Consider the following 72,089-nt stretch of genomic DNA (forward strand, 5'->3'; position numbering starts at 1 on the left):
CAGCTCTAACTAGGCACAGAAATTCTTGAGTCTGGTTGACATTTTGAAAGCTGTATTTTTAGTATACAACAGGTCTCAGATCTTACAATTATACTCAGCATTTACAGAGTACTTTTATAATTTCCAAAATGCTTTCACACACAGTATCTTATTTGGTTCGTACCTTCAGTCCCCTTTTAAACAAAACTCTTCTCAGAGATGCGTACACTTGCTGTCTTTAATTTCTTTCTTCTGGCTCTTCATTAAACCCCCTAAATTGTGCCTCTAGGCCCACCACTGTGTTGACACAGCTCTCGTGAAAGGTTTCCATGACCCACAATGTTGCTAAGTCCCATTCTCAGTCTTCTCATCTCATTTGACCCAGTTGAGGCATTTGACACAGTTGATTGCTCTCTCCTACTTGAAATTCTTTTTTCATTTGGCTTCAAGGACGTTGTGCATGCCTGGCTTTCCTCTGACCCCACAGGCAGTTCCTCTCCATCTCCTTGGCTGTTAGCTCCATGTTCCTCCCCACCTTTTGTGTGTGTGTGTGTGTGTGTGTGTGTGTGTGTAACAAAATCTCACTCTGTCACCCAGGCTGGAGTACAGTGGCATGATCCTTGCTCACTGCAGCCTCTACCTCCTGGGCTCAAGCGATTCTCCCAACTCAGCCTCCTGAATAGTTGGGAATACAGGGACACACTACCATGCCTGGCTACTTTTTAATATTTTGTAGAGATGGGCTCTCACTATGTAACCCAGGCTGGTCTGGAATTCCTTAGCTCAAGCAACCCTCCTGCTGACCCTCCCGCCTCAGGCTCCCGAAGTGCTGGGATTATAGGTGTGAGCCACCATGCCTGGCTATTTCCCTGACTTTTAATCCTGGAGCCTCCTAGGTCTCAGATCTCAGATGTCTTCTCTTCTCTAGCTATACTCGCTTCATTGGTGATTTCACTGTCTCATGGTTTTAAATATCATTAATAAGCTAACAATTCCTAAATATTTTTCAAGAGCCTAGATCTCTCCTTTTAATTCCAGTTTCATATATCCAACTACCTACATACTACCTCTACTTGGTTGTCGAAAAACAACTCCAGCTTTACATTCCCAAAGTGATGCCCTGGGCTTCCTTCTGTGGTCTTCTCCTTTTCAATTAATGCCAGCCTCATCCGTCTACTTGCTAAGAGCAAAGACTTCAGAGTATCTGCGTCTTCTCTTTCCTCACAGCCAACGGCAAATGTTTTCACCTCTAACATTGTCTCATCCTGAATGTGGCGATGTCTCCTCATTTCTACTGCTGTCACCCTGGGGTGAACCACCATCATCTCCTGCCTGGGTTATCTCAGAAGTCTCCATGATGGTTTCCCATTTTTGCTCTTACTCAGCACATTCTGATCTCAACAGAGCTCTCAGAGTGATCCTGTTAAAATAAGAATTGGATCATGTTGCTCCTTTACTCAACCAGCTGCCACATACCCGGAGTAAACCCAAAATCCTTCCAATGACCTTAGAGGCCCTATGCAATGTGGCACTCCCCTGACCTCAGACTATTCTTCTCCACTTCGTTCCACACCAGCCATACTGGCCTCCTTGCTTTGTCATTCAATTCTAGGTGACATGGCTGTCTTGCAGCTTTGCATTTGCTTTTCTCTGGAATGATTTCTCTTCAGAGAGCCTCACATCTTTCTCCCCTCTCTCCTTTATATCTTTTACTCAAATGTCTCCTTTTCACTGAGAACTTCCCTGACGACCCTACTTAAACATGCAACTCCTGTTATCTACATTTCCGTATTCCCCTTTCCTACTTAAATTTTTTCCCCATGGTACTTAATGCCATCTAACATACTATGTATTTTGCTTAATTTATATCATCAATCATCTGTCTCAATTAAACTGTCAGATACATGAGAGCAACGGTTTTTATTTCCATTGCTATATCCCCCAGCACCTAGAACAGCCTTACCTACAGGGCAAGCTCATTAAGTATTTGTAAATAAATGAACAGTCCTAGAAAATAAGCATTATTATTCTTCTTTTCTCCACTGTATGAAGGAATTGAGAGCTCAACAAGACCTGAAACCAAACCAAATATTCACACACATACACACATACACGACACACACATACACACACACACAGACACACACAGACAGACGTACACATACACATACAAAATAAAACTGAACCCAGCATAGGTATAGTATAACTAAAGTGTTTGACTTGCGGAGGGGGTAAGAACGCTGGGTCAAGACAGGGTGTAGACTAGTTGTGTTAGGTCTGTTTGGTTACCAAAAGAGGCTTCTAAGTAAGCCATAAACTAAAAAAATTCAGGCTAATGTTTTACAAATGTGTATTTTAAAATAATTGTGTAAACTTTTCATTAAATATTTTCACAATGACATCAAAGCAATAGTCATTCTAATTCTAAGCACAATAGCAAGATTTATATGTCATCAGGAAGTTTGAAACTTCATAGCAATAGAAGTGCAAAATTCTTAAACATGAGACTAAATTAGAGAAGCCTCAGGCTGTCTCATGCCAATGTTTCAGGATCCTTGAGGTTTCAGCAGTTGGTTGCCAAGTGCTGCTTAATAGACACAAGTGACAGCTCAAAGGGTGCTTCTTTCACCATGATGCTGCGAAGCCCAGTTTTAGATTATACAGATGAGAAAATCATGATTCAAGTCTCATTTTGAAATTTCATGCCCTCTTTTGGAAGACTTTCTTAGCCCCCCAGAATTGATTAGATCCCCCTTGCTGTAGTTAGGGCTGGCTTCATGGATGTGCCACCTGTGAGTCACGCAGGTCCCCCCCTTTAGAAGGGCCTCACACTTGGTTTAATGCTTCACCGTCACTGTTTTAACATTCTTAATCATTTTTGAACAAAGGCCCCACATTTTTATTTTGCTCTGTGCCCCACAGGGGCCAACTCATACCGATAAGTCATAGCTGGGTGAAGAAAGAAGCACTAAGGAAGGACCAGGATGGACAAAGCAAGAGCCAGTTTCAATTGTGTTTAAATGATCATAGATCAGGTTGAGTTATTTGGTAGTTTTATGAAATTTATTTGCATAAATTTCCTGTGCATGTTTGGCCATTGCTTCATTTAATGATTCATTAAATTTTGTACCATTTAAATAGCCGTTTCAAAATTCATTTCATTATGTTCTGATTGTTTTCCAGAACTCATAAATCCAAGTTTAGTGACATGGCATGTTATCCTTGGTAATACATTTTAACATTATGCTGTTCTTCTGATGAAAGGGGGGGGGGGGGGAAACGCAATATCCAAATTGCTATATTCTTTTTACCTTTAAATTTTCTTTGCTTCTGGAAAGCTCATTTTTCAAATTTGAAATCTTAAAACAATAATTGCATACCTAAGGGCTTATAAAGGCTAGACAGGTCATGTACCTAAAGGAAAGAGACCAGGTGTGGATGATGGGGACTGTGGCAAACTGGAGAGTGTGTGCTACTCAAAGGGGCCTCTGTTGTCACTCTATCTCACTGAGATCATGGGGAATGTAAGCCTGGCATTATGAGATATTTCTTTCTCCAAAAAAGGGACCTCAAACATAGAAATTCATGTGAAATCTCTTGCTTTTTAAAAACGTGGGCTCAAGTAAAGTACCATGTGGCTACTCTTGCAGAGGTAATTTTTGACATAATTCCTTCACTTTGTCCCAACTAGCACTGACATATTTTTCATTTCTCTCGTATGATAAGCTTTTTAATATAAGGAGTAACATGTGTCTAATTTCATCTTGAGGCTCCTTAGAGAGAACTTCTGTAACATTTAACATTTGTGAAGAAATGACAGCAACCCACCTGGTTAGCTAACCTCCTGTGTGTGGGAAGAGACATTTGGTACAACTTCCTATGTTCCGGCAACCTCCAGGAGCTTCTCTATCATAGCTAATCGTGCTATGTGCTCTGTGTAGCACTGTGCAATAGAAATATAATGGAAGCCACAAATGGAATTAAAATTTTTCTGTAGCAGCCACATTTAAAAAAAAGAGACAAGTGAAATTAATTTTAATAAAATATTTTAACTGTATCTAAAATATTACCATTTCAACATGTGATCAATATAAAAATTATTGATGAGTTATTTTATCTTCTTTTCTTTTACACTAAATTAAAAAAATCCTGTGTATATTTTCTACTTAAAACACATCTCAATTTGGACTAGCTGCATTTCAAGTGTTCAATAGCCATACAGGGCTAGTGGCTGCCATTATTGTAAAGTTCAGGTCATGCTGTGCTTTTGCGCTCAGTCACTCAGCTAGGAATTTGGTAGATTTAATAGTTTTGCTTAGTAATTTGGACTCTTTGGACTCTTTGCCCTTCTCACTCCATTGACTTGCCCCGAAGTATTAAGTGCAGAATTCTGACACCCGGCTGGGGTTTAGCCTTTGCCTGGTATCTTAGTTTGGGCTCCTGTCACAAAATGCCATAGTTTATTAACAACACAATTTTATTTCAGATAGTTCTGGAACGTGGAATTCTGAGATCAGGATGTCGACATGGCCAAGTTCTAGTGAGGGGCTTCTTCCAGGTTACAGACTGTATCGGCTTTTCTTCACATGGAGGAAAGAGGACAAAAAAAGCTGCCTGGGATTCTTTTCATAAGAGCACCAATTCCCTTACAAGGGCTCCACCCTCATGAGCTAATCACCATCCAAAGGCCCTACCTCCTGATTCCATCACTTAGGGCTTAAGATTTCAACCTTGAATTTTGCAGACACAAACATTCAGTCCATAACACAGAGATTGAGAATATTCGGGCAGGGAAGTAACAGCAACAGAAAAATAGAAGGTATGACTAAATTTGAAAATTCTTCAAATTGCTGCAGTGGTCGTACTTAAAATTTCCGGGTGACAGTGTCCCATAGGTGCAGGAAGAGTTTGCCTCTTTCTCACAGTTAGAGGTGTAGGAGGTTAGACATGTGCAACTAACTATGGAGACAACAGGTGTCACTCAGAACCCAGGTGCTGTAACTCAGGTGGTTTGGATGGGAGGCAGGCAAAGGCTTCTGTATTGGGACAGATGAGCAAGGCAAGTATGCTCTTTGCCTCTAGCTGCAGAAAACAACTGACCTGGCCTTGGAGGAACCTGTGGGTGATTTACAATATCCAAGAGGTATGGGATATGAAAAACCCAGGTACTGATGTTGAGGTGAAGTGAAGGTGTGCTTCAATGCTTAGTCAGGAGATGGCAAGAGGAATTTAGAGGGCAGTCTGGTTCTAGGTCTCCGGGCAGATTCCATCTAGTAGGATCCAGAGATAAACCTGAAGTTTGGTGTCTCCTGAGTCCATTCACCCCTTGTGATGGTGGTGGGGAAATGCTTCTGGGCACTGTTATGGCTCATTAGTCCAAACTTTCTCTGTGGAGGGTATAAAGCTTCTCTTTTTCCCCCCAAATTAGTACATGCTACCTTTCAACACTTCCGTTGTTGCCTTTCTGCATTTGCATAGAAGTTTGCTCTGTTTTCCATTAGTTGCCATTTTTACTAGTTTGGTTCTGCATTTTGTCAACAGGAATGATTTTGCTGTAGATTGAAAACATAAGTATTTGGCTGAAAATTCTGTAATTGGGGGTTTTGATCTTCTAAACCACAATAACATGGCAAAATTTAGGTAGTTCTTGATATAGGATAGGCTTAGGGCGTGAGAATGTTGATTTGGGGTTCAGGTCAGGCTGAGGAATAACCTTAAGAACTTGAATCCAAGTATGAGTTGCTAGAGTGGGCTACATGAGATTGTAGGTACAAGGGCATAATCATGACCCTGGAGAGAATTTGAGTTGCCTATGTTCTTTAACTTGTACAATTTCTCTTGCTTGGAAATCACTCCCTTTTCTTCAACACTAATTTTTAAAAAATAAGTATTTTCTCCAACAGTTATTTAAGAATTTCCTTCCCAATTCTTATTAAATCAATCCACTCATTCATGCATGCATGCATTCATTTATTAAATATATTCCTCAGTGTACAAACGTTTATTAGACACCAAATGCCAAGCACTGGGCTAGGTGCTGGAGATTGAAAACCAATGAAGCCGTGGTCTCCATCCCTAAGAAACTCAGCACCTGGCAAATTCTTCACACTTCAACCCATCTTGGGTCACTGGAGTCTATCCAGTCATTTCTCAGTATTCATTTAACTGGTTTTGTGTTCAATTTGTGTTTATTCCTAGTATATTCCCTGAAGTGGCCTGCCTTCCGTAAGTGACTAGGCATTTTCATTAGAAAAAATTATGCATTCTTCTTTCCTTATCGTCATAGGGCCTGATGTTCTGCACAGAGTAGGCTCTAACACACACTGTTAACTGAGGGACCACTTTCCAGGGTAAATAAATGGGGTCAGCTGATTATTACTTATATACACGATTGTTGATATTGCTAATAGAAATTTGAGGGTTGTTGACGATGTAGTCAACTGATATGAAAAGCCTCTATTACCAATCTGTAGACCAAACACAGCCTCTGTTTTCCTCGTATATACCAGATACCCCATAGATATCCTCCTGCAAAAATGCAGCAGTATGTTTGATTTTTAATGACAGGAGGATTAAATCAAAGTTATATCTACACGGATGTCTTCCTTGTGTGTTGCAACTGTTCAAGAAGTATGGTTTGGGGAGTTCCCCTTAATGAAGTGCATAAATAGTAACTTTCTTTCAAACTGTCAGTGAAGATTGCTGTATTACTCAAGTGAATTTCAGTGACCCCTTACTCTAGAAGGAGCCCAGGGTAGAACACATTTTTCATTTTTACAAATAATACACTTTGCTTTGCAGCTCTGATAATTTTGCTCCTGTCTTTGAGTCTGTCATACAACCAGGAGGCTGCTTGTTTCTTAGGACAAAGGTATTTGCAGGGAAACTGATCAAACTATTTTTATTAATAATCTCATTATTATTAATAATCTCATTACGGAGGCATCACCAATGCTTTTGTGCATTTGAGGGGTACCAAATAGATTAAAGTTTTATTCTGGAAACTCTGGAGCCATACAAGAACAAAGAAGCTTATGAGCACAGTGGGTGGGTGGTTCTTCCCTGGCTAAGGCACATTTGTGCTTGGGAGAACTGCTGTCCCATTTCTGCAGTATTGCCACCCCTCTGGTAAGGGGTCTTCTAATGAATTGGCCATAGGAGACCTTAAAGGTAGTCATGACTACAGGCTATACCACTGTTAATGAGATTTTCTTTCTGACAGGGCACCAATGTGCTCCCTGAAAAAAGGTACAAGGAAGGCTCATTACAGCCACATGCAGAGGCTACTAGCAAATGAGAACAGATTTGCCTTTTGTTTTGGTGGGAATCGGGAGGAAGAGGGGAATTGTGCTGGAGGTAGAGACACATTCTTCTCCTTATGTCCATATTCATTGCATTCAATCTTAGAATAATGGATTCAGTCTCCCAGTTTTCATTCTCACACATTCTGTATACATTCCCTGCCTTGGACTGGGGATCTAAGTGGTTAGAACATTTGACCAAAGAGGCCAAGGCTGAACTGCTTCCCACAGAGAACAATGAACTTTACAGCCCACATTTCTTCCTATCTGTTCTTCTTCACTCTCTATCCATCCATTTGTGGTTTTCCTGTCCCCCCTTCCCCCTCCCCACCATCCCAGTTTCTGAATAGTGTACCAGGGGTTTAAGACCCTGTTTCTCACATTAGCACTGTGCTTATTCTGAGAGTTTGTGTGGAGCTTCTGGGGTGGGGTGGAGTGGGGCATGAACCTTCTCTCCTTGTTTTGAACCCAGCAATCTTACATATTGATCTAGTCTTTAGGAAATTAAACAAACAGTAAAAAAGCTGACATTTTTATGGCACGTCAAAAGTCATAAGCAACTTCCCATACAATATTTCATTTAATTCAAACAATTTAGGAATTGTTACAACCCTAGAGGGGCTAAGTGACATGCCCAAAGCCACCGACTCATTGTGACAAAGCTTTTTTGTTTGTTTTTGTTCTTTTGAGACAGCCTTACTCTGTCACCCATGCTGCAGTGCAGCGGTGTGAACATGGCTCACCACAGCCGCAACCTCCCAGGCTCAGGTGATCCTCCCACCTCAGCTTCCCAAGTAGCTGGGACCACAGGTGCATACCACCACACTTGGCTATTTTTTTCATTTTTTGTAGAGACAGGGTCTCACCATGTTGCCCAGGATGGTCTCCAACTCTTGAGCAAGCCATCCTCCCACCTTGGCCTCCCAAAGTGCTGGGATTACAGGTGCGAGCCAGCATCCCCGGCCCAGAGCTGGGTCTTAATACCAAGACTAACACCTTTTTCATTCTCTAGGGAAGAAGGCAGAGGTCACAAAGGTGTGTGAAATGTTGAGCAGGGCAAATGGATCCTGGAGCCCAGGGTCAGAGCTGCTGAGCAAGAGAAAATGCATCTTATTTCTCAGTTTTATGAAGAATAAGCTTGAGATCTTGAATGCCTGGCTGGCTCACAAGAAGCTCAGGGGCAATAGAGGTCAAAGTTTTCTGGAGAGAGAAACTGCTCCTGGGGTCCTCCTTGACTGGGTTTGGGGCAGTGCCCTGGCCTGGGAGAGCGGGCACTGGGTCATCGGGATCCCTTTGTTTATTTGGGTGTTTTCTCTTCCCTACATGAAGCATACAGTGGTGAGTGCTTGATAGGGCAGAGTCCTACCTGGTTGGCCAGGGAACAAAACGTTGCTGGTCTTTCCTTCAGAGTGGGGTTGTTAGACAACTTTGTCTAGAAACAGTCACTGTAAGGAACAGGTCAACGACAGCTTGGGCAATAGGAACTGAAGAGGGAAGCTCAGTCGCTCCTGGAGGAGAGCCACAGTCCCTAAGGCAAGTTCCCTAACTGTCTGTGAAAAGTAGTATTCAGTAAAATGGGGGAGAGCACTAGAAGTGCTGTGAGGCAAAGGACTGAGGGTTGCTTTTCCTCCATGGAGCCTCCAAACTCTGTCTCATCTACAAAGACTACTTTGGTCTCATCTCTTTCAAGGAAGTACCAAGTGGGAAACCAAATATTGGGCTTTACAAAGCACATTTGAGTTAATGTTTGGCAGGGGATATCTGGATCCAAGGGCAGCTCACAGAGTGGGCCTCACTGACAAGGTGTGGGCCATGACTCAGATTCCTGGGCGTCCTCACCCTCCTGGGGCAGGTCACACGTTCCCTGGCCACTCCCTCTTTTCCTACATGCTGGCCATGGGGAAATCACCACTGGGCACTATAAGAAGCCCCTGGGCTCTCTGCAGAGCCAGCGGCTCCAGCTAAGAGGACAAGATGAGGCCCGGACTCTCATTTCTCCTAGCCCTTCTGTTCTTCCTTGGCCAAGCTGCAGGGGATGTGGGGGATGTGGGACCTCCAATTCCCAGCCCTGGCTTCAGCTCTTTCCCAGGTGTTGACTCCAGCTCCAGCTTCAGCTCCAGCTCCAGGTCGGGCTCCAGCTCCAGCCGCAGCTTAGGCAGCGGAGGTTCTGTGTCCCAGGTGAGGAGGCCCCAGAATCTGAATGAGCTGCTTTCATTCCCTTCCTTTTGCTTTTGGGTACCTGAATACAATTTCATGGATGGCTAGACCTGGGCACTGTAAAAGATTTACGACTCATTTTGTTAACTATAGGTGCCCTGGAAATGAATTAAAGCCTCAGTAAAATAATTAAATTGTTAGCAAGAGAGACGATATCTCAGTTCTCCAGCTGGGACTTTTGAGAATATCTATGCTTTAGAGGAATTCTCAAATCTGGCTGCACATTAGAATGGGTGGCCAGGGGGACTCTAAAAGTATAGATGCCCGGGTTCTGTACTTCAAAAAATCCTACATAGATGTATACAAATCAAATATTTTAAAAAACCTCTCCCCAGGTGATTCTAATATACAGTCCAAGATGGGAACTGTTAGGGAAAGACTCTGTGAGTTGCAGCTCTGGGAAAGTTTGTCCAGTTGTTTTGCTGCCTGGCAGGATCCCGGAATGGTGAACAGTAGCCCTCGAGGGAGTGAGAGCCGCAGTGCCCTAGTTGAAGCCCTGACCATTTCTCTTGGCGTGGTTTATAAAGGAGGTGGGTGTCAGAAATAAGGGGGGAGTTACTGGTCTTTAGCAAAGTGTTATTACAAGTGGACATTTGCCTAGGGGAGTGTTCACTCTTTGCAGTCTTCTTTACAGGGAATCTTCAGGACCATTTCCAGCTCCAAACAACAGTAGCAACAAACAAACAAAACCAAAAGTCATGCATTACAATGAGGCTGGTACAGCTAGGCTAAGTGCATTGAAGGCATAGTAAGCCCAGTTCCGTGGGGGGATGAGTCCTCTTTGGATCTCCTTTAAAGAAAGGAGAATGGGCTGGAGGGCATGAGAGGTTAGGAGGTAAGAAGCAGTTATTCATTTCACTCTAGGCCTTTCTGTGGGAACCCCACTCTGCAAACCTCCTAGGCTATTTTTGCTAAGGTATAACTTGGGGTGGGGGAGTCTTATCTGGGCCAAAGCTTCTCTCTCTAAGCCTCTAGGATCTTTCCTCACAGGTCAGGTAGCTGCTTACATTGTCATGCTTGAATGGAAGGGCAAATGGGAGAAGGGGGAGGAAAAGGCTTTTATTTGTTTTATTTTGACCATCAGAAATTACAGATAATAAAAACGTGATAATTAACAAATGATTTGGATAGGGCCTAGATAGAAACAGCAGCAATAACATTTACTGTGTGTCTAATAAATGCCAGGACTAGGTTAAGTACATAATATATATCTTTTTGTTGTTGTTGTTGTTTGTTTGTTTTTTGAGACAGAGTCTCATTCTGTCACCCAGGCTGGAGTGCAGTGGCACGATCTCGGCTCACTGCAACCTCCGCCTACCAGGTTGAAGAGATTGTCTCACCTCAGCCTCCTGAGTAGCTGGGATTACAGGCACCCGCCACCACGCCTGGCTAATTTTTGTATTTTTAGTAGAGATGGAGTTTCACCATGTTGGTAAGGCTGGTCTCGAACTCCTGACCTCATGATTTGCCTGCCTCAGCCTCCCAAAGTGCTGGGATTACAGGCATGAGCCACTGCACCTGGCCTGTATTATCTTATTTAACCCTAAGAGGTAGGTACAATTAATGGTCCCATTTTAGAGGTGTGAAAACTAAGGCTTATCAAGGTGAAGTCATTAGTTTTAAGTCACTAAGCTAGCAAGTTATATAGCTCAAAATTAGTCTGTCCATTCTCTTCACCATGTCTGTACATATAGGTTTCTATATTTCCAAGGAGTTTAGATGAAAATTGCTTATTTTTTAGTTAGAGGAGGGAGGCTTGGGAATCATAAGTAGGCACAAGGATTCTTTGCAGTCAGAAATCAGTTACATAAGTTTATTCTGTGATACTCAATGATTTCTGGGGATGATCAGAATTGTCTAGCACTCTTTTTTGGACTGAGGTTAACAATAATAATTAATTATGAAGCTCCATCACCAGTCAGAAACCAGCATTTGGGTAAGATTATCAGCTATAATAATAGAAAATAAAATATAGATCAAGAAACAGAGAAATCCAGAATGCCTATTGTCTGGTAAAAAGACAAATATTTAAAAGTAGATGAGGCATGGTAGTTAAATTGGACTTAGAGGTTTTAATTTTCCTTTTTACTTATCTCTCCCTGTTGAGTCAGTATCACAACTCCAACTTTTTTTTTTATAGTGGACTAGGAGTCAATTTCACTATCAACCTAATTTTCTGGGGCTGGCTGTCAGCTTGATGAGCTCTTTGGAAGGTGGTAGAAAACCCTTTTATAACTGTCATTGAGTAAGTTCCAAACATATCATTTTCTGTACTTTGAAAATGTTGAGTACCATTATTTTATACCTTGAATCTTTGCTGACACTTAGCCTTGGCTACTAATTAGAGCCAGTTGCAACCTTAAATCACCTTAAATGTGAGTTGCACCTTCTGCTGTAAGCACTCAGAGTACTCTCTGCCTCAGACGTCTCCCTCCTGAGGAGGGGCCTCTGCAGGGTCCTCAATTCACAAGACTAGGAAAAGGCTCAATGCTCCGCTCCACAGAGTAACTGGTATAGTTGGAACTGCAACGAGTCACGTGTTTTTTTGTCATCAGGCTACGAGGCTGGTTTGAAAAAACAAGTAGGGCTTTCAGAGTGACAGTGGGCCTGATTCCTGGGCAGAAATTGAGTCTTAATCATCTCCCTAAAGCCAGAGCCTGGCATGGTGTAGACATCAGTAAATGTTAATTGAACACATGCTTAGGGAAAACCTACCAATATAAGGTGTCTTATGAGGTACTCAGGGTCCTATTTGCCCTACACAAGGGGAATCGCATATTCTTCCAAAGGCCAAGGGGACAAGCGCTTGTCTTTGTCTCCCATCCCCCATGCTTCATTCATGTAGAGTTTGGGCATTCACTGCAGAGAGAGACTCATCACCATTAGCTTCATTGTCTTTGAATGCGAGGAGCAGAAATATCTCTAATGGGAGACACTGATCAAACTTATGGACCATGTTGATGTCAGCTGAGCATGCTGGGCTGATGATAAGCAGGATGGAAGCTGGGGGAGTCCACAGCATTGGGACAGAGATGTTCAATAGAAACCGATGGAATGGCTGACAGCAGGGCTCATAATTATTTGTCTGTCTTTCAAGTGAACTTCAGGACTAAAAGTTGTTAGCTAGTGGTTCCTAGTTGACTGTCTAGAGATTGCTTGATGATATCCACTGTTTTCTGAGTTGGCAGAACTTTTCGGAGAACTCTGAGAATGGCCCAACCCTGTTTGTGCAGCTAATTAAACTCCCCTTGTTAAAATGCAATGCAAGATTTTTTTTTTTTGCTAGACTGTTATTATAATAAGCTATTTCTTCAAAAGTCCTTGATATGTCGGTCTTTTCTGTAAAAGCCTTGGCATGCTTTAGTTGGAGTCTTTCTATTTTTGGAGAAATGAGTAAAGCTGGTTTCAAAGGAAGCCAGCCTCTCTGATAGGTTCCTGGTGTATCTTACCGAGTCTTTATTCATCTCTGGCAAAGACCCTTCCCCTATTCAAACCCTGCTGTCCACCCCTATGTTCGACATAAATCTGCTTGTTTCTCCTCCCTACTCCTGAACTGTTTCCCATGTGGGGATGTGATTGGAAAAGAAAATTGAGGCCAAGGTAATAAATTTTGACTAAACACATAAAAAATATGATTGAATACACACACATATTTTTTTTTCTGCTCATCTTGAAACTTAAATTAAATTAAAAACAACTTAGATGCAAAAGCCTTGATTGGCCCCGAGGCCAGTGATAAAATAAGTCTTCATTATAGAAGCATCTAGACCCAGCTTGTTCAGGCATCATGGAGGTTGGTGGCCATTAAATGCACAGGACACATGACACCACCTGCAGCTGGCTGACCTGAACTTTGAGAGACATGGCCAGAGTCTCTTCTGGCTCTGAAGACCATTGCTGTCTCCTTAGAGGTTTCATAAAAAGTCCCTTCAGGCTGATGTTCCACAGGTGAGCTTTGGGTTGGCTTTCAGATGAGATCATTAAAAGGCACAGCAAATTGGCTGCCAAGGGTTACTCTGTAAGGCAACAGTAGTAATAAAAAAAATGTTAATTGTGCTGGGATCCTCTTGGGGAAGTTCAAAGGGGACAAAAGAAAAACAGGATCTTTCAAATGTGTCATTTAAAAATATGCAGTGGCACTGAAGTGTGAATCTGAATATCTTAAAGAAACATAAAATATTTTTAAATGACTTTTTCTGCAAATGGTAAGCTGGAAAAAACTTTTATTAAAAAAAATTGCACAAAACCTTCAAGCTCATACGCTATTCACTTTCTAACAAATGGCTGGTTCCCATTTTGAAGGATGTTAATTTGCAATTTCCCAGGCGATGAGAGGATATGAATTTGCATCATATATTTTCACTGTAGCCCACATCTTTGGTGATTCCCTCATTCTGATGAAAAGGAATTGGATTGGGTTGGGGTGAAGGTGAGGAAGAGAAAATGAGCAGTAGAAGGAAAGAGAATGTGATATTTTCAGATCACCTACTCTGTGCCAGGGACTTGGCTCACATTACTCCGTTAATACTGAGGACAACCCTGTGAAGTAGGTTATCTCTATTTTACAGATGAAGGAACTAAGAATTAAGGAGATTTCACATCTAGCACGTGCTAGAATTGAAATTCAAACTTAGCACTCTCATAGCTTCTTTATTTCCCTTTCCTTGCATAGAGATAGGAATAATCTCCTTTAAGACTCCAGAATGGCCGGGCGCGGTGGCTCACGCCTGTAATCCCAGCACTTTGGGAGGCCGAGGTGGGCGGATCACGAGGTCAGGAAATCGAGACCACCCTGGCTAACACGGTGACACCCCGTCTCTACTAAAAATACAAAAAATTAGCCAGGCGTGGTGGCGGGCTGTAGTCCCAGCTACTTGGGAGGCTGAGGCAGGAGCATAGAGTGAACCCGGGAGCCGGAGCTTGCAGTGAGCCGAGATCGCGCCACTGCACTCCAGCCCGGGCGACAGAGTGAGACTCCGTCTCAAAAAAAAAAAAAAAAAAAAAGGCTCCAGAATGGAGAATGGAGAATCTTCCTTTCGGTAAAGTCTGCTGGCGTAGTGGTTTTCATACAACCAGTGGCGATGTGGCTAAATGCTGGGTGGTCCCCACCTGTGAAAACAAAGGTGTTTTAGCTTGTTTCTATGATTCTATTCATTTATGTATTGGACTCCACTTACTTGCCTGTAAGTACTCTTGACAAGCCAATTTCTGTCACTCCAGTTGCCAAAAGCTCAGATTCCAGCTTGTTATTGATGTTCAACTTGTTATTATTTACAGTTGTTTTCCAATTTCACCGGCTCCGTGGATGACCGTGGGACCTGCCAGTGCTCTGTTTCCCTGCCAGACACCACCTTTCCCGTGGACAGAGTGGAACGCTTGGAATTCACAGCTCATGTTCTTTCTCAGAAGTTTGAGAAAGAACTTTCTAAAGTAAGCATTTTCTTTTCAAACAATATCTTGATAAAGAGAAACAAAACAAAATGTGTTTTAATTTAGGATTTTATAAGCAACCATTCTTCACTGTATCAAAGACATCACGTTTTTATTCTATGGTGATTTTAGTATTTATTTTATAGGACACCAATGGAGTTCTTATTAAGGCAGGGAAAATGAGAGCACAGGAAGAAAGTGGGGTTCAGATTATTCACGCCGTGGATAAACTCACTATAGTATTGTGGTACTTATGCAGTTGGAAAGAAGCCTTGAGCTCTCCTTGCAAACCCCAACCTGCAATTTTTATTTTGTTTTGACGCTGCTTCTTCCTTTTGGTCTTCTAGATCTTTCCTCAAGCTTTGCTTTCTTTTCTTTCTTCTCCTCTATCCCCTTTAGTTCTATTCTATCTCCCTTCTCTTTTTCCTTTTCTTCTATTTCTATTCCATTCCTGCATCCTTTAGTTTCTTATTTCTCTTGCCTCAATCCTTGCCCTTATTCATCCCTTCTAATCTCTCTTTTCCTTTCCTGGTTAATTCTTTTTTGGGGGGGGACATTTTTGAGTATTTTCTTACTTTTAGAAGATCTTTTTTTCCCTCCTTCTTTTCCCTTCCTCCACTTCCACTCCTTCAAATCGTCTCCCTCTCGTCCTCCTTCCTCCCTCTCTCTTTAACCCTTTTTTATCTTTACAAATTGCTCACTTCCTTCTCTCTCCCCCTCACTCTCTTTTTTTTGTGACAATAAGTTGTAGTCTCTTTTATTTTTTTCTATTTTCTCCAAGTGAAACCCAAGGTTGTAGTCTCTTTATTTTTAATCTTATTTTTTTTTTTGGTATATAGTAGGTGTATGTATTAATGGGGTGCATGAGATACCCTGAGACAGGCATGCAATGCGTAATAATCACATCATGGAAAATGGAGTGTCTATTTCCTCAAGCATTTATCTTTGGTGTTACAAACCATCCAATTAGACTCTTTTACTTATTTTAAAATGTACAATGAAATTATTAGGGACTATAGTCACCCTGTTGTGCTGTTGAATACTAGGTCTTATTTATTCTTTCTAACTACTTTTATTTTTTACCCTTTAACTATCCCCACTTCCATCCTCACCCTCCATCTCTCTTTCTTGATGGTTATCTTCTATTGTCTCAGCAGGAACATTACATTTGATGTGTCCAATATTAGACAAAAATTGAAGGCTTCCCTGGGAATTTGAATCAAGACTAATAGGTTTCTCAGCCTTGGTAAAAACACTGACTTGAACTCTGATTACTGTTTTTTTCTTTAGCCAGAGGAAGTTATCTTAAAGGGTTTGCCTTTCTCTGGGCTGGCTGGAGCAATGTGACTTGGTGTTCTAGTTTTGACCCCTTCCACCTTTTCAGCCCAAGTTAAAAATCAATTAGAAAAGTTCCTATTTTCTGCACAGGTGAAGTCCAAGCTAGGCTATAATCACATTATGCATTATTTAATACAACTCCATTAATTTACAAGGAGCTCTGGCTTTACTGCAAGATTCAGAATAAGTTTTCCTAAGAAATTTAAGCTTTGCCACCTCAACATCCAACATAGTTATCCTTTAAAACAAAAATTATGATGAGGCTGAGACCCTACTTTCAGCCTGAATTGGTAGATAAATATTCTAAGTTTAAATGAGTGTCCAGGAAAATGTGTTTGACTACTCTAGAAACCTAGCTGCTTAAGAAATAAAATGTCCTTGAATTAATCAGCGGAAAAGGCACAGCACTAAATTATAAATTCTAACCATTAATATTCATAGCCTTATTCCAGCATAATCAAGTACAGATAAGAAGTTATGCATAAAAACATAACAAGTAGAGGAAAATCCTAGGTAAAGATCTTTTCAGTTAGAGTCATTTGCTTTGAAATAGTGGAAACTACTGATTTACATGTTGTCTTTGCTGGCAGCAGTGTGAAGGGCAGTTTGAAACCTTATGTGCTCCAGGGAGAGTATGTGGCTTGCCAGGTTTGTGAATATGGGACATTTAATTCCAATACTGTACGGGGGGCTGGTAACATCTGCTTTGCTAATGACAGGTAGGGAAGAAGTGCAGAATAGGTGGGAAAGTTTTAGTTCTGAATGTGTCAGTGGCTGCTCTGATCCCAAAAAAACTGTGATTGTGGCCTAAGAAAAAAGTTTATCTGCTAGCTAGGATTTATATAATCGATTTAGTGTGACAGGTGATAATAACAACAATAATAGTAGCAGTTTGTTTGTACTTTTTCAAATGCTTCCAGTTCTATTCTTCTCTCAAGTAACCCTTTAAGGCAGATAGGCCAGGTGTTGTCTCTCCCATTTTAGAGACAGTAAAACTGCAGTTCATAAAGGTAAGGAGACTTGCCCAAGGTCATTCCTCTCTTGGCTGGTTAAGCCAGGTCAGAATTCGAGTCTTCAAAATCATCTCAACTCTCTTTCCTCTTGGCCATGCTGTTAGCATCCTCCAAGGTAGGCCCAGGAAGAGATGCAGTAGTAATGCCTTCACATCCAAAGTTATCCCTTTAGCTGAGGGCTTTCGAATTTCCAAGTGAGTTATTACAGCTGTCCCTAGGTTGCCTTGAAAATCGTCATTTATCCGGGGGCCTGGGAGAACGCCCATTTAGGACAGGCCAGTAGAAAAGGTTTTTGACTGCCTTACATTGATTCATTATCTGTCAGTAAACAGAGAAGACAGGGAGCTGCCTCTCCATAAGATGCTGAAAGCATTTTATACTTTTCTGTTGTTTACGGTATGTCCTTTTGTGAGTATACTTAGGAAAGGGATGGCACAAAAGGCAGCTCAGGATTTTCTCTTTCTCTGGAGGCTTATGGTCTTTGGCATAAGTTATTTAATATGACACATTTGCTAGTAGATCCTCATGCACGGGAAGGTTGAGGCAGCCTAGGAGACATTAAGGCAACCCATAAAGAAATAACATTGATTGAGCCATATTTTGTATAGTGAAATATAATAAATTAAAAGGTCAGATTGGAAAACGCTGAAATTACTGTTTCTCTATTAATTTCTATAATTCATAGGGCCTCCATTAACTAGGCACTTAACGTACATTATCTCTAGTCTTTATGATAATCTTGTAAGCTCAGTATCATTACCCCCAGTTTACAGGAAACTAAGGGTTAAAGAAATTAAGTGATTTGCCCACTAAGTACTGAAGTTAGATTTGAGTCTAGTTGGGTCTAGCTCCAAAGTACTTTATATGTCTTTACAATCACTCCAGGCTCAATGAACCCTGTTACATTTACTTTGAAACATATATTAAAAATAGTAGTATGTTGCAAAGTAAACATACTTATTTGAAATAGTCTGGCCATAGTTATAATCACAGGTTTTGAGAGACTGGCAGAAACATGAACCAGATTAATTCTTTAGCTTACTAGCACTACACCCTTATTTATTACAAGACCACATTAATTATAAGGAACAATAACAAGCACCCTCAAATCAACGCTCACACAAATTTTATTCCTCATCAATGATATAGTATGTGCATAACAAGCAAAATAAAATGGAAGCCGTGAATGTTAGGCTGGTGGCTTAAACGCTCAACTAAAACATAGATGAGCCGTCTAGTGCTCAGACTTGTCATGATGAGGAGCTTCGAGATAAAGATGTTGACACAGGACGTGTCTCCTCAAGGCTAGACCCATATTCTTGATAGAATGTTTAGCAGCGTCCCTGGTCTTTAGATGCCAATAGCACTCGCCCACCCCCCAGTTATGAGAACCAGGACAAAATCACCACCACTACCGCCCTCCCTCCATTTAGAACCACTGTTCTAGATCAAAATACAGCCATAGGTCAGCTAAAGACAGGGACATGTTCTGATAAATGTATCGTTAGGTGATTTTAACATTGGTGAACGTCATTGTATACTTACACAAACCTAGAGGGTGTAGCCAACTACACACTCAGGCTATATGACATAGCCTATTGCCAGGCTACAAACCTGTACAGCCTGTGACTGTACTGAATACTGTAGGCAATTATAATACAATGGTAAGTTTTTGTGTGTGCATATATATCTAAACATAGAAAAGGTACAGTAAAAATATGATATTTATAATCTCATGGGACCACTGTCATATATGCGGTCTGTCATTGACAAAAATGTTATGCAGCAAATGACTGTATTTTCCAGAAGAAGAAAAAAATGCAGAAAGTGCCCCAAGTGCCAGGGATGTGGGACTGGAGGCTCCCAGGCAGGCTGGGCTGCCTCTCCCAAGACTGCATCTCCCAGGAGGAGCTGGCATGTGGTCAGCATCGTCCACGCATTCCCAAAGCTACAGATTCATATATGTGAAAGGTTCATATGAATGATTTACTTAAATTAGTAAAGTTCACACTCTGAAGTCTTTCTGGCCCATCCCCAAGCTCTTTTGTGTCTTCTCTAACTCCACGGATGATTGCCATTTTCCTGAACACCACTGAGCGTCCTTTAAGTGTCGGCCGAAGAACCTTGAGTTTTTTTCCTCAAATGGATCTTTACAGACCCTTCATTTTATCTGCACCAGGGCAGGCACACCACACATTTTTATAGGTAACAAACTCCAGAATATGCCTTGCTTTTTTTGTGAGAATCTAGGAGAACCACATTTTATTTAGCAGAGATGACAGTTGAATCACTCATTTTTGTAGAACAACAGCTGTGATGTGCCACCAAAATGTTCCAGAGAAGCTGAGGGTGTTTCATTTGTTCCAAGAGCTGGCAAGGCCAAATGCCAACAAGCATATTTATTTCTCAAACTTCCATTTCTGTAATGGATTGGCACTTTATTTATTTATTTTTATCATAGTCAAGGTTTTATGCCTGAGTTTTGTAGACACTGGAACCTGGCAACCCTATATCTGCAGTGCACTTCTGAGGGGGGACTTGTTAGGTTTTGTATATAGTGAGCCCTCCATAGCCTTGGTTCTGCATCTGCAGATATAACCAAACTCAGATTAAAAAATTTCACGGAAAAAAACTAATAAAAATAACCATGTAACAACAGGAATTATACAAATAAAAAATAATACAACAATGATTTATATGGCATTTACATTGTTTTAGGTATTATAAGTAATCTAGACTTGATTTAAAGTATTTGGGAGGATGTGTGTAGATTGTAGGCAAATACTGTACCATTTTCTGTCAGAGTCTTAAGCATCCTTGAATTTTGTTATTCTTGGGAGGTTCTGAAACCATTCCACCATGGATGCTAAGAGGTGGCCGTATATATGTTTTAACCTCCCTATCCACCAAAATATCACCAGCTTTGTCATCCTCCGAGTTATGGTACATCCAATGGCAGTGAGCATCAGTTGCCCGAGGAGATACACTAGCAGTGCCAAGGACTGTTTTTTCGACTTTCATTAAAATCTTTTTCGCCTGAAGTCCTAGCCCTTTAGGTCTGTGGTCTATGAGTCTACTTTAATTTGCACAATGGGGTTAAGTGGAAGGGCTGAAATGACAGAAGTTAGGATTGCTTTTGGTATGAGAAGGATTAAAGGCCAACATCTGGCTCTAAATTCATCCAGGCACTGTGGATCAGCTACTTGACATTAGTGTAGTTTTGGGAAAAGTATCACTTCAGTTCAAATTTTTAAAAAGCATATAAAGCCAGCAACTTATTTAATGAGCAGGCCCTTAAAAAAGCCATGGCATTTTCTTTAGAGATCAGACACAGAAAGAACCACCAACTGTGTTTATTAAAATATCCATTTGGAGATTCCAATTATACACTAAACTGCCAAGGGAATTTTTGGAAGTATTTTAACTTAATGATCAGACATTCAAATATATGCAACAAATCTGTAATTTAAAGGTCTGATTGCAATAATCAGTTCTTGGAATAAATGTGGGTGCACTTAATGAAATGTGTACTCTACAGGGCACACACACTCACATATTGTGTAGTAGGTTGGATCTTTATGCCACTTTGTAAAAGGCAGAGGGGATCAAAACTGATTGTATATGGTGATCAAAGAAGGAATTCGGCATAGCGCATTTCTCCCTTTTCCAGAAAATACTTAGATTTAGAGCCATGTTTCTAAATGGAAGGAGGGTGGTGTTGGCGGTGGCAATGATTTTGTCCCCAGGGAACATTTAGCAATGCCCAGAGACATTTTTGGTTATCATAACTGGAGAGTGGTTGGATGCAACTGGCATGAAGAAGCCAGGGATGCTGCTTACTATTGTGTAATTCATAGCACAACCCCCACAAGAAATGACAATCCAGTCCCAAATGCTAACAGTGCTGAGGTTGAGAAACAATTAGAGTAAGTGTGTTGAAGGGAGGAGAGATGGCAAGAGACTATGATACAAACCAGTTTAGTTTGGAGAGTTAATGTCTTCAAACATTAAAATAGAGATTAAGAAAAAAGGGCTCAATATCACTTGATCATTAGATATTGATCTATCTAATGCAAATCAAAGCCACAGTAAGATACCATCTCATACCAGTCCAGAATGGCTATCATTAAAAAGTAAAAAAAATAACAGATGCTGGTGAGGTGGCAGAGGAAAGGGAACATTTATACACTGTTGGTGGGAGTGTAAATTAGTTCAGCCATTGTGGAAAGCAGTGTGGTGACTCGAAGAACTAAAAAGAACTATTAATCAACCTAGCAATCCCTTTACTGGGTATATGCCCAAAGGAATATAAATTGTTCTACCATAAAGATACATGGGCGTGTGTGTACATTGCAGTACTATTCACAATAGCAAAGACATGAAATCAACCTAAATGCTCATCAGTGGTACACTGGATAAAGAAAATATGGGCCATATACACCATGGAATACTTTGCAACCATAAGAAAGAATGAGATCATGTTCTTTGTAGGAACATGGATGGAGCTGGAAGCCATTCTCCGAAGCAAATTAACACAAGAACAGAAAAGCAAATACCACATGTTCTCACATATAAATGAGAGCTAAATGATGAGAACACATGGACACAAAGAGGAGAACAACAGAAGTGTACTTGAGGGTGGAGGGTGAAAGGAGGGAGAGGAACAACAACAAAAAAATCTATTGGGAACTAGGCTTAGTACCTGCGAGACAAAATAACCTGTACAACAAACCCCCATGACATGAGTTTACCTATATAACAAACCTGGGTATATACCCCTGAACCTAAAAACTTTTTGAAAAATGGAGATTAAAATATACCTGCAAATGATGATGCTGAAGCAAAATTATTTTTAGTCTAGCAAAGTATAAAATCTACCTCCCTTCAATGGAGTAATAAGTTCTTTGTATATGGATAGATTTTAAAAATCTAGTTAAATGTATTTTCGATCTATTTATTTACAAAACACAATGATTGGCAAGAATCAAATAGTTCTCAACTCAAGGGCTCGGTAGTGGAAGAAGATGGTGTGATACTACTCAGGGAATTGGCTTGAACCTTTTGATTTTCTTTCAGGTGAGGGAATATGTCCAATTAATTAGTGTGTATGAAAAGAAACTGTTAAACCTAACTGTCCGAATTGACATCATGGAGAAGGATACCATTTCTTACACTGAACTGGACTTCGAGCTGATCAAGGTAGAAGTGAAGGAGATGGAAAAACTGGTCATACAGCTGAAGGAGAGTTTTGGTGGAAGCTCAGAAATTGTTGACCAGCTGGAGGTGGAGGTAAGGAGTGAACTCACTTCTTGGTAAATTAATAATAAACTCCCTTCAGTGACTGTAAGCAAGTACTAGTACCAGGAAGTGAAACTCTCTCTTCCAACTTCTAATTCTCTACTGTCTCATGGCCACATGGCATATCACTATGTTCTGTTTTGGATAAGGGCCTGTGTTTGAATAGTAAGTTAAGCACATTGGGAATGTGCTGACTTAGGAGCAGATGTCGTCTAATGGTCAGAATCCTGCCCCAGAATAAAATGCCCTTTCAACTTCTCTGAAAAGGAGCTGGCATAAAGTTGAACAACTGTTCATGGCCAAGCTATATGAGGTGTCTTCTCTGCTCTAGATTTATCCTCATGGAACTAGAAATCCACAATATACCTGATTGTGGTAAACTTGCTAGGTTTGTTTCTCCTTTTGAATAACCTGAAATCCTTCTCTGCAAACTGGAAACCCCCTTTAAGAAATTTCTTGTATATTTCTGTAAAGCCTTTTAAGATCTGTGGATAAAGACCATCACATTAACGTTATGGTTGGGTAATTTATATCAACAAAAATTTACTAGCACAGTCATGACATGGGCTATAATTGAGAATTCTAGTTACATATTTTAGAATTTAAGCTTTCTCTGGCCCTCACCATTCATTAGAATCTTAATTATAATACAACATGAGTAAACACAAGTTTATAGGGGAAGGTTATTAGAAATGAACTTTAATGGACATTTGTGGATGCTGAGGATGAGCTTGGGCTCTATTATTAAAGCTGTTAAAATCTTTGCCATTTTCTTCTTGTCACACACATCTGCCTGAGATCTGACAGGCATTCATGCTAAACCATAAAATGTATTCTTCCAAATGAAACCATTCAGAAGAATCTCTGGTGTATTCTCTGGCAACGTTTCACTAAATGACAAATTCAGCCCTGGAATGTTTATGAAAGAAATTGCACCATAATATAAAGTCACTCTGAATTTTTATTTCCTTAGATAAGGAATATGACTCTCCTGGTAGAGAAGCTTGAGACGCTAGACAAAAACAATGTCCTTGCCATTCGCCGAGAAATCGTGGCTCTGAAGACCAAGCTGAAAGAGTGTGAGGCCTCTAAAGATCAAAACACCCCTGTCGTCCACCCTCCTCCCACTCCAGGTAGGCATGCCAGTTTTTTTAACCACTTGTGCCAGACCCCATAAGGAGCTGTGAGTGGGGTGGGGAAGGGATTGGGGATTGCAATGGTGAAAGAAGAAGGTGGGTTTTTTTTTTTTTTTTTTTTTCAGTTCTCAGTTTTCTCTTCCATGTTTTAAAATTCCCTTCCTCCCAAGTATTCTACACGCTATCGTATTCTGGGTTTCACAGAGGAAGAGCACAAACAATGAGTTGATTTAAAGCAAAATCCACAAGTTACACGTATTCTCTTTGCATTTTCTAACAGGGAACAAAAATCTCTATGGTGATGGAGGCCCTATCAGGGGCCTCAGGGGAAAGCCTCTGGAATCTGTGTGTGGCATCCACTTTCCTGTGGAGTTAAGGGCTGATTGGCTCACTTATCTGATGAGCTGGGTTTATGCCTTTGATGCTGCCATCTTCTCTCTCTCCTTCTGTTTCTCTTTAATTTTTTCTTTTTTCTTCCTATAAATGCATGCTGAGCACCTGCTATATTGTGTGTCCTGAGATTCAGTGAGGATTAAAGGAATGACCCCACATATCATGTGCTTGTGGGTGTGTCTTGCTGTTCCTCATGGATTGTGAGTTCTTGGAGTAGGGGTGGCATGTTAGTCTTTAATGAATTCTCATTGGGGTTAAGTACAGCACAGAGGTGGGTGTTCTGCAAATATACCCATGAACAGAGGCAGTGGAGTGTAGGGTACAAGAACATAGCTTTAGAATTCCAAAGACCTGAGCTTCTCAGCTAGGTGGCTGCAGCAAAAAGGATCCTTAATATCCTCATTTGTAAAATGGGAGAATAATAGTGCCTGCCTTGCAGGGTGGCTGTGGGGATTAATGAGTCAATGCTTGGGAAGCTCGGAACCTTATGATCGGCACTCACACGCTGGCAATGGATATTGTTAATAATGTTGATAATTGAAGCGAAAGCCTTGCAGCAAAACAAAAGCAGTGCCAGATCACTGTGCCCTGCAATGCATTCCTTCAGGTAAACTAAAGCCTCTCAGCCACAGTGTTCAGCCCCATCCTTCAGAGATATCAATGACACAGGGACCTTCTCTCTGCAGGTCCTGAGCATCTTAGCCTGAGTGGGGACTGTATCTTTTCATCAAATCATGCAATCCTTTTATTTTTATGAATTCCAATCCTCACACCTGCTTTCTTTTAGACTGTGTTTCTGGATTATTGTCTTTGTAACTGATTTTTTAAGGCTTCAATTATTAAATAGGTATAGCCAATAGATATAAGCCTCTTGGTCTTCTTCGGGTGGATTTTTTTCCTCCCTCTGCAAATAGGAGTCTGTCCTACTATGACAGGTGTCATCTAATGGTCAGAATCCTGCCCCAGAACGAAATGGCCTTTCAACTTCTCCAGAAAGAAGGTGACATAAATTTGAACAACTGTTCAAATTTCTCATCCTGCATAGGAGGTTTAGGGCAGACAACATGGTCTGTCCTCTGTAATAAACTAAGGCTAAATTTAATCTGGGATTAGTGGTGCAAAAATGTAGCAGATGAGAGCTGTTTCTGCTGGACCACAGAGGACTCACTGAGGCAGAGGCTGAAGCAAAGACAACTCCTGATAATACCTGAACGAGCTCCCCAACACCCCTTGCAAATCCTCCTCATGGAATAGATTTTTCTGGCACAATTTTCTATGCATCCCTTAGAATGAGGACATTTTAGATGAAGGAATATTCAGGGCCATCTAACTTAGCCTCGTCTTGTCTCAGAGGAGAAGACTTGGATGGTAAGGACGCTGCTTTTCCTGAGGCCACACAAGTAGTTAATGACAGAGCAGAAGCTGCAAGGCAAGGGTCTTTGCTCCCTGGTCAGTTCAGGACCGAAGGTGTCAGGCAGCAGTACTCCAAGGACAACGGTGGGGAGAAAATGCATTGCTTAGTACCCAGGGAAGAAAACAAGTGAGCCTGTTGGGTTGTTTTTGTTGGGGGTTTTTTTTTTCCCAGAACTTTCCCCTAGGCCCTCACACTTAGACTTCTGTGATCCATCCTAGCCCAGCTGTGTTGTTTAAGCAAATTGGACCCAGATTTTTACTCACTTTCCCACAACCTTGGCTGTACCTGAATCCCTGCCAAGCCACTTGGCTCTCTTCCAGCTTTGTTCATATTATATTTATGATGTTTATATTAAACTGAGTTTTGGTCATGTTTTTAAATCAATTTCTTTCACTTGCTCTGTTTCTGTTTGGACTGGTTGATAATGCAGAATTGGAAAATCCCCAAGCACCACAAACTTGTGAGCCTGTGGAGACTTTAATTAAAGTTATTCCCTATTATGGGACTTTAAAATCTGGCCTGTCTGCTTTTTTCACTGCAGAGTTGCACAGAATAAAAAAGACTATATGCAATTCTCAGCTCTAAAGTAACTCTGCGCTCTCTGGGCCCCCTCCCTTATAGCTACAGTTTGCTAACCCAGTGGTCAGCTTGAACTTAGAACAAGTGAATGTATCCCAGATTCAATAAAATATGCTTCCTATTTGGTTTTTGCTACAAACAACGTCCTTTTTCTGCCTCATTTCATAGAACTTTCTAATCTAAAATAATTGGCCTTCTACTCATTAACTTTTTTCCCTTAAAACTTCAGTCTGTCTCTGTTTTGCCCGTGAATCTAAATGACTGTATATAGGCCAAATGTGATCGGGTGCTCAGGGGTTGATCTCCAGTTTGCTTGGGGATGCAAGGTTCTATGTTGGTCCATAGTGATGCTCAGTAAGTAGTTGATGATTAGATGGGGTCTGAAAGAAATGGGGTGACCTGCTAAAATCTCAGGCTTAGGGAAGAGCCACATGTTGAACAGCATATATCCAACACTTCAGAGTCAATTTAGTCTTAATCATTTTGTGACTATGATTGTTTTAATTGCCTAATTCTTATAAGTCAATCATATTCTCCTCCTGGCTCAAACAAAGTTCAGTTGCCCAGTTGAGAGAGTGCATTAATAGATCCAAGACTAATTTTCCTCTGCAGGCATATAATTATTGGCTTCAAAAATGCTACTAACCATGATACTTTTAAAAAGCCAAGTCAGAATATTTTAAATTCTCATGATTATGGCTTCCTCAGGTATTTTCAGAGTACCATGGTGCCATCTAATGAATTGCATGATGAAGAGAGTGCCAACCAAGGCTAAACTTGTATAGAGGGTTCCTCAAATTATGTTCCATGGAGTAAATGCCAGGCTTTTTGAAAAACCAGATATGTAGCAGGGTGGAAGGCTAGTGTTTTATAAATAAGGGTAAGCTGAGTTTAGGTGATTTGATTAATCTTTCATTCCTTTATTCCACAAACATAATTTGGTGCCACTGTGTGGCTGGCCCTGTTCTGGGTACTGGGGTTACCAGCATGAGTAAAGAAACCTCCAGAAGCCACTATTTAGGAAATGAGACATCTAAACCTCCAGCTGTAACATGATGTGATTATATTGAGATATTTACCATTTACTGAGTAACATTTACATGTCTTCTCTGTATTTTTCGTAACTATTTTGCAGAGTTGGTATTATTTTTCTTCTGACATGAGGAAACTGAGGCTTAGAAGGTTAAGTAACTTGCTCAAGGATACACAACTACTATTGGAATCAGGCTTTGAATTAGAATCTGTCTAGTAGTATTTTCCATACTAGGCTGCCTTCCATAGCTGCTCTAACAGAGAGGTGCACCTGTGATTTCTGGAGTGAAAAGAAAATTCTAACAACTCACCTATCTGCTTAACACCAAATTATTTTTGCTTCCTTGTTAGTGGAGTAGGTAAAAGGGTACTTTTGCTCCTGACAGTTCTGTGCTGTGTGTTCTCTTCCACCAGAAGATGCAAAATGATTCAATGGTCTTTCAGAATTCTTGGATCATGATTGGGCAATGGGCTGTTGCCCAAGTGTCAGGGTGAAATTGGGATGGAAACTGGGTATGAAGTATGGAATGAAGTATGTCTAAGACCTTGACATGAAGGAAGGGGCTGGCAAGGAGTATGAGACAAGGGAGGGTAGTGAGAAGCTCAGTGAAGATGGGATGGGGGGATGGGGACTCTGAGGAACAGTGGGCACTGGACTGGCTGTCAGTTTCAGTATCGTGTCCAAGATGGTTTGCTGCCAGGAGTCGAGGAAGCCCGCCATAGCATTTTTCCTGGTCTGACATTGTTGTGGCCACATTTGTAGCATTGGCAGCAATGTTGAGTTCTCATCCCCATTTCCACTTCCTTTCTACCACAGCCGGGACCCTAAAAATAGCCCTTTATCCTTACCCATAGAGGATAAAAGGAGGATGACAAATGAACAGGAAAGTGTTTAGGAATGTTTGGGAGGTGAGGAAAGCAAAGTTTCATACATTTTAATATTTACACTGGGCAATTTGAATTTTTTGATCAACTTATGAAATGATGAGCCACTGTTACTATTAGTAGTAGTAACAATAGTAATAGTACTAATACTATTATACTAATAATAATGCAATTAGTTTAATGATAATAGCAGTAGTAATAGTAATTTTTTGAGAAGTTTATTTTGGTTCCTTCATGTCTAAAAATTTCCACACCTGGGGACAGAATAGTTTATCTTTAACCTCTTGGTAGTGCTTGAATAAGTTATATGCATCATAAATTTTCCTTGAATATTTTGTTGCTGTCGGTTTGGGATATTTTCTTTTCAGGAAGGCAAGACTCAATGAAGCAAACAATTCTTGTCTTCCAACCTGAAAGAAAAAAAAGTGACTTTCCTCAGAGTGAAATGTAGTTAAATAAATAAGTTCTCAGGAAGATACTTTAGCTAGAAAATCCAGTTTGTAGCATATGGAAACTTGAACAGTTTTTGTTATCATTAAACTGAACACACCGCTAACTTTATTTTAATAATTCATGCATTGTTTCATAAACAAAAGCAAACAAGCATTCATCTGAGAGATCACTTTTAGTAGAAGAAATAATAATTTATAATTTTATTTATTATTTCTTCAGTGGAGAATAGTCTCTTGGCTGAAAGCACATTGCTTTTTTATTTATGAAATGGCACATGCATTATTAAAATAAACCTGCGACTGTGTTCTGCTTAATGATATGCAAAATTATTTGAGGTTGGATACAGAGTGGTTTCATTTCACTACCTGTTGTATGGTTGGCTGGCTTTCTCACCAACTGCGGATTTATGAGAGCATTTAAGGAGCATATATTTAATTCTGGGACCAAAAAGCCCCAGCCGACTAGAAAAATAAAAACAGAATTTCTAGTAATGGTTTCACCTTTGAGCAGTCCTTGGGTGAGGAGGATGGGGAGGGAAAGCATTTAGCAAGGAAAGGAATGGGTCTTTCCATATTGGACACAGCAGAGACCCAGAGACAAAGGCTTTGCTCCCCCTTCCCCGCCTCCATGCTAATCTCAGGCAATTCTTTGGAGCTCTGCTTTTGGCTCCAGCTCACCTCATGTTCCTCAATGGCTCTCTGAGTCCCTGCAAGCATTTCAAGCCAGATCCAACAATTCAGGTTCTGCTCCTTTCCTGTCTCACCTGCTCTGCTCTGAGCAGCAGGACGAGGGAAAATGACCTCAAATATACTTGAAGTTGGGTTTTCTTTGTTATCCAATAAACCATCTCATGAGTTTTTTTGAGTGTTAAGATCCCAGAAAATGTGTGTTCAACTCTTTGGATAGTTATTATAAAAATACTGGAGGAACTTTATTTTATTTTTATAGCTCATAAACTCCTGGGATGGCAGGCATTTCAGCGGGAGTACAATGTGAAGGGTTGATCGCCCAGACTGAGTTATTTACCCAAGTGTTACAGGGAATGTAGATTCAGTGGACCAGTGAATCTTGTCCCACTTGATTGTACACATTGTGACAATGACAGTGTCTGGATGGAAAGATGAAATACTTGCATGTCATTCTATGGCACAATAGCATATGGGTTATGAACAGCAGGACTCACCTTGTAACTCTGCAGCAGGACGGTCAGCAAGTGATTTATTGATGGGCTGTGCATTGGGTACGGAGCAGGCAAGGTTGCCCCAAAATAACTTTATGGCTTCTCAAGGGTGAAATCCCACCATTATAGGACCATCTTTCTGGATCTATAAAATGCTATATTTAAAACGTCCTCTTCTGAGAATAGCTTAAAGCAGGATTGGTACCTGGCGTGGATGTGCAGTTGGGGGTCCCAAGGAAGGGGAGAGTGAGGAAGGGCATGAAGCCTTGCCTGGGAAAATCTTCTCCCTCATCACTATTCTTTCTGGGATAGTTATAGAAATAGGGTAGGATTGTGGAATAATCTTGCTTTCTTGATTTTGCTATAAGAAAAACAAAATAAGATAAATATTTGCAAAATGCTTTCTGATAGAAGGAAATATATTAAATTCACCAAGTCTCCCTTTCCTCTCTCTGGGCCTCCAAACTTTTTAAATATAGTTCTTGCTGGTTTCATTATTCCTATTTTCCAGATTGAAAGCCCACCCATGGAAACAGAATGTAGTTCTCTGTAGAGCTGACATCGGGTTTGCATTGAGACTGAATGCACTGAACTAAGAGGAGGTTTGGCTCTTCTCCATCAGAACCACTGTTGTTACTGAACCTTGACAGGAAAAATATTTATAGATTCCTTTGGTGCTTAGGATATTAAACTATTTGTATCCTGTCATTCCTTTTCTCTAAAAATGCCTTTTTATTTTCTTGTTTGTATAGGGAGCTGTGGTCATGGTGGTGTGGTGAACATCAGCAAACCGTCTGTGGTTCAGCTCAACTGGAGAGGGTTTTCTTATCCATATGGTGCTTGGGGTAGGGATTACTCTCCCCAGCATCCAAACAAAGGACTGTATTGGGTGGCGCCATTGAATACAGATGGGAGACTGTTGGAGTATTATAGACTGTACAACACACTGGATGATTTGCTATTATATATAAATGCTCGAGAGTTGCGGATCACCTATGGCCAAGGTAGTGGTACAGCAGTTTACAACAACAACATGTACGTCAACATGTACAACACCGGGAATATTGCCAGAGTTAACCTGACCACCAACACGATTGCTGTGACTCAAACTCTCCCTAATGCTGCCTATAATAACCGTTTTTCGTATGCTAATGTTGCTTGGCAAGATATTGACTTTGCTGTGGATGAGAATGGATTGTGGGTTATTTATTCAACTGAAGCCAGCACTGGTAACATGGTGATTAGTAAACTCAATGACACCACACTTCAGGTGCTAAACACTTGGTATACCAAGCAGTATAAACCATCTGCTTCTAACGCCTTCATGGTATGTGGGGTTCTGTATGCCACCCGTACTATGAACACCAGAACAGAAGAGATTTTTTACTATTATGACACAAACACAGGGAAAGAGGGCAAACTAGACATTGTAATGCATAAGATGCGGGAAAAAGTGCAGAGCATTAACTATAACCCTTTTGACCAGAAACTTTATGTCTATAACGATGGTTACCTTCTGAATTATGATCTTTCTGTCTTGCAGAAGCCCCAGTAAGCTGTTTAGGAGTTAGGGTGAAAGAGAAAATGTTTGTTGAAAAAATAGTCTTCTCCACTTACTTAGATATCTGCAGGGGTGTCTAAAAGTGTGTTCGTTTTGCAGCAATGTTTAGGTGCATAGTTCTACCACACTAGAGACCTAGGACATTTGTCTTGATTTGGTGAGTTCTCTTGGGAATCATCTGCCTCTTCAGGTGCATTTTGCAATAAAGTCTGTCTAGGGTGGGATTGTCAGAGGTCTAGGGGCACTGTGGGCCTAGTGAAGCCTACTGTGAGGAGGCTTCACTAGAAGCCTTAAATTAGGAATTAAGGAACTTAAAACTCAGTATGGCGTCTAGGGATTCTTTGTACAGGAAATATTGCCCAGTGACTAGTCCTCATCCAAGTAGCACCACTAATTCTTCCATGCCTGGAAGAAACCTGGGGACTTAGTTAGGTAGATTAATATCTGGAGCTCCTCGAGGGACCAAATCTCCAACTTTTTTTTCCCCTCACTAGCACCTGGAATGATGCTTTGTATGTGGCAGATAAGTAAATTTGGCATGCTTATATATTCTACATCTGTAAAGTGCTGAGTTTTATGGAGAGAGGCCTTTTTATGCATTAAATTGTACATGGCAAATAAATCCCAGAAGGATCTGTAGATGAGGCACCTGCTTTTTCTTTTCTCTCATTGTCCACCTTACTAAAAGTCAGTAGAAACTTCTACCTCATAAATTCCTTCCAAAGGCAGCTCAGAAGGTTAGAACCAGACTTACTCACCAATTCCACCCCCCAACCCCCCTCTACTGCCTACTTTAAAAAAATTAATAGTTTTCTATGGAACTGATCTAAGATTAGAAAAATTAATTTTCTTTAATTTCATTATGAACTTTTATGTACATGGCTCTAAAACTATAAGAAAATCTGATGGCAGTGACAAAGTGCTAGCATTTATTGTTATCTAATAAAGACCTTGGAGCATATGTGCAACTTATGAGTGTATCAGTTGTTGCATGTAATTTTTGCCTTTGTTTAAGCCTGGAACTTGTAAGAAAATGAAAATTTAATTTTTTTTTCTAGGACGAGCTATAGAAAAGCTATTGAGAGTATCTAGTTAATCAGTGCAGTAGTTGGAAACCTTGCTGGTGTATGTGATGTGCTTCTGTGCTTTTGAATGACTTTATCATCTAGTCTTTGTCTGTTTTTCCTTTGATGTTCAAGTCCTAGTCTATAGGATTGGCAGTTTAAATGCTTTACTCCCCCTTTTAAAATAAATGATTAAAATGTCCTTTGAAACAGTCATCTTTTGTTTTATTTACTTCTACTTTTTTTTTAAAAAAGCTCTTAACAGGGTAGTCCATATCTTGCTATGAGGTTGGGAGAATGGCTACCTCCCAAACACTAGTGCCGGGAGATTGCACACCTAACAACAGATCACATCAATAACTTTTATAAGAGTCCAAAGTTAGGCTGGCTCTTTTGTTTTTCTTTCCCTTTAAAATCCACTCTTTCTGGCAGCTTTTATTGTACATGACTGCCCTATTATCTTTTGGGATATGACCTTATGTACTTATTAATTTGCATGACTGATCTGATTATTTCCAATGTTAGACTACATTTATGTAGCTTATGTTCCTTTTCCAATTGAGCTATGAACATGGATCAGAAGCCTCTGGATCTTCCCCAGGCAGGAGGACTTGGGCAGAAAGCAAAAGGACTAACTGGCTATACCAGGAAGAGAAGTACCTTTACTAAAGAGAATATGTAAGAAGACAGGTGACCTAGAGCTGGAAGGACACAGTGGACTGATGTAGTTAGTCTTACTGAAATGCTCATTTTGGATCCTTGCCAAACTTTTTGAGACAGATGGCAGCTATAATATTTAGTATTTTAGTAAGATTTTTCCCTATCTCTTCAGGGCTGAGTGTAGAGACAGGTATGGCCTTCAAAATGCAACAAGATATGAAGATAAAGACATGTATGTCATGTGAGATACAAGTTAAAAACCAGGATGTTATATTTAATCTGGCTCTAGGCAGTTTTCCAGATCAATGTTTTGTACCAAGTACACAGTATGACCTCTGAAGATTCAGGAAAGGAGGCAGGAAGCCAAGGTAACCCTAGCAATCAGCTTCTTATTTGAACTGCTACAGAAGCATTTGCCTGAAAAAATTCACTTCCCAGCCTCTTTCTCACTGGACGTGGTGTATCAGCCTGCAGTGGCTGCCTGCAGGAAATCTCCCTGCAGGGAAGGTTGAAGGACTCAGGGATTCAGGCTCCTGGGTTTACCGCAGTGCAGTTACACAATGGGAAATTTAGCTCCAGATTCATCAGCTACTGCCTGTTTTGAAATTTACATATATATATTATAAACATAAATTACATAAGGTATAATTCACATGTGGTAAAACTTGCCAGTTTTAAGTGCACAATTCAATGAGTTTTGACAAGTGTATAGTCATGTAAAAGCTACCACAATTAGGACATAAAACACTTCCATCCTCCCTGAAATGTTCTCTTGTGCTTTTTTTATAGACAACTCCTACCCCCACCCTCCAGTCTCTGGCCACCACTGATCTGTTTCCTATACCTACAGCTTTGCTTTTTCCCCAAAGTCATGGACATGGAATTATATAGTGAATAGGCTTTTGAATCTGCCTTCTTCAACAAGGGAATTAGTCGGTTCAAATTACCCCAGAGGAGAACTGGGCATTACTAATGCTCTTGGGGTTCCCTGCATTGTTTACTGTCTTTCCTGGGGTTGGATAGGGGATTACGGAGAGCTGTGGTGACCTACTGCCCTTATGAGTGTTCCTGAGTGGCCTCTAGGGCCATGGGAGGGGTCTAAATCTGTGCACCAATCAAACCTACCAGGCAGCGCTCCCAAAGCATGAGGGTTTCTTGTTACCAGGCTTGTTGAAGGTTTGTTCTCCAATCTTTACTCCTGCACCACAAGCATCCCTACCCAGGTGAGACTGTATATTAATTAACATTGCATAGAGTGGTCATGGGCACAGGATTCAGAGTCATGCAAAAATGGATTTGACTCTTGGTCCTACTGCTTGCATATGGTATGGTTTTGGGAAGGTGCCTTAACTTTTCTGAGACTCAGTGTCTTTTTCTGTAAGGTGGAATAAAACCACCTACCTTACAGTCCTCTTGGGTAAATGAAATGATATTAAGTATATAAAGTGTCTAGGAAAGTCCTTGGCCCATGCTCTGCCCTTTACGATGAGTTTTTAATCCCAGTTTCTCATTTTGAATTTTAGGTTCAGAATAGGCATTGGGTTGACAAGATATAAAGCTAACTGGGATTCAAGTTTACATTTCCCCTTATAATGGCTGTTGCAACTAGTGACTTTTTGAAGCAGGTGCCATTTTGGCATGAAAGAGTTCCAAAGGCTAGAACATCCTCTCTTGGTCCTCGACTCCAAGATTGATCCTCAGAGCTGATATTTTCTATGCTTTGACTCCAAAAGATTGACCAATGTGAGCAGCAGAAACAAAGCCTGTTTCCCATTTCTTTTGGGCCACTGACAACCTAAACGAAGGCTGGCTGTCATGAAGCCCTATGGATAAGACTCAAATAAATGCATATGTTTTTCTACTCTCTTTGCTGTAGTCAATACGGGTATTGGCCTTTTCAGAACATGCATGGGTACTTACTTTGTACTCTGCTTTTAGTAAAATATATTTACCTCTTAAGGTTTGTTTATATCACCAACCTAAAGAGTCTACTTTTCTCCCCTTCTTGTTCATGAACCATTGAAAGGGAGAGCTTCACCCTCTGTCCTGTGACTGTGTGGGCTGCCTTCAGGATGATGTTGGGAGGTTCTGTGCCTGAGCCTTCAGTCATCTCAAACAGATGTCATGCCATGGGAGGGTGATTAGCATCCTGTGCTCCAGAATGTTCCGGAACAACAAAAGAGTAAATTGTGACACATCAGAAAATAAAAGGCAGGCACATTTCTAAGGCATGCTCTTAGTCAGTGGAACAGACCAGCTGGCCTGGCTCGTGGGTAAGAGATGCTATTTGAGCTGTCAGTTCAGTTGCCAGGCCCCACATCTGTAGCTCGGGATGCGCCCACTTGTCTCTGAGATCTGCATCTGTTCCTGGAACTTATTCAGGGGGAATAGCCCTTGGAATCAAGGTCGAGTAGGGAAAGATGGCCTTCAGTTTGTCCAAAGGGGAGATTTCTTGGGTGGCACCCTGAACCTCTTGGAACCAAAAGTTCTGCTAGTAGAATGGCTTCTCAGACCTCGGCTGCTCCGAGGACTGTTAAGGAAAGACCTATGGTGTGTATGAGGACTTCCAAGGGGTTTTTCTAGAGCTCAGTGTATGTGGAGGGTGGCAGAGGATGGGTACGAAAGAATGAATAGGGCCCAGGGTTTATATACCATCAAAGGAATTTGATTTCTGTACCTCCATCCATCAAATTTATAGTAACTTCAACTTTCTCAAGTCTTCTCTTTTTTCCCCAGCTTTACTGAGGTAAAATTGACAAACAAAAATTGTATATATTCAAGGTATAGAACATGATACTTTGATATATGTATTCACTGTGAAATAATTGCCATCACTAAGTGAATTAACACATCAATTGCCTCACATAGTTAACCAAATCTCTTCTTTTTTTAGATTTTGCCAACTCATGTGTTCTTTTTGGTTGTGACCAACAATATTTTTATATCAATGTTACCCATGATTTTCTCTTTCACCTTGGTGGCTATTGTCAGGGTTCGGTGTAAGAACAGAAACAACATCTTTTAACTGGAGCTGCTAACTTCTCTATTAGATAAATCTCACTGTCTCAGTGACTTGGCATAAGTGGGTGTTTTTTCTCCCTCACTTCAGTGACCACGGCTCTCATCATTTTGTCCTTGGTCATTGCTTCTTTTAGCATCTCTCTCATCCCAACACCCTTTTTCCCCCTCATTCCCCAGTTGTGGTTTTGTCTGGTGCTGCCACGATGGGAGAGAGCTTCTCTTCCAAGGTGACTCTCTTCCAAGCAGTGAGTCAGGGATCCAGGCTAGTTCCATCTTGTGTTATCACCATCTCCACCTATAGCTTCCAAGATTACTGTGCTCATCTGTGTCAAGCAGCTAGAAAGGAAAAGACTGTGAAGAAGCCTATGTGAGAGGTTGGTTTAGGTTTGATCTGAAAGGTTCATTTCTGCACACAATCCATTAGCGTAGGGTCATGCCTAGCTGCAAGGAAGGCTGGGAAACATATAGTTGATGGGTGCACAGGAGAAAACAAAATAGGTTGGTGAGCAGCCAGCCAGTCTGCCTTACCACTGTAGGTATTGCAAGAAGAAAAGGATTTAATACAGAGAATTAGGTGCTTACAAAATCACTGGAAAGGCTGAAGGTGCAGGGCAACTAGGGGCTGCAATTTAACAGCTGGCTTTGAGGTCACTCTACTACCTACAACCTAGAAATCAAGAAACTGCATCTGCTGCTACCATTGGGGTGTCATCCTCACATCCCCCAAACTGGACCATCTGGTCCATGGATTATGGACTCTATTTGCCACAAGCACTCATCTCTGCTTGTGCTCACCTACCCACCCCACTCCCTTCCACAGTAAGCCTTCCACCTTTCAAATCTAATGTAAGTGGATCTCATGGACTGAATCTAAAATCACCCTGATCTGTGTCTACAGAGGAGCCTGGGAAATGTAGTTTTAATCTTTCTTCCCCTGTGACACAGTGAAAATGAGAGGAAAGGTTGAAAATTGATGCCAGTGCCAATAGACAATACCTGGCACAACAACTTCATTCAGTAACCCCTGTTTTCATCATTGCTGCTGCTTGGTGATTGCTTCTTTTAGCACCTAATGTGTCCCCTGGTCATTTGTCACTATTTTATTTTATAATGCTCACACTCCAGTGGTAGCTTAGCCTGATACCACCATAATGGGGGAGAGTTTCTCCTCCAACAGTAAACCTTTCAAACAAACTTTTGTTTTTTTTTTTGAGATGGATTCTTGCTCTGTCACCCAGACTGAAGTGCAGTGGTGCGATCTCGGCTCACAGCAACTTCCACATCCAAGGTTCAAACAATTCTCCTGCCTCAGCCTCCTGAGTAGCTGGGATTGCAGGCATGTGCCTCCATACTTGGCTAATTTTTTTTTTTGTATTTTTAGGTGAGACAGGGTTTTGTCATGTTGGCCAGGCTGGTCTTGAACTCCTGACCTCAGGCAATCCTCCCACCTCGGCCTCCTGGGCTCAGTGGCTCATGCTGGGATTATGGGTGTGAGCCACTGCGCCTGGCCCCAAATGAACTTTTGAAGAGGAGCTGGGCTTTACAATTTATAGCCCCTCCCCCAGACTTCATCAGAGTCACATGGCACCACGTGGCGAATTTCTCTCTGGTGATCCATCAGTGTCCTAGGAGAGCTTCAGGCTCCTCAATTCTTTTTTGTCTCTGGGTAAGAATCTCTTCTGTTTCTGGGTAGAACTGAAGTGGTTTTGTTGTCTGGGGCAATATCCAAGGTTCGCTGTCTCACACCGAGGAAATCAAAGATGTGGACACACAAGAAGTGAGGTTAAGGGTGGAGATGTAATAGGTGAAAGAAAGAGAAAAGCTCTCTCCTGCAGAGAGAGGGGTCCCAAGCAGGTTTTCTACTTCTGCAGTGAAAAGCAGTGGATTTTAAAGATGAACTTGAGGAAGCAGTGTCTGATTTACATAGGGCATGAAAGATTGGTTGGACCACGTGTGCCATTTGCATAGGGTGTGGAAAGCTGGCCTAATCTTTTATTATGCAGATGGGTTCTCTACCTGGCCAGCACCATGTTGCCTGTTTCTTTACTGTGCACATGGTGACAAAGAAAAGGAAGATGGAACCTCCATGTTGAACATACCTGGCCCTCAGGTAGTCCTTTTCTATTGGCACAGCTGCTGGCGTTCCCCTGTGCAGGCTTCCAGCTTGCTTATCTATGTCTACAGCTCGATTTTTGAGGCTGCTCTTTGTTAGAAAAGAAATGATTTTGAGGTTGCTTTTTTTGTTAAAAGGAAAATTCTGCCAAAGACTCTTTTATCCTATCTGCCTAAATAATTTCTATCTCCTGTATCAGAACCACCCAGAAGCTTCCAGAATTTGGAATATCCCATACCCTCTATTTTCTCCTGTTCATCATCCCTGAAATACTGGCTGAAACTTTTCCCAGGAAGAATTATGGGGTTATTTGGCCAACAGGTTACTGCTCTTGGGAGGTGACAGTGCAGAGGGGGACCCTGGGGCCTTCCACAGTCCCTCATCTCCACCTGAAGAGCGTCCTGACAAGTTATGGTAGTGTTCTTATTCTTTCAAATGATACCACGCAGTTCATCAGTTTTCTCAGAACGATTCTTGGTGGGGCTGCACTACACTGAGTTTTACAGCCCCACTGAGATGATCTGTTGCTTGCTGGAGCCTGGGTGGCAGATTTTCTGGCAGGATCTGAGAAGTCAATGAGTGAAGGCAGAACTGCCCTGGAGAGGAGGAATTCTGGCAGCATAAGCTCAGGGAATTAGTTTGGGAAAGAAAGTTTGTAATAACAGTGTTCTAGTTCCTGCTGAATAAAACATTCAGAGAGCTTTTCTTCTCCCAGCAGAAAAATAAAATACTCTGGAGGCAATAGGATAGTTGTTCTTTTTAAATGTTGTTTTTCATAAAACTCAGATGGTTGCAGTCATCTGACCATGACACTGTTCTCCCTCCTGCTCCTGCACTGGGCATCTTGTGGGTGTGTGTGAGAGAACATGTCCTGGGGCTGTATCATGGTTCTCTCATTTAAGCAGATGGAGAAACAGCCATTTAAATGAATAGGGCATGAGCCCAGAGAAGGTATAACCAGCTGCAAACAGACCAGTGACTATGGTTGTTACACATCTGGTGGGTAGTTCTATAGCGAAGCAGATAATGGGACTGGTATTTAAATGGCCATTAGTAGACTCTGACTCTGTGCACCCAATCAAGAAGTACCCTGGAAGCTCTCTCTCAGTGCCGCTCTGCTGTCATTTGGCTGCAGATTGGGCCAGCAGCAGAGCTCTGGTCTGCATGGCTGCCATCATTGCCGACAGGGAGAAACTTCATTTTCGTCGAACTGAAATAGGGGATTCTGGAGTGGGCCCCCAACATCCGTGAGGCATCGCAGAGGTGTGCGTCCTGTGGCCCTCTCCTGCACAGGTGAGAGTGCCAGCTTGGCAATCATGCACCTCGGGCGTCTGTCTCTCATTAACCTTGTATCGATAAAGCTGTGAGCCAGTTAATCCCAGGGATTCAATTCGCGTGAGTGCCAGGTTATTCCTTTTAAGCCCTCTGGCAAAGTGAAGAAGGGGGAGGTGCTTTTTCTTTATGAAGGGGCCTCACAAGAGAACGGAGGCAGCCTCTGCCCACCTGGTGTACAATTCCGATTCCGAGGCTGCTGAGAGCCATTCCTTTGCTTCAGAGATTTGTTCACAGTTAAAATGCAAATATCTTTGGCAAAGAGAATTTATTCAGAATGCTTTTTCAAACTTGCCTGAAAAGTTTGAATAATGAGGAGCATAAAGACTTTGAGGAAAGTGGAGCTTGGTATTGATGAGGAACATCTGGACAGTTTAAGGGAAAGGAAAAGGAGACAGAAAGGCTGGAGAGACACCTTTTCCTACCTTTGCTGGGCCTCCTTTCTCCACCCCTTCTCAAGAAAAAACTCTTTTATTTCCCCTTGTTTTTCATGAGTATTAACAACAGCAGGTCGGGTGCAGTGGTTCACGTCTGTAATCCCAGCACTTTGGGAGGCAGAGGCGGGAGGATCACTTGAGTCCAGGAGTTGAAGACCAGATTGGGCAACATGGCAAAACCAAATCTCTATAAAGAATACAACAACAACAACAACAACAACAACAATTAGCCTGGCATGGTGGTGTATGCCTGTAGTCCCAGCTACTCATGAGGCTGAAGTGGTAGGATTGCTTGAGCCCAGGAGGTCAAGGCTGCAGTGAGCCAAGATCACACCACTGCACTCTAGCCTGGGCAACAGTGAGACCTTGCCTCACTCTGTTCATGCTTGTTGTCCTGGTATAATTATTAATAGTGAGCACCTTTTACTCCCAGAAGGCTTCCAATTTGAACAATAAATCCTATAATCATGCTATTTATAGGCACCTCATAGAAAAAGGATATTTGTTTTGTCGCTTGTTTCTCTCTTCCTTGCTTTTGGTCTGGTTTTGGGGAAGCTGGAAGGAGACACATGCTTCTACCTTCACATAGCAATTCAGTGACAAATAGAAACGAATCAAGTGGAAAAGAAAAAAAAAACCAAGGCAAGCCTAAAATACATCAAACTGCACCAAAAATGCAGATTGAAATGGAACACGTTGTCTGTGGGTCCCTGATTCCTCCTCAGGCCCCCGATGCTGGCTGTGATCACTGCTTAGCACTAAAGCCGCAGGCCTGGCAGCAGGGACAAGGCTTTGGAAAATGGCATGGCAGGCTAGTCTACTTGTGGCCCATAGGCTGAATGGAACTTTTTTGGGGTACAATATGCTGAAGATGTGGCTGTGTGGTAGTGTAGATGCCCAGTGGGTTCTTGCCCACTGCCTAGACAGTAGGGGTATTGTGTGATGGAGGTACTCAAAGTAGGGGGAGGACACAGTCACATCTGCTTCCAGCACCAGCAAAGTGAAGGGTGATCACTCGTCCTGGCCTCTCTGTAGAAGAAGGACTTTGGAGATATGTGTACACACACACACGCATGCATATGCATGCACACATACACACACACACACACACACACACACAAAGCAGGCACTTAACATACGGGTGAGCTGATAGTATGACATAGTGTAAATAGATCTGATTTTGGAGGCAATCAAACCTGAGTTCAAATCCTCCCAGCTCCACAATTTATGAGCTGTGTTACCTTGGTCAAGTTTCTTAAACACTCTGAGTCTCAGTTTCCTTTACTATGAAATGTGGTAGTTATGAGGGTTAACTGATACAATATATTCCAGTTTTTAGCACCGTGTCTGCCCCATAGGATGGTCAATAAACGTTAGTTTCCAATTTATCCTCATCCTGTCTTCCAGCTCTAGTACTTAAGAACCTTTAAGCGCAGCAGGAGGAGGCTTACACAAGAGAAAAATGTGCTGTCTTCTCGCCAAGGGAGTATGCCCACAGTCAACCTTTTATTTAGTTTCAGTTTTTATACCTATTACAGGCAGCATCCAGGTCTAGCCCCACTCATCCAGCTTCATATATTCCGTAGGGCCTAGCATGGCCTGGCTCCCGGCTTATGAAATGGCAATTGTATGGCTGCTGAACAAAGGAATACAGTTGGGTAAAGAACAGGGAGTGTTTTGTTTACCGGAAACCATGCAGCTCAGGTTATCTTTTGATTCCTTGAAGTTCCTCCAGGTAGATCCTGTAGTGATTTAGCACGGGTGTTTGTCTTTCAGACACTGCTGAAGGCCTGCTCCTCTTTCTACTTCGTGCTATCCCCAAACAAGAGGGTAACAGGATCTGTCTCCCAGAAAACAGCCTGCTCTTGGCCTGTTACTATTGTGCATCCTCTGGGTTTGGCCTTGACTCTCCTGTGTGCAACGCTGTGAGCAGAATATCAATTGGTGTAGAGGAGAAGCAAGCCAGGCACTGCCAGCCCAGAGCCTGCATTATCGGGGAGAAATCATGCTACTTCACAGAAAATAACTTCTTTTTCTCACTTTATAAATTAGCTTGGCAATTTCTAGAATGATGAACCCTTAGGCTCACAGATCGTGCCTGTGAAGAGTGGGGAAAAAGGAACCAGAATGCAATGCTCTTTGCAGTTCCAAAAAAGAAGCCTGGTGGGAATTACTCTGGCAATCCCTAGGGTACCCTATTCTCTACCCTCCCTGACTCCACTTTTTTCTCCTTAGTTGCATGCCTATTTTGGTTGCTCTATTGCAGAAAGCTTTGGCTAAGACATGGGATCTCAGCTGGGGCTTCCAGGCTGGGGAGAAGGGCAGGGACCCTGCTTTTTACAGGAGAAGGACTGTGCAAAATGCTAGATTCCTGTGCCTGATAGTCGACTAGCCTTTTCAGATATGGGTTTATCCAGTATATTGATTTTCTCACAGAAGCATAAAAGCAGAGATAATTAGAGCTAGAAATGAACCAAAACATCATTTAGACTCACCCCTTTGCTCCATAGATAAGGAAATTGAGACCCAGAGAGGCTAAGTGACCTACCCAAGGTTTTCACGCAGCTGACAGGTGGCCAGGCTGGGCTGGATCAGGAGCCTGGGTGGGCATCAGTGTGCTTCCCCTTCCTTGCTCTGCCTATCAAAGAAACAGGCTTAGGCTTTCCAAGGGGAAAATGGGTGGATTTTTCTCATTTCATTTTATTTCAAAGTAAAAAACACATTCTTATTTGTTCTTATTCTACTTGCAAACTCTGATTACTAGTTCTAGTGTTAACTACTTAACGTATTTTACTTAATTAGCTAATTACTAGCAATGGAAAGTAGTTTTCTTTGACCTTTATATCCACATTCCTCCCACCATAAAGAAGTTGGTGTCTTTGGTATTGAGTGGCATTAGCATAAATGGTGAATTGCTTGGCAGAAAACCATAGTCTAGCTCCTGAAGCTCATGCTTTTCTCTGTTAAACACTCTGTACTCCTTTGTAAAGAAAGGGCAACTTTGAACTGAAAGCAGTACACACATACATACATACTGATCATCAGGGAGAGTTAATGTCATAACTAAGTATAGAGGAATTGGGGCTCCTTGGGTCTGACTTCAAGTTTGGCTTCAAAGTCACCAGATAGGTGACTTTGAGCAAATAACTTAAGCCTCTATTTCCTCAGTTGTAAAATGGGTGTGATGATTGTGCTTATTTTGTAGTCACAATGAGAATTAAGTGGAGGTGATGTATATGTAAAGTTCTTAGTACCTCACCTGGGAAATACCAAGTCTTCAGTACATATTTGTTAATACACATGTATCACAGAAAAATTGGGGAGCTCACACAGATATGAAGAAGGAAATAAAGTCTGCCTTAGTCTTAGAGACTGCTTCTCTTCCCATTATGTACAGACTGACAGAAGATATAATTACAGACACATGCTCCTATCCTAATGTATGTATATTTTAGTCAGCTATGAGTTCCTAATGTATGTATAATTTAGTAGGCTGCTTTTTTCATTTAACATTCCTTCGTGGACAACTTCCTTATTTTTAAAAATCATGATTTTTGAGGGGAGGAGGTAATTGTGCAACTTTATTGTGGCAGTAGCTAATGAGTACAGGGCCCTCAAATCTTTAGGTTTTATCTCATTGAGTAAAAGTGATTTTTAATGTCTACAAATTATTCCATAGACATATCATAATTTATTTAATCATTTCCCTATTATTGCAAGTTACTTTGTTTTCCCTATTTTATTTTTTGACTTTATAAACTTCTGAGAATATAAATCTTTGTCTGCACTTTTGATCATGTTCTTAGGATAGATTAAGTACATTATTGGGTCAAAATACAAACACTTGTCAGAATCTTAATCCATACTGCCAAGTTGCTTTGCAAAAAGGAGCAGCGCTTCGCTTTGTAAAGCTCATTCCCCAAAGCTGCACAGGCCAAGGTTTCCTACTGGGCTGTTTTTGTGAAAGGGGTAGTCAAATTCCTAACTAATATCCTTGGTCAACCAGGAGTCAGTTTCCTCTTCCTTCCTCTCCTGGGCTGTGTCTAGAACAGTTGGAAATGTCTCTGGTTTGGGGATCCTTTGCGACCTCCTCCTAAGAAAATCCTGTGTATACTGATTTGGAGGCTGCCTAAACCTGAACTTGACCTCTAAAGCTCAGCTAATCTAATCCTAAGTCTTCTGATCAGTGGGATGGCATCCTCCATCATGCTTGTATTTAAAAACTTTCAAAACAGTCAAGCCTGTGGGTTCTTTGCTCGGTCTGCTGTTGGATGGATAATATCACTTCTTTGCTAGAAAGTTACTGCTGAAGTTTACCCTCAAATCCTTAATGAATTTGGTCCTGGCGAGGGTACTCTACAGGCACTTGGCTTCCCTTCTCAGTGTGTGGGCAACAACCCCATCACAGGGAAGCTTTGCTGATGCCCTCTCTGTGTCCGGTACAGGGAATGTTTGTTACCTGGCTTGGGTATTGTTAAGCTTCTTCTCCATCTTCTCTTCCTTGGATCTAGAATTTACCTTTCCTGGAATCCTTTCTATTCTCATGGCTGATCCTCTGCATTAATTTATGCCTCAAATGTTGCATCTTTTTTTTTTTTTTTTTTTGAGATGGAGTCTCACTGTATCCCCCAGGCTGGAGTGCAATGGCGTGAACTTGGCTCACTGCAACTTCCACTTCTCGGGCTCAAGTGATTCTCCTGCCTCAGCCTCCTAAGTAGCTGGGATTGCAGGCATGCATCACCACACCCAGCTAATTTTTGTATTTACAGTATAGGTAAGGTTTCACCATGTTGGCCAGGTTGGTCTTGAACTCTTGACCTCAAATGATCCACCTGCCTCAGCCTCCCAAAGTGGTGGGATGACAGGCGTGAGCCACCATGCCCAGCCAAATGTTGCATACTTAACTAATTGGTTTCTCTGCTGCCAACCTCTGCTTCCTCTAACCTGTACTGAACATAGCTGGCAAATTAATCTTCTTTAAACATGATCCTGAGGCGTTACTCTTCACTGATGACCAGACTAAGCATACTGTCAAGGATATCCATTATGTAGACCCTGTTTCCTGGTTACCCCATTGCATTTTCCACCCAAAAGCCATTACTTGCTGTTCTACAGTGGACCCAATCCTTTTCAGACTTCTTACTTTCCCCTTGCTTAATTGCCATCCCTTTACCCATGTCTCTGTGTTGAAATTTCATCAATGATCAGTGGCTATCCCAAACGCTCCTATGTGAAGCCTGTCTTAACCCTCTTCACTAGAATGAAAGCTTGCTCTTCATGAATACCTATTGCATATTCCTCCCTCTTCTCAGTTTGCTCTGTGTTAGAATGATTTCTTTGGCTGGAGAATTCTCCCTTTGTCCCAATCTTGGCAGATAATAAACTCCTGGAGGGCAGGACTGTGTCTGCTTCCTCTCTGTAGCCCCTGCATCACCTGAGAAGTGCTTTGTACGTGGATACTCACATGTTCTGAGACAGAAGTCCTCGGACGCAGCCCTCCTCTTGTGTTGCCTAAGAGCGGGAGCAGCACAGCTGCCTGGATTTATTGTTTTTCCCAAGAGAGGTGATTATAACACTTTATCTTCCCCTTTTGGCTTTCAGCCAGTGGCTCTGCATCTAATCTCTTATTTTCTTTTTGTTTAAAGGGTTGTTCTGTCTTCCCAGCCAAAGCAAAATGATGATGGTAATAACGTGAGTTGTTATTTCTTGAAAACCTACTGTGTGCTAGACACTGTGCTTTACATATGAGATCTCATTTATTAATCTTCACAAACATTTTATAAATTAGATACTATTTCCCTATTTTATGGATGAGAAAAGGGAAGCCTGGAGAGATTAAAAAACATGCACCCAAATCATTGAAATAGTAGGTTAGAGTTGGAGTCAAGAACTGAACCCAGGGCTGTCAGCCCAACTCTTCTTACTATGTCCTGCTAGAAAAGGATGACTTAAGGGTGGGGTGGATATCGGACTTGGCTGACTTTTCCCGGGACCTACGACCATGAGGCTTTTGCAGTAGAGGGACATGTAAACCTCTATGGCAGCTTGTTTTGCTGAGCACTGGCTCCCCTTCATCTGTTGCAGGCCTTAGGAAAGGCCAAGGAGATTGAGTTAAGCCTCTGATCCCAGACATATCACTGCACCAATAGGCAAAATGTACCCTTGATGTTAAATTGTGGGAAACTTGACTCATTGCTATACTATCCAGGTCATCTACTTGCTGGGCAAAGGCAGTTGAAAATGGGTACAGTATATGCCAAGATTAAGACACTCTTGAAACTAGTTATGGTGGGATAATTCAATGCTGCTTTTTAAGGAACTCTAAAAAACAGTACCTTTGGTTGGTGATTGATGTAAAGTAGTTATCTAATAGGCATTAATAAAATAAATGAATGAATTAATGAATATAGGAATGAATTAGTGGTATTTTATGGGGTTTTTTAAATGGCAAGTGATGTGGAATAATGGGAAAAATGGGATCTGCCAAACATTAGTGTGCTGACCTTGGGTAACTTATTCTCCCTGAGATTCAATTTGTCATGTGTAAAATGGTAACGTTAATACCCACTGTCAAGAACTATGAGAAATCTGAGATTTTACCTTCTTTCAAGCTAACGTGGCCTGACACGTTTGCAAAGATGCTTGCAGAAGACGTGGGTATTTTGGGTCAGATACATGGACTTTATTACTCATGGCATAGCAAAACATGGACATCACCATATTTGTATCTATTTCCTTTGCAAATGGCTCTGATGTATGCTTGTACACAGAGTGAGCTGTGTTAAAGAAGAGGGACCCCAAGCTTAGGTGTCCTCAATTTAAAATGGGCAGTAAGCATGCTTGCCCTTTTCTCTGGCAGAAGATGCTATCTTCTCTTTTTCAGGCTGCTGGCTCTCCACTAGTCCTTGAGAAGACATATTGGAACAAAGGCTGATACTGCCATGCTTGCAAGACATACAGAATGCATGAGACCAGTGAAGGATTATCTCCCAAAATCTACCTCATGGATTTTGTTTTATGAGAATTAAAGAACTAACTTATTTTATCAGTTAGAATAGGCTGGGCAATTGTGCAGCAACACATGACTGTCACAGTGCCTTAAACCATGAAAGATTTCTTGCTAATGCCACATATTCATGGGGAATTGGCTGGGGACTCTGTTTCAGATCAGCCTCACTCCAGGTCCCAAGCTGAAGGAGGTGCCATGATGTGGCACATTGCCACAGCAGAGGGAAAGTGAGTGGCAGAATTGCATGCTGACTCTACAAACTTCACCCCAACTTCATCCCAGAAGTGACATGCATCACTTCTGCTCACATTTCATTGTCCAAAGCAAGTTATGTAGCCAAACCTAACCTCAAGAGGGAGGTGAAGTGTGCCCAGAAGAGCCAGAATATTTATTTGGTAGGCGGCACAAATTACTGCTAGCCAAATGCAAAGTCCTTGCACCAGGCTGGACACATTAAAAATGGACACTTCCCTCTTCTTTTTTACTTCTGGAGTCATGAATTTGGAAAAGGTCAGAAGTGTGGTTCTTTGGTTAACAAAAAACTCATGGTGGTCATGGATTCAGGTTGTCCTCTGTCTATTGGCACCCGGGGTCAAGAAAATTTGCAGAATTTCCAGTATAAAGCTATGTGCCCAAGCTTATAAATAAAGTTAATAAATACTAATTATTAATATGCATTCAAGATCACAAGTTTGTTGGTCAACATTAAAAAAGAAGAAACATAGAATTTCTTCTAATCCCCAATTATTGCACAGAGATAATAACCAGATTGAAAAAGAAAAGAAAAATGTTGATTTATTTTCATTCATGCTACAATGCAATCACAGACTCAATAGCTGAAATACTTTCTGACTTGAACTGGTCACTGCGTCTGACTAGCAATCACTGAATGCCAGTAGAATGAAATAAACATTACTAATTACCACAGCCTCCATGCTTCAGAGTTTAAAGACACCAGACAGGTCATTAATTTCTTTTTTCATTCATTGAGAGCCCCTATCTGTCAGGTATTGAGTTAAGGATGTGGGGACAGAATTAGAAGCAAAACTGAAATGGTTCTTGGCTCCAAGGAGTTTAGAGTCTAGAGGGAAAAAAAGACAACAGTCAAAACTAACTCTTATTCATGGCTTGCTTACTAGGGGCTGAGCATGGGGCTGTGCAATACGTCTGCATTTCATAAGAGAGTCAACAGCCTTGTGTTGGTTTATTACTCACAAGAACCCTGTGGAGGTGGTGAGAACCATGGCTTTGACTTGGTGTAATCAAGACTCAGAAATGTTATTCAGTATATTCTTGGGGTGCCAGGAGAGCTAGGTCAGAATTCAGGTCTCATGTCTCAGGTTACAGATGCATTGACACCTAACCATTTTCACTAACCTGCACCACAAAAACCGGCCTTGTTTATAGGTCGGACATCCCCCCCTCCAGGCAGTGCCTTCTCTTAGTTAATATTTCCCATCAGTGAATGAATTATTCAAAGAATTGGTTGCACACCTATTTGGTGTCAGGCACTGTGCAAAGTGCCTACTCACTACAGATTTCACACTACTCCTACAATTATCTGCAAGGGTAGGAATCATGATTTGACAAATGAAGAAATGAAGAATCATAGAGTGAGAGATTTGCCTATTATTTCCAGAGTTCAAAATTGGTGGAGGGAGCCAGGATTCAATCAAGCCATGTCTGAGCCAGAACTCTTTCTAGGGGCACAACTCTGCCCCTGTAAACTGCTGGCAGGTCTGGCCAGTGGATGCTCTCAGACCCATAACCATGGCTCCTGCCAGACATCCCTAAGTCCCCCTGCAATAACATTGGGTTATGAAATCTAGGCAGCTAGTAGAAACAGATTGCTTTGAGGATAACTGCCTCTTCTCACTGCAGCAGCACAACTTGCTGCTTTTACTCACCTATTCTAATGAATTCAACAAACATTGACTGAACAGCTTCAATGTAGCACGCCCTGGAGGCTACCAGGGTGAGTTCAACGTAGCTCTGCTCTCAAAGGGTTGAAAATCAACAGTGGGAGAGAAACTTAGAACCACTGAAACTATAATGCAGGTAGAAAACTCAGGGTTATAACAAACAAAATGCAACAGGAGAAAGAGTGTGCACGAGAGAAAATCCTACTGGGAAATCTGGGAATGCTTTGGGGGGAAGTGTGTGATTTGTCAGGGATTTAAAGATAGATAAGACTCAAGTGCTCAAGTGCTAGAAATTGGAGAGGGGAGTGGAGGGAAAGAGTGAGTATTAAGAAGCCACATCATGTAAGCAGAAGGGGCTGTTTCTTTCAGAGATTTGTAACCTGGAAGAAGAGTTGTTTTTCCAGAGCTCACAAAGTCTGACCCATTTTCACAGAGCCCCTGGGGAGGAGCAACTAGTGCAAGCCAGGTGCAGTCGGAGAAGCTGCCTCAAAGGTTAGCTGAGAAGAAAGGCTGTTGTGGACACTTAGAAAGTCTTTTCTGAAAGGGAGCCATCTGGTGCTTAGTACCAAGCAAGCTTCTTTCTGTTTTTCCAGGCTTCTGGGCGCTGGTGGCTGATGCACAGTCCCCCTGGGCTTTGTGAGGGTGGAGGGACTGGTGCTGGCTTCCTGGGCTGTAAAAGGCTGCATCTCATGCCTGAGGTCCCAGCCTCTGCACTTCTGCAGAGTGTGGTCCCCATGGTGAGCTGATGAGCTGACAGCTGTCTCTTTAGAGGCCCCCCGGGTCTTCACTGCCTCCGTGAGCATGTCCTCTTGCAGGGACCATGGAATGTTTTTAATCCTGGCCAGTCACATCTGGGAAAAACAACCCAAATGTTAATCCATCTGGAGAGAGAACTAATCCATATCTTCGGCTGTCTGTATCTTTTGTTTTTCATCTCTGGATCTTTAAATCTAATTATGAAGCCAGAACGAGCCCCCTGCAAGCCTGTCTCTTACCCTTCAGGCAGCCTTTAAACGTTCCTTTGTGCATGGTCTCCTTATGCTCCTAACAGAGCTCCTTTCATCTGAATGTGGTACAGCTCTTTAAACAGAGAAACAAAGCCTCACTACACCCCCATGAGGAAAGAAGCAATCATAACTTGCTTTCACCATGGCTGAGAGAAGATGAAGGAATGGGCGGCCACGTGGTTAAGGAGTCCCAGCTACTATGGCCCTCTTAAAACAAGAGCACTAGCTATATCCTGCCCTTGTGTATTTTCCTAGAAGTGGACTCAGGTTCAAGAAGGAACTTTGTATATTTCTTCCTAAATGGGCTCCTCCTCCTGTACCCTGTGTTTAGAAAAATGATATCAACCAATCACCCAAGCTTGGATATTTCCACTCTCTTTAGCGGTGGAGACTTAACTGATGTTTCAATGATCATGCCTCTTCTGCCTTTTCTGTCTCTCTGATACTCTGGGGTACCCTGCTATCCTGGATTACTACCACGGCTTGCCCTGTTTAGTCTCTGTTTTTATTGTATGTTCCTCCTAATCTACCCTCCGGGCTGCTATCAGACTAATCTCTCTAAAAGACAAACTTAGTTAAGTTATGCCTCTGCTTAAAATCCTTCTCCTATAGGATAAGATGGAAACTCCTTAGCCTGACATAAAAGCTCCAGGCTCTACCTGTGCAATCTCACCTGTCACCTATACCTCTGTATACTCTCTATAACCAGCGTTTTGGAACTACTTCCTGTTTCCTGGATGTAATGCCGCCTCCTTTTGCATGTAGTCCATGCAGTAATCTGACCCTCCTGTCAGGGGAAATCCTACCTGTCATTGAAATCCAGCTCAAGGGTGGTCTCCACTCTGAACATCAAATGGTAATGAGTACTTGCTTCTTTGTGGTGCATTGTATTTTCACTGGTTTTCTCTTGGAGCACACAATAAGATTATTATACTTACTCCTTGTTTACCTATTCTCACCTCACCCCTAAATAGCCTGTGCATTTCTCCTAGACAAGTGCTGTGTCTTATTCATCTTGGCCTTGTTGGCACCCAGTATAGTGCCATGAAGATAGTAGTCATTCAATAAAGTTTGCTAAATGAGTAGAATTATCACATCCGTCGTGGGAAAGAACATTAACAAATAGGGAAATTGAGGCTGAGGATTTTCCTAGACTCATGCTGTCAATTAAAGTACTGATGCAATGACTGAAACCCAAGTCTTCTGCTTTATAGGCCATTATACTTCTTTAGATCCTCAAACCAACAACTCTAGGAAGCTGCTTTAGGGAGGAGTTTATATTCCTCTACATGTCACAGATAACAGTAATTTATATACCCAACCAATATTTTTGTGGGTTTAGTATAAACCAGGCACTGTGCTAGACATTGCAATTATAGAAGTATACAAGCCAAAAAATATCCTTTCCTACAGTAAATTTTCTACTTGGACAAACAGACACAAAACAGATAAAGAAGTAAATAAATATGAGGAGAGCAGGCAGGGGCCAGATCAGGTAGAAACTTGAAAGCCATCATAAGTTTCCTGGATTTTATTCTAAAGAATAACCAGAAGTCATTGGTGGCTTTAAAGGAGGGAATTTGATGGCTGTGTGGACATGAGTTTGGCATACACTAGATGAGGGGGACATGAGTTTAAGAGTTACTGTAGTTTCTGGAGAGATACGATGATGGTGGCAGTGGAAGTGAAAGAAGATGAACTGATTTGTTTTACTGGTAACCTGCCAGTGTTTGTTGATGGACTGGTTGTGGTTAGCATCCTTGGTCTGGAATAGTCTTAAGCCATGGCTGTCATCTGCCTGCCTCTCAGCATCATGCTGATGGCTGCAGAGGCATTGAGTTGGAACTCTTGAGTCACTGAGGAAGTCCAGCATTCGGTCATCACCAGCTATTTCCACGAACAACCCCACAACACTTTATTATGTGAACAATATTATTGAAGCCCTTCTTTGGGATTCAGACTTTTTCTTGTACTCCCAAAGGCCAAGGATGATGGCAATAGGGCCCTGGTCCTGGGCCAGTCTGGATCTGAGTATGGCCTTGAAGGATCTGACACTAGGGCCAGTATGGTATTAGAGCCTGGGACTTGAAGCTGTATAGTCTCATTTTCAGGTCCTTGCTCAACTATTTACTAGCAATGTCATTTTGGGAAGACATTTTTAACCTCTCTGAACCTTAGTTATCTTATTTGTAAAATGGGCATCATGAATACATACCTCACAGAGTTGGTGTGAAAATGAATGACATAAGTAAAGCCCAAGAAGGGGTAAGGGGTCAAGAAGAAAACTCGAGGAAAGGCAGGAGCAGTCCTTGCATTCTCTGGTACCAGCTTGGTCTTGACATAACTGTGCCCCAAGAATCAGAATTTTCACATTCCCAGATGGGTGCTCACACAGTTTTAGGGAAAAAAATGTTTCCTTCCTTGGTGGTGGCAGTTTAAGGAGGTATGGTATGGAGCACAAAGGAATTCTCATAACCAGTTAGTGTCATGCCCTTTTCTTTGTCCCAGTGACGATGATAACAGCAGGGTAGATTTATGGCAACATGATGAAGATATCCATCTCCAGCTAGTACTACAGCAGCCTCTGGTGTTGATTCTGGACTTGGGGGTAAGGTGGAGGCTACAAGAGGAGACACCTGAAAGGATCCTTCTCTTATTGACTTTCCCATAAATGTGTGGCTTTGAGTGGTGAATAGAGAAGGATATCTCTGTGGGCAGATATTGGCTGCCATGGCATAAGTTGTTCCTGGCGGGTCATTCCCTTGGAGGCTAGGGGTTCTTTACACAGGAAACCAAGACTTGTGGGCCTTAGGCAGGGATGCAAAAGCATTCCCTGGCCTTCTCTGAGCTTTGGCCTTTTTGAAAATAACTTTGAGGAGTCTCAAGCAGGGATCATAAAACTGATTTACCTTTGATTGATTGGTAGTTGATGCTGGAGTACTAAGGCTAAGTCTTCATTCAATGAGGAAGAGTGGTGTGGTTGATTAATGATGTCTGCCATGAGCAGCCTAGGGAAGACTACAGCATGTAGGCTATGGATTTGTTATCCCTGGTGTGGAGATTGAGGAAGGCCCTCCAGGATGGCTGGACTAAATGTGCCCTTGTATCTCCATGCACATTTAGCCCCTTACTAAATAAAAATGGATAAACTACATTCTGTAAACCAAATGATCTCGTTGCTTGTTATTTTCTGTTTATCTATCTTTTTTGATCCCTTAGCCATTAGTTTAACTTTCTAAAAATTTTATGGCTGGGTCTCTGCTTTGTCACATGGAACTGGCAGAGAGAACATATCTGGGTGAGAGTATAAAGGGGAAGTACAAGTCCCTGAGAAGAGTGGTGCTGGTGGTGGACATCACCCTGAGACTCCAAGAAGAAGGTGAAAGGTGAACCTTGGAGTCCACCTGCCCCCTTCCCACATCCGTTGCTAGCTGTAGGCAAGCTGAATTTTAATTCTAATGTGTAGGTAGCATTTCATTATTTTCTTAGCTTTACCTTTTTGAGAATCTGTCACCCAGGCTGGAGTGCGGTGGCAATTATAGCTCACTGCAACCTCGAATTCCTGGGCCCAAGTGATCCTCCTGCCTTGGCCTCTCAAAGTGCTAGGATTACAGGCATGAGCCACTGCACCTGGCCCTATTTTAATTCTTAATTTTATTAGGAAAAGAAGGGAAAACATATCGAAGGGGATGTATACCAAGAATAATTAAATTGAATATTTACCAAGTAATTTTGTGTATTTTACCTCACAGCTGCTCTATGGGGTAATTACTACTGTCACCATCTAGTATTTGATGAAATATGTTTGGAGAGGACCAGAAACAGGCCTGAGGTCTCAAATCTAGCAAAAGACAGAGTCACATCCCCTACTCAAGTGTGCCAGCCCCTAGTGTGCATGCTTCTTGGTCCTGCCACGCTGCCCCTAGAGTAGGTGGGGTTTGTGGTCCTGATGGAGCCTCCAGTTTGGGGTGGGTTCTGAGACGGTTGAACCCAGGCTGGGATTGCAGCTTAGTTCAGGGCCAGAGAGCTTCACTGGGCCACTGGGGAAACAGAAGAGGGCTGGGAAGCCCTTGTGTTTTTTGAGCCAGGGAAGTGAACAGCTTCCCTGCCGAGTGCGATAGCTGTGAATCGAGGTGCCCACAGCACCTGCCAGACTGCGGAGCGCGCTGGAGACTAAAAATCTGACTGACATTGTGTTCAAGAGACCCCCCGGGCCTCCACTCTGGTCCTCTGTGCTAAAAGTGCTTTCAACCACAGGATTCGCTCTATCGATTTTTATTAATAAAACTTTCAGAGCACTGCATGGGTGTTAGCTATGTAACTTTCACTGAGTTTGTGTGGGAATTATGTAGCTCAATCACCAAGCAAGGCATCCTTGCGTTCTTTCTGTGTATGTGTGTGTAGTGGTGCTGGTTGGGGGTACTGACGGGGTACAGATTTAACTTAATGTCATTGTGAATATTTTTAGAGACTTTTTGAATACTCTGTAATTGTACTATCTATACTTTGGGCCTAGTGTTACTGTTCAGTTGACAAAATACTCACTGCTAATTACAATAAACAAAGGATTTTGTTTCTCTGGGAGAGAAAAAAAGATCTCTGTTTGAAGCAGACCAAATTACCTACTTGGAATTAAACAAAAAAAATGCCTATGACAGGCACACCCAAGACAATTTTTTATCACAATTACATCTGTATAGCTTGAAAACAAGGAAGCCTGTCTTTACACCTTCTGTCTGAGTGTGGTGGCAGAGATATTAGAGGTGTTTTGTGTGTAAAGTTTAAACTGAAGCCTGGATTTTGTGTGGCTAAATAGCAATGCTTACTCCAGCATTGTTCCCGTCTGGTATTAGTGTGTAGACAGACGCCTGAGGACTTTTCCATGAGCTAGCAAGAAAGGAGGTAGGATTTGCAGCCTCCCATTTCGCAGATAGAGAGGGGACAGGGAAGAGGAGAGAGAAAGCACAGACCACCCTGTGGAATGTTAGCTCTGCCATGTACTGTGTGGCCTGAGGCATGTTCCCTTATCTCTCTGAGCCTCAAATGCAAAATGAAAAGAACATTAGCTGTCGTGAGTAGATGGAAATCATTTAGCACAGCGTTTACACAGGAGTGTTTATGCAGTGTTGGCTATTATTTTTAAGATGTGCTCAATAAATACGGGGTGAATGAATGAAGAATATTTGTTCCAATCACAAGATGCTTCAGGCAGCCTTTTCAATTTTAAGTTACACCAGGAAGAAAGCCTAATCAAGTGCCAGCCTCCCCCAGGAACCTTGTAACTTCTGATTGTCTCCAACAAGGACGGCGCTAATCTTCCTGTTTAGCTGTGGGCATCTGTACTCTGCAGCGACAGCAGCCAGGACGCTCTTACTGGAGCGGGAAGGGCCAACATGGTAGGGCCCAAGGGGGCTGGGAAGTGCTGCCGCAGCTATATATAGCTGATGCTTATGGAACTCTTGCCACGTGCCAGCATTTAATGCACGGAACAACAACCCCACCACTAGGCACGATTATTATCCCCATTTTACAGATGATTAACCTGGGACAAAGAGTTTCCATTAGGAAGTCTCCCGAAGTCCCACAGCTTTGTAAGTGACAAAACTGGGACGTGAACTCAGCCCCTCATTCTGGCTCCAGGATTTCCCCTGGGCCTCTGCCCTGTTGCCTCCCCAGAGCCCGTAAAGCTGAGAGTGCCCTGAATACGATTTGTAAGTTCGGATGCATGTTGGGAACAGGGCATCGGTTCTCTGATCCACAGAAGCCCTGCTGAGAGAGGTACTCAGGGAAGACAAGCCAACTAGCCTGGGTGAAATCTCTCCTGCATGCACACACACCTGTTTGTGGGTAGTCTTAAACATTTCACGGGGCTTAGACAGGCAGGTGAGAAATAGCACGAAGACCACAGGGGAAAACTGTGTAACTAAATTAAGGAATTTTGAAGACAGGTGAAGAAATGAATATCCAAATGCGTTGCACTTGCTGGAAGGGATCACACAGAGTCATCTGATTTTCATTTACCCTTAGACATTTTTTAGGCTTGCCTATCTGGGCTGAAGTTAAAGTCACGGTCCTCCCTACTGTGTCCCCTTCACTTAGGAGCTCTCTCTCTGCTTCTGGCGAGGGCAGCTGACAGTCGCAGAGGTGATAATGGGTAGACAGACTCCAGAATGTGCCCTGGGTCCACACCCGCCTGCCTTGTCTCTCTAGGGAGTACAGCACTGTGTAAATCAGCCATGAGAAGGGCTTAGCGATTAAGGAAGCTGACACCCGGATGATTGCTCCATCCCCAGTGGTTTCCAGACCTTTTTGAGCTGGAATCTCTATGTTAAATCAAAATCTTACCCAGACACCCAGTGTGTGAGGGTCTGGTGGAAAACAGGGAGTCTTGGAGCCCTGTCCCCTCTATGGTGATGAAATCCTGGGGGCAGAGAAAAGTGGGTTGAAAGTCCCAGTAGGCAGCTGTCACAGTTTCCCTTTATAATTCAGAAAACGAGCTTGGTCCTATTCGACCTCCATTCTTCTCTTCTGGGTGCCTGTAATCCACTGGTTACAAATAGGCATAGCTAGAGCACAGGCAGGATTGAAACGTGCTTCTAAGGGGCCAGATTTAACATTCTACTCCAATCCTTCCTAATAAATGAGGGCTGCTGGTGGTGAAAAGTGTTTGAAAGGTAGAATAGTTTAGAGGTTGAGAGTATGAATTTTGCAGTCAGCTCAGCCACTTATTAGTTGTGTGACTCTGGGCAAGATTTTTAGTTTTTCTGTGCCTCAGTTTCTCATCTGTAAAATGGGAATTAGATAATAGCAAAGTATCTCATTTGGTGGTTGTGAGACTTCAATAGATTAATCTATGTGGCACACCTAGAACAGTTCCTGGCACATGGTAAGTACTCAATAAATCATCTTTTCTCTCCTCCCATAAGTGAATTTCATGACACACTGAGGTATACATGACAGAATTTCTGAAAAGCAGCTATTTTTTTTTTTTTGAGGGGAAGAAGAGCAAACCAGCATTGGAAGGAAGAGAAAGGAATTTCTTGAAAGGCAGACAAGCCACAGAAAAAAGAGCCCATAGTATGTGGAAGACAGGACTGACCACTCACCACCAGATCTTCAGCAATCTAAGAAATGGGGCTGTATCTTGCATGAACCTAAGGGAAGAAAAACTGGCTGGAATTTTGTATAACAGTTTTGCTTTATGAACCAGCACTACCTTACCCAACCATTTTACTGTAAGTTGTTTTCTTTCTTTTTCTTTTGGAGTTGGACTCCTTTTTATTAGGTGAGATGCTGAGATGTTCGGGGCCTGTGGCCCTGCTCCAGGTGCTAGGCTGGAAACGTATCATGTGTTCTGGCCGGAAGACTTCCTGAGGGGTTGAAGAAGGCTGCGGGGCAGAGATGCCAGGTTACTCTGGAAATCACTTGCCTACTAAATATAGTGGATGATTATGCAGTTATTCCGCTGATTTTTTCCTAATCACAGGTTACTGGAGGCCTTAACCTTTAGAATTCTTAACAGCAGGGGGCTGGAAAAGCTGTCCTGGTATCCTGTCACAACAAACATCTTCGAATAGTAATTAAGGCAACGTATTGTTACCTTGGTTACACAGAACCATCCCCAGAGCGTGACTGCATGATGTCCAGAGCCAGGGGTGTCAGGAACTAACCTGACCTCAGGCGAGCTGAGGCAGGACATGAGTGGGCCCGGGAATCTGAAGGCTAAGGCTGGGCCTACTACTGATATAAGGGAGCATAGTTAGGGGCCCCTATTAATTCTCCAGTTTCTTTGGAAGCTGAGAGCAACAAAAGCTAAGTCCAACATGAATGTTAACAGGATCTAGTGTTAGAAACAAAGGAAATGATGGACTTATATAATCATAGGATATAAGAAATCACACATAGGGCAATTATAAGACATATATAGGACAGGACATCATAGAAATAAGCATTATTAAGGGAGTGATAATACTGTAAGGAAGATATGATGGTCCGAGACATATTTCTCTCTTGTCCCTCAGAATTTTGACTTTTGACAACGCTTTCATTCTAGAGTCTGGGTCCAAATCGTTTAGTTTGGTGAGGGTGCCTGGTGGCATGGGGAAGAAGTGCTGCAGCTGGAAGGATGATTTTGTTGATACTGACTCTGGTGGTTATCTTGGCTTTTGGTTTGCAGAGGGAGAAGCCTAGGGTCAAGATCACTGTATTAGTCCGTTTTTGCATTGCTGGAAAGAAATACCTGAGACTGGGTAATTTATAAGAAAAGAGATTTAATTGGCTCACGGTTCTGCAGGCTGGACAGGAAGCATGATGCTGGCATCTGCTCAGCTTCTGGAAAGGCCTCAGGAAGCTTACAATCATGGTGGAAGGCAAAGGGGGAGTGGCTACGGCACTCATACGGCAAAAGTGGGAGCAAGAGAGGGGGAGGTGCCACACACTTTTAAATGGTCAGATCTCAGGAGAACTCACTATTGCAAAGACAGCACCAAGAGGATGGTGCTCAACCATTTATGAGAAATCCACTTACCTGCCACCAGGCCCCACCTGTAACATTGGAGATTACATTTCAACATGAGATTTGGGCAAGGACACACATCCAAACTAAATCAATCACATGAGTCAGTAGTAGATTCCAGAGGAACAAAAGGATAGAGAGATGCTGGCTGTCTAGAAAAAGCAGAAAGAAAAAGCAGAAAGAAGTCCAAAAGGACTTCTGTCTCCAACCCCCAAAATTTCGGGGGGAGAGCAGGATAATTTGAAAGGAGCTCAAAGCTGCTCTGAGGCTCCTCTGAAATCACCTAGTTTGCAATTTTTTAAATTTTACAAATATTTGTTGAGGTTGCAGGCACTATTTTGAGTTTGAAGGATGAGGAGTAGGGAAATAAGAGTAAATCAACATATTCTCTGACCATAGTTTAAACTTAATGACCAGTGTAGTTGATGTAAACACAAAGAACACAAGGTGGTAACGGGGAAGTCTGGCTTATTTGGAAGTTATCCAGCCTCATGTTCTCAACTTGGAGCACTGGGGTTGAGTCCTCCTTCTAAATTCCATTGTGGCCTATGGTCCATGTTGGTGTGTTCACCCATGTCTCAGGCTGGGGACAGGTTGATAGAGAAACTGTTATGAAGCCTTATCTTCCCTGCTTAGTGTGGGAAATTCTACCCAGGTCTGGGGGACTTCAATGTTTGTAACAACTTACTGTTTTGCAAAACTTGTCTTTCACTTCAGAGAGGCTATCCCTACGCACTCCTAGTCATTAGGTTTCCCAAAGCTTTACATCATGGCACTGATTTTTGGCCATAGTACCTGAAAAAATGAACTCATCCACATCTTTATTCTTGTTCCTTTGGGGAAAGAGAACTAGAAAAGTGCAGAAGGGCCATCAGAAGCCCAGCTGCCCATTTAGTCCTTCTTCGTGTTTGCTTTTGAGGAAAGGCAGCCAGTCCAGATAATTAGAGTCAGAATTCTGATGAAGGATTTGTTCAAAGTTCAGTCACAGTCTGGGATGGAGAACTCTGCATGCCCACTTCCCTTGTTAATAGCTTTGCTGACCTTCTCCAAAGAAAAAGTCATTAGAATGTTGAGTTACGATCTGTTTCTTGTAAAATCTTGCCAGTCACCCATTTATAGCTCTGTATTTCAACCAATTCTAATTACCTTTTAGAATATACTTCTCCCAGCCCTTGAAGAATATTGTAAACCCTGAACCATGCAATCAAGCATACTTCTTGGTTAGAAAGCTGATTGTGACCTAATATACACACAAATCTCCACAAACACCCCCTCCCATTTCCCAAGAGCCACATAATCATCTATAGGGCTCTCCAGGGCTCCAGAGAGCTGGTGTCATTTGGTTACTTAATGTTGGAAGAGGACATTTCATGGAGAATGTTTTGTGTCAGAAAACTAATGAGGAAGAGCAAAACACTCTTGTGTCTCTTGCTATCATTTTCTCTATCTCCCTGGGGAAGCCCTCTCCTTCCTTCCTTTTACTAAGCGTTGTCTCAAGTTAGTGTCCATCTTCTTCCTCCACCTCTGGAGAGTGAGGTGGATCAGATCAGAATGCATGGGGGAACTTGAGTTATGGGGTTCTTGCATCAGTTTTGCTTTGTTCCTACAAAATAGTCACAGACTTAAAAAGCTACCTCTGTTGCCTTACAAAGTCAAGAGCTCCTTGGTACATCTTGAACTTGGCTGTGTCTAGTGGATTTCTCTCTACTAACCCTCTGCTATATATTAGTCTCTATCATTTGAGACAATTCAAATGACTCAAAGATTTTTGGAGGTCTCTGTATTTTTTAAAAAATGCTTTGAATAGGATTAAAATCACTAGCACTGCTGAGAGGAAACATTTTTATAGACTTTCTAAATCTCTCCACTGCTGAGAAGAATTAAAAAAAAAAAAAAGCAGCAGCATTTCTCTTGTCTCTTTATTTCTAATCACTTTTTCCTTCTAACGGGAGTGGAGCACCATGAGAAATGTCGGTCTTTTACGGCAAGGACTCATTTGCCCATAACGAACACTGAGTACAAAAGCAAATTAAAAAAAAACAACCCTATGCTTAGAGAGACCATTAGGAACGATTTGACATTTATTGAACAACACATGGCGATTAAAAACATAAAAGCTAGATTGCCTTGCTAGAAACAAAGGGTAGTTCTACTGAGGAAGTCTAACGTTTCAATTAAAACACCTCTCAGTGTCAATTAAATCATATGAAGATAAGCCTGAAAATGGTTTCTAGCTGCACTATAATCAATAGTGCAGTTAAAATCCCCATCAAGAAGCACCCAAGTTTTTAGGTTGACAGTTTGCTAAAAGATTAGCCAGAGCTTCAAGAAACCATTTCCTTCAGTGTAGGGTTCAAAAGGTAAACATTTAACCAGGAGTGCTTCATATGTATTAAACAGATTTATTTCCACGATGAGAAGAAAGCCTCACTGGCTTTGCTTTGTTTCAAATCTCATCCGCTTTTCAGTATGGATTAGGCATTAGTGAGGGGTGGAAAAATAACCCCATTATTTCCACAACAAGGATCTTGTTTTAATGATGCTTACATTCTTTTGGGAAGCAGTGAGTTGGAGTGGAGAGAGAGAGGTGATTTGGTAGTGAGACAGACCTTGAGTTGAATTGCAGCCTGGTCACTTTTAGCTAGTGTGTTGAATGATCAGAATCTGTTTTCTCATTTGTAAAATTTCCACACAATATTACCTTTCTTGGGTTGCCTGGTACATTCTAGGGACTCAGTGAATGAGCCCCTATCTTTAGCTCTCAATTGGCTGAACCTTGTGACACAATCTATTTTGGCAGATCTTACCAAAACTGAGCTCAGTGGATACCAGTTCTGCTACATGTTTTATGCCAAATGGTTACTGTGTGTTTTGGGTTGAAATGTGTCCTTTCCAAATTCATATGTTGAAATCCTAATGCCTAGTATGTCAGAATGTGATTTTCTTTGGAAATAGGGTTGTTGCAGGTGCAATTAGTCCAGTTAAGATGAGGTCATACTGGAGTAGAGAAGGCCCCTAATCCAGTATAAGTGGTGTCCTTATTATAAAGGAAATGTGGAGATAGACACCCACACAGGGAGAACACCATATGGACATGAGGCAGAGATCGGGGGAATCTACAAGCCAAAGAAGGCCAAAGATTGCCAGCAAACCCCCAGAAGCTGGGGAAGGCAGGAAAACAGATTCTCCCTTACAGTCAGAAGGAACCAACCCTCCTGACACCTTGATCTTGGTCTTCCAGCCTCCAAAGCTGGGAGACAATAAATTTCTATTGTTTAAACCACCCTGTTTGTGGTGCTTTGTTACAGTGGTCCTAGCAAACTAATACATGATGTCAAGTACATTTGGTAAAAACTGGTACAGCACCCTGCTTTTGAAGATTCTTAATGAAACACTTTACCAAATTCAAGTCTCTGAGATATCATACTAATAAGAATTATCTCCATCTTTATTCAGTGTTTCCCAAACATTTGATCATGGAAGACTTTCCTCCCCTGAATAAATACCAATTTGCTTACTTTGGGAAAAAAAACTCTGAAACATTTTTGCCTTTAAGCCTACCTCCACCTCAGCCCCCCAGGCTTCTGCTTCAGCTCTGGCCCTCTGGCCAGCTGCAACGCCACTTAACCATGTGCTCAGCACCATTGCAGAGTGAATGGTGATCCTTGTCCTTTGCTCACTTTGTCGACAACCTTCCCTGGTGCATTTTCTCCCTTTCCTCACTTCTGCTGTCCAGGTGTGAGGTGTTGCTTGAGAAAGTCATGAAACCCAGTCAAGTTCCATGGTAGTCCAATGCAGTGCTTTTTGAGCTGAGTCTCCACTGCTGCAGCTGCTGCTGAGTCCTTATATTTTTGTGTTTCTCTATTCATCATTTGGCGTGTGGCCTACTGTGAGCCAGTTCTCTTGCTAGTGATTGGGAAGGTAGGTGAGGAGGAACAGGCACCGAGGCATCCCTTCTCTCAACTGTTGATGGCGTTGTAGAGGAGATAACCTAATAGTGTGAGAGAAAAGCATTAACAAAAATACCTTCATGTTGAAACAGAAAGGGGAATAAAGGGCGAACAAGAGTATGCTAGCCAGACAAAGGTAGAAGATTGTATTTCAGGCAGAAGAAATAGCACGTGTATTCAGGATATTTCAAGTCCTGGTCAGATGTAAGGTTGCAAGTTTGGGGAGAATAGGATATGAAGCTAGGAAGGAGACAGGGATATAAGCACTACAGGCTAAAGTACTTGCCATTTATCTGGGAGGGAATGGGGAGTCATTGATCACTGCACAGAGATGAGATTTTCATTTATGAAAGGTCATGATGGGATTGTAAATGATATTAATTCTCCTTGTCATTTTTGGTGTGTTCAAAATTGTCATTCAACTTTCGTTTTTGAAAACGTTATATAAATGTTGTGTAATTATATTTTTATTAAAAAGATTAAAAAATTTAGAAATATATGGAGAAATTTTGAGCTTTTCTTATTACTCTCCCCATCAACTTACATCCCCTCCCAATAGGTATGCTTTATTGTTCAGTCCCTCATTGATCTTTCTATGCATCTGTGGGTATGTATACACGGACACACACACATACATGCTTGCATATACACACACATATACACACATTTGTATACACACATTGTGATTCAAATTTGTTAATTAAAAAAACACAAATACAATCATGCTGTGTCTGTCTTTGGTGATATTTTTCACGATAACAATGTTCTGGAAGCCTTTCACATATGGGTATCTTATTCTTTATAAAGGTTTCATAGTATTCCATAGAATGGATGAAACAGCTTATTTTAGCCACTCCCTCTTTAAATAAAGTGTTTTTATAAGAATTACTTCAAAGATATTTTGTCTATACATTTTTGTGCCCATACACAAATATTTCTTTAAGATTTCTAGAAGTATATTTTTTGATCAAAGAGTATAGCATTTAAAATCTTGAAAATGTAGTCAAAAATGACTTCTAAAATAGACTCAGTTATTTACTCTTGTACTTGTTTTTCAAAGAATGAAATTATCAATATTTTAAATTTATTTGAATTTGTTGGTCTTAAATTTTAAAAATATTCTTTTTCCTTATTTTAAATGAGGTTGAGAATCTTTCCTGTGAACGTTGCCTATTTTTATTTATTATTGTAAATTGCCAGTTCTTATCGCTTCTCTATTTTTAAAATTGAGACTTTCATATTTATCTCATTAACTTGTAGAAGTTTGTTATATAATTTGAATGGTAAATACTCTGTCATTTTAATAATTAATACTTAATAATTTTTTTCAATATGACACTTTTCTTCTGAGTTTATTTTGACTTTTACTATTAGGAAATTTAAAATTTATATAAAGTAAATCTGACAGTTTCTTTTATGATTTCTAGGTATTGCCTCCTGCTTAAGAAAGAATTTCCTAGACTAGAATAATTTCAAAATTATATATTTTTTATTGCTTTCATAGTTTCTAGAACATAAAAGAGTTTGTTTTTGCACATAGTGTGATATTGGAAACTAAGTTTTTTTCCCAAAAGCCTAAATAATGTCCCAACACTATTTATTGAATAATAAACTCTTATAACGAGAAAAATATATTTCAAAGAGATATCTCAATTTAGTGTCACTGTACAAACTGGTCTGGAAGGGATCGAGGAAAACAGTTGGGAGATGGACAGGAATGCTACCTTCCTTGTTAAAGCACACTCCAGGATTTGTTACTAAAAAGAAAGCTTTCAGGTCAGAAAGCTAACAGCCTAAACTAAGGAACTGGCTTTGGCAGCTGTAAAGGTGACTTAGAAAAGAGGCTATAAAATTGAAAGAGCTTGAGGAATAGAATAAATAAGGGTTTGTAACTGATCGAGAGACAGGGAGGAATCTTGTGTGATTCTGAGGTTTCCAACATTGGTAATAAGTACTAAGGGATTTCCTGGAAAAGAGAGTAGATTGAGCACACTGAAATATGCTTCCCAACCTAAATTCATAGAAATGCTAGGCAAGACAGTTAAAAAAATTTAAAAAGTCACACCTCAAAGCAAGAAGGGAGTTCTCCAATGCTAAAAACAAAAGGGGAACCCAAAGTAATGAGTAGGAGACAAAGTCAACTTGCTCAAGGGAGGCCTGAAGTCAACACAGGCATTAGCAGCTATGTTTTCAACATTACTGTGGGGACAAAGTTAAATTTATAAGCTCTGGGTCAGGGTAGACTCAGAAATTGGATTCCTTGTATGAGGCTTTGGGCTAGAAATGTGTTTCCCCTCTCCCCCCTTTTTTTACAGGGAGGAAAAAAAAAAACCACTGTCCACTAGACAGAGGTTATAGCCTGAAGCAAGCTTCTGCCTCAGACAAGGGTTGGAAATAATCTTACCATGGCTGGGTCTCAGTTCCAGGACTGTGCCTCAGTTCCAGGACTGTGCCTCAGTTCCAGGACTGCCTTGCACAGGTTTGGGGCCCAAATGTGTGCTGCCTGTGTGACACAAGAACTCTGAGGCCATGAACTAACTTAAAAACTGGTCTGGGGCTGGTTAAGCTCATAGTGCTTTGGCAGAGCAACTGTAAAATTGGCCAATTGGAAGACTAAGAAGTAGAAAAATTAGAGCTAGATAGATACATACATGAATTCCGCATCTAGACACTTAATAGTGCAAGTGCAGAATAGCAGTTATAATGAGAAATCCTAAAAGCCAACAAAGAGAAAAATAAAGAGGGTAACTGTAATCTCACAGTAAGAGTGGCAGCATACTTCTCCTCAGCAGCAATGGTTGTCCTAAGGTAGTGGGTATATTTTCAAAGTTACCAGGGCAAATATTTGGATTGCTAGAAATTTATAATGAGTCAACCTAACACTTATGTATGTATGTATGTTTGTATGTATTTATTTATTCATTCATTCATTCATTTTTTCTTTTTTTTTTGAGATGGTCGCCCAGCCTGAAGTGCAGTGGCATGATCTCAGCTCACTGCAACCTCCACCTCCCAGGTTCAAGTGATTCTCCTGCTTCAGCCTCCTGAGTAGCTAAAATTACAGGCACCTGCCACCATGCCTGGCTAATTTTTGTATTTTTAGTAGAGAGGGGGTTTCACCATGTTGGCCAGGCTGGTCTCAAACTCCTGACCTCAGGTGATCCACTCGCCTCAGCCTCCCAAAGTGCTGGGATTACAGGTGTGAGCCACCACACCCAGCTGAATCAACCTAACATTTAAGACTGAGGATATTTTGCACTTCTTGGAAATGTATCATGTGCTTGTTTTACTGATTTGAAACATTAAATAGAAGAATGAAGGTAAGATAAAAATATTTTAGGCCTACTAGAACGTAGAAAATTTACTGCTCATAGTAATATTAATGGATTGCTGTCATCAAAACAATTACTAAATGATAAACTTTAGTTTGAATAAAAAAGTATTCTGAAGGAAGAAGTGAGATGCAAGAAGCAAAGGGAATAAATGGTGGTAAATCTAAATTGACATTAAAATCAATGAGAATAATAGCAATATTGCTCATAATATGCTTCAAACAGGAAGAAATCAAAATATCAAAACAAACAAACAAACAAAAAACCCACCATAGCACAATAACAGAAGAGTTAGATGAGGGATTTCTGAGGAGAGTTTATGCAGAAGTCCTAATTTAGTTTGGAAGAAAGACAGTTATATGTACTAACTGTCCCTCTGAGAGAAAATACTCAAATTTCTCTCTCTCTCTCTCTCTCTCTCTCTCTCTATATATATATATATATACACACACACACATATATATATACACACACATATATATGTATATATGTATATATGTGTGTGTGTTTGTGTGTATGTGTGTGTATACACATATATACATATATATGAAAAATTCGGTATTATTGTTGAAGAAACAAATACAGACCCTTTAACTTTAAATGGGTGAAGGAAAATAAAGAATTTGAAGAAAATGTGATTGATTAACAGAAACCAGGAGAAGAGAATAAATGAAGCATAGCAAATAGAAAACACCAGCTATGATGGCAGAAATGAGTTCTAACAGTGTGAACAATGAGGCCGACTCTACATATTGACATTGATTCTATCGTGTATGATGAATCCAGGCCAAGCAGACAATGACATAGTCCTGGAGATTCTGCTGTGTGGGGAGGAGGAGAAAGAGGGAGACAAATGTGTCCTAAATTGGTCTAATTCGACTGAAGGGAACAATTTATCCTGCCTGGTTAAGGGAGAGGTTTTTTTCTTCCTCCTGCTAGATGCATGTAGCTCCTTTGGCTCTACCAGCCTCCTTGCAGCCATGAGGGTACCTAGCCTTGGGTGAAGCTGAGAGAGGCAAAATAGAGAAGTGGAAACTCCTAGGTTCTTGAGGGCATCACTGAGTCATTGATCATGTTGCACCTGGAACCCGTCCTATCCCTGGACTTCTGGTTATGAAGATAATGCATTTCCTTATTGTTAAAGTGGTATCAGTTGAGATTGTTTATTGCCCGAAGCTGAAACATTCTAATTGTTGCATCAGGTATTTTAGCAATCAAAACAAAAACAGAGATTAAGCTCACTTATTAAAAGGCAGAATCTTAGGAGTTAAAAAACAAACAAATAACCAACCAAACAACAACAAAAATCCCAAGCAGCAATTTACCAATGTGTGAATGTATGGTTTAGAAGAAATGTCTCTGAAATAAAAGAATATGGAAAGATTAAAATTAAGCGGAGGAAAAAGATATACCAGGCAATTATGAACCAAAAAGAAAGCTAGCATAGCAATATAAATGTCAGACCAAATAGAATTTAAAATGAATAAACTTAGGGAATACACAGAGAAAAATTTTATACAAATACAAGGAACAATCCACAAAGAACATGAACCTAAGTATATTGCCCCAAATTAAAGCAAAACTGAAAATTGCATGGAGAAATTGACAAACTGTAATAAAATGAAAATAATATAGAACAAAATGCCATTTACAGCATTAAAAACTAAAACATACCTAAGAAAAAAACCATAATAAAAATGTGTAAAGTCTTAATGGAGAAAATTGTCAAATATTACTGATGGACTTAAAAGAAAATGTGAATAAATTAGAGATATATAATATTCATGGATGGGAAGACTGGACATTAAAGATGAAAAATTTCCCCAAAGTTTGTTTGTAAATGCAACTCATTCCCAATCCCCATCAAAATCTCAGTAGAATATTTTGTGTATCTTGCAAAGTGTTCTTAAAATTCATATGGATAAAAAAGGATGCAAGATAAGCCAAGACAATTTAGGAAAAGAAGAACAATAAGGGGGTATCCACTTTGCCAGGCAGTTACTACAAAGTTATTACATTGCAAACAACATGTGGCTGGTAGAGAAATTTATAGGTAAATCAGTAGAATAGCATAGAGACCCCAGAAACTGACTTAGGCATGGAACTTGGCTTGTTACTGAAATGACATCAAAATCAGTGGGGGGAAAGATATCCTCTAAAATATATGCTGTTGAAACAAATTACTTTCTGCAAGTAAAACAAATGGAAAGTAGATTTTTACTTCACACCATACACAAGTTTCAGACAAAAATGTGAAAAATGAAACTCTAAAACTACTAGGGAAAATATGTTTAAAAAATAGGAAAAATGTGAACTTGAGATAAGGAATTCTTTAAAATGATGAAAAAGCACAATTAATTAAGTAAATGATAGATAAATTTGATTCCATTAAGAAAAGATATTCCATAAACAAGGATTAAAAACAAGCTATGAACTAGAAGATATTTTCTGCTTACATGATAAAGGATCAGTATCTAGAATAAAATAAATCCCTACAAATGGTTAAAAAAAGACAAATAGAAAAGAGAAAAAATTTCAAAAGATATAGAAGACAAATCGTAGTAGAAATATGAATGAACAATAAATATAAGAAATGCAAAAAAATTATTTATTTCACTAGTCATCCAGAAAATGCCAGCTAAAACAGGGAACAACATTTTCCTTTCTGTTTGTTAAAAAATAAAGTGCAACAATGTCCACTATTAGTGTGCATGTGGAAAAAGATATGTAATAAGCCATTGAAACAAAAAAATACTGTTCATTCAAACTGCTACTTTATTATTTTTTCCTTTGTCTTGTTTTGTTCACCCCTGTGTACTGGCTCTGGCACCAGATATAGCCCATGAGCAGAGCCTATGAGGTGATTTTTTAATGAATGAATGAATGAATCCTTCCAAAGAAACCAGGTATCATCTCTCCCTCCTTAACACCTTATCTCATTTTGTTTGTATCTTTTTATGGGCCCTCCCTTATTTTGCCTTCACTGGAGTCATTTGTTAATGTGTCTGCTTGTCTTTCTGTACTCTCCATTCTCGTTATTCTAAAATTTTTGAAGGCTGAGACTATTTTATATCTGACTTCCCCATAATTCAAAGCATGCTACCTTGGATATAAAGGGTGCTCAATAAGTACTTGTTAATTGTAATTCAATTCAAGTAAAAATTACATAATCTTCACTAGAAAAATGTGCTGGCCATGAGACCATTGTTTACCAGTGAACCTGCTAGAACTTTCATGTATCAATTTATTTGACTTTGCTGCCTATGAATAAAAAAGATATTTTACACTGTCATATATTTTAAACTTTGGAGGAGAAAAAGCGTCATTGGATTATGTACTTATTTTAGGAAAAATTGTGCTAAGAGTAAATGGGAATTAAGGTCACAATCCATACTCCTGAAAATGTACTAGAATTTCCTTAAAATTGGATTTGCCTTTCCTCCAACCACCGACGGTCTCTTTGCTTTTTGATTACTAAAGACAACAGGATCAAGGAGTGACTTTGGGGCTCCTGGAAAGTGAGTTTTGATTTAATTATGTCTCACTGTATAAACTGCAAATTGATTCATACTGGTAGGAAGAGGGAGGCAGGAAAACAGTAATTCTGTTCCATTTTCTCTGCCCTTTTCTTCCTCACATCTCTACCTTCATCTCTGCCTAAACACTGCCTCTCCTTTCCACCCAGCTTTTCGTACTGCTTTTCGCCCTTCTCAGACTGTTCGATTATAACGTAGTGCCATTTATTGAAAGTCTCTGTCTTAAGCCTATATCTGTTTTGGCTTTTCCTTATCTGCACACAATTTATCTTTCTCAGGGATGAGGAAAGAGGACACTTGGTGTAGTAAAGACACATATTCTATAAAATACCTCAGAAAAAAGCTATCGCTATTCAATGAGTGTACTCTGGTGGTTTAGGAAATAAAATACTCACCTAGACAAGGGGAAAATTTAGCAACCCAGGATGCCTGGGCATCACTGGGCAGAAATAATTGCTAATTAGCATCCTACTAGCTTGGGAACATTAATTGGTTTCGGGGGATCTGCTTTCTACACTCAAAGTGTATTTTGCTCATTTTAGTTTGCTATATGGGATGAGAGAAGAATGACAATTACTAAAATAGTTTCATCTCAGTAATTCAATCTAATGAAGACTTGTCATTTGAATGATTATTCAGTAGCTGGTTTTCATTTTTCTGCCAAGTTTTCAGAAAAACAAACTCAGATATTCCTCACTTCTGAAAAAGCACAACTTTCTTTTAAAATAATTGAGAGAGTTTTATTCACAGATACAGGAATGCTCACAGAAGAACTGTCATCCTATATGACTATGTAAGCAGAGAGAAAAGGAAAGACGATATTTTTTGAAACATTTAATTTTTATTTCAGAACACACCAAGCAATAATATAAAATAAAGTGCTTCAAATTGCTGTCTTTAATTTTCTCCTAGAAAGAAAATTTGTCATCTATTTTATGATTTATTGAAGCTAAAGGCATATGTGAGAACAAGTTTTATGATTAATTAAATAAAATTACTTGTGCATAATACTCGTAATGATATTATCTTTGAGTTAAAATTCACTTGAATAAGATAGATGACATTTTCAATCAGCAGATTAATTAAACTCTTTTGTTAATTACACATAAGTCAATATGTTTGGATTATATATCAATCAATATACTGAAGCAACATCCACTTACTTTGCTCTGGAAAACTGCTTTGCTGATATTTTTCCAGTAGCTTTATTTTAGAAGTTGGGTTTCTTTTATTTTCTTTGTATTTTATTTCTTTGTATCAGGGGTCTCAATAGTTGGCCAATTTAGATGTGAAAATAATTATTGCAAATATATATATATATATATATATATATAGTGTGTGTGTGTGTGTGTGTGTATACACACTTTGCTTCTTTTTTTCATCATTGCAAAAGTCTTTCTTGGGTTCTGATAATTCCTTCAATGATTACTCTTGCAACTGAATTTCAACATTGCCATGCTCAGATTTTTTTATTAGTACATTGATGGAACTAGAGCTGATGAAGTCTGCAGCTGCACTGCTCGGCCTGATGCCTGTCTGATTTGAACTGTTATCTGCTGTTCTGCTTCCTACTTGCAAGCAGGGCAATGGCTAAAATGAAATCTTCTATTGTGTTTAACATTCTGAAGGATTGTTAGTTATTTAGATATCTTACCCTCCCTTTGACAATTTATCCCCCCCACCCCAAGTCCCATTTCTAGAGGCTTAATTCCTGATTAATTCATATTTGCCATTGTAGATGGAGGCTGGGGGGAAAGGTGAATAGTACTTTTTGACACAAAGCCACTGAAAGAGAAATTTTCTTGTCTTGGTATGCATTCGGGTCAGTGATAAACCCCTAGACTGCTAACTTTTTGTTTTGAATGCCTCTATGCAGTGCAATAAAGCCAAATGGTGTGGTTGGACAATCAATCCCGAACCTCTCCTCTTCCTTCAATTTCTGAGCGTTTATTTTCTATATTTTTATTCACTGGGCCAAATTCTCCTTTCAGTCTGGCAGGAGTTTACATGCTATAAATAGCTACCCTTGAATGAGTGGGAGTTTTCTAGGCTCTCATCAGAGAATCCAATTTTGGCTTGTCATTTAGCTCCTGTTGAAGCCTGGCTAAGACAACTGATATTTGAAAAATGCAGTTTACAGGTGTGCAGTTTCTCATCTATGTGTGCTAAGCTGTATTCAGATCACCAGAAACATCTAAACGTAGTGCTCATTAGCTTAGCCTTTCCCAGTAAAAACTCCTTCATGAATCATGTTTTAGTATTGTCTTTATCTTTTTTTTAAAAAGTCCATTAATAGTAGAAACAGTGAAGTGAAGAATATTTTTGTAGCTTCTGTAAAAACTGCTTAAAGATACTGCCCATTATGTTGTTCAATGTTCCTTGTGCAAGAACTCATGCGATGAATTCCTTTAAAAATTTATTCAGGATAAAGTTTGTCTTTGTCAAAGAAGTGAAAATTTTGCTTTTTTCAGAGCAGGGACACCATACCCTTTATTGTTTCTCTTTCTGCATTCGCCGTCAGGAAGCTCCAAATGAAAGTAAATGTTGTATCATAAGAAGAGAGAATGAGAAATCACAGGCAGGTTCCAAGAGGAGTATACCAGTCAATCTTTCTTTGCTTTCTTTATATTTATCTGTTCATTTATTGATTTAATGAACATTTATTAAAGGATAGCTGTGCTCCAAGCACTATCCCAAATGTTGGATAAAAGAGCATGGTCCTTCCCCTGGTTGGGATTATAGCCTGACAGGGGACAAAATAAATAGACATGTCTTCCAATGAGAGGAGTGCAACAATAGATAAATACATGAGGTACTGCAGGGGGTTGAATAAGGAAGCACCAAGTCCTGCCTGGAGACATCAGAGAAGGTGTCCTTGATGAATCATGTAGAATAAATCCTGAGTGGACAACGTCAGAGTGGAGCACAGAAACCAAGGCATATAGGGAGGAGAAGCAAAGTGGGGAGGGTTATAAAATGAAG

General features: G+C 41.0%; 1 protein-coding gene and 1 long non-coding RNA gene across 2 annotated transcripts; one reads left to right on the plus strand and one right to left on the minus strand.

Moving 5' to 3' along the window:
- The first annotated feature begins 9,219 nt into the window (after positions 1–9,219).
- OLFM4 (olfactomedin 4) lies at positions 9,220–32,483 on the plus strand. Its single transcript, XM_004054564.4, has 5 exons — positions 9,220–9,458; positions 14,775–14,927; positions 22,355–22,567; positions 23,550–23,709; positions 30,401–32,483. The coding sequence occupies exons 1-5, from the start codon at positions 9,255–9,257 to the stop codon at positions 31,201–31,203; spliced, it is 1,533 nt and encodes a 510-aa protein (XP_004054612.2). The 5' UTR covers positions 9,220–9,254; the 3' UTR covers positions 31,204–32,483.
- LOC129526091 (uncharacterized) lies at positions 28,261–35,020 on the minus strand. Its single transcript, XR_008670702.1, has 4 exons — positions 34,886–35,020; positions 31,162–31,204; positions 29,652–30,009; positions 28,261–28,425 (listed from the first exon to the last, which is right to left on the minus strand). It is a non-coding gene; the product is annotated as an uncharacterized lncRNA (long non-coding RNA).
- Positions 35,021–72,089: the final 37,069 nt, after the last annotated feature.

Source organism: Gorilla gorilla, chromosome 14 (genome assembly GCF_029281585.2).
Source record: "Gorilla gorilla gorilla isolate KB3781 chromosome 14, NHGRI_mGorGor1-v2.1_pri, whole genome shotgun sequence".
Taxonomy (NCBI): domain Eukaryota; kingdom Metazoa; phylum Chordata; class Mammalia; order Primates; family Hominidae; genus Gorilla; species Gorilla gorilla.

Excerpts from the sequence above, each read along its gene's own strand:
- OLFM4 (XM_004054564.4), top strand. The coding sequence starts at position 9,255 with ATGAGGCCCGGACTCTCATTTCTCCTAGCCCTTCTGTTCTTCCTTGGC. Across the intron at positions 22,568-23,549 it reads TTGACCAGCTGGAGGTGGAG|ATAAGGAATATGACTCTCCT; the intron begins GTAAGGAGTGAA and ends TTATTTCCTTAG. Across the intron at positions 23,710-30,400 it reads CCACCCTCCTCCCACTCCAG|GGAGCTGTGGTCATGGTGGT; the intron begins GTAGGCATGCCA and ends TTGTTTGTATAG.